Source organism: Diabrotica virgifera, chromosome 5 (assembly GCF_917563875.1).
Source record: "Diabrotica virgifera virgifera chromosome 5, PGI_DIABVI_V3a".
NCBI lineage: Eukaryota > Metazoa > Arthropoda > Insecta > Coleoptera > Chrysomelidae > Diabrotica > Diabrotica virgifera.
The window spans coordinates 93,015,774-93,087,862 of NC_065447.1; the positions used below are offsets into that span (position 1 = coordinate 93,015,774).

General features: G+C 34.3%; 1 protein-coding gene across 1 annotated transcript; it reads left to right on the forward strand.

The window, feature by feature from the left end:
• Positions 1–9,876: 9,876 nt before the first annotated feature.
• On the forward strand, positions 9,877–44,107 carry LOC126885403 (uncharacterized). The gene is made up of 2 exons (XM_050651969.1): positions 9,877–10,515; positions 44,099–44,107. Exons 1-2 carry the CDS (start codon positions 9,877–9,879, stop codon positions 44,105–44,107), a joined length of 648 nt encoding a protein of 215 aa, XP_050507926.1.
• Positions 44,108–72,089: the final 27,982 nt, after the last annotated feature.

The following is a 72,089-nucleotide window of genomic DNA, read 5'->3' on the forward strand; positions in this document are numbered from 1 at the left end:
TAAGGCATTGCTTTGTCAGTTTTCTGAAAGATCACTTACATATTATTTTTATTTGTTTATTTTAATCGATTTGTATACACATTTTTTATACTACTAATGTTTGGTGAATTTAATTATTGTTTGTCATTGTTGAAATGTATTTCATGTCTAGTCTTTTGAGTGTATCTAATTTCTTGTATTTTAATTCAGTATTTTTTTTTGTTTTTTATTTTCTCGTTTTCTGGTTTACAATGCTTTACCTAGAATAACAGACAGTTCTAAATCTGAAAATTGTCGGTACGTGATTTAATAGTATCTATCGAAATAAAACATTTATAGGGATTACGGTCTGGGGTTTTGAGGGCCTAAGGGTTATTTCCATAGGCGCCGAAATGGTATGAATAAGTCCGACAAGGAAAACACAAGCCGGTTGATTTTTAATGTTTGTAACTTATTTACACAAATAATACTTTATTCAGGACGAATTTGAAAAACGAACTTTATTATACATTAACTTACAAAAGTTTGAACATTAAAATAAGTAGCTTCTCAATATAGGCCTGCTTAATAAATAATATATTTTTGTTTATTTACATTTAAGGCGCATCATCCTATGTGGTTATTTAGGGGAGTCAAGATAGAAGGAAAACATGCATTTTTTCGGAATAATTCAAATAAGCTTATATTTTTCTAAAACTGTTTTTGTTAGTTTTTATATAATATGTACATGTTAAAGTAAAAAGTTATACTCACAGATTTTGCCGCTAATTGTTAATTAATTGTTTAAACAATCACAATTGTTTTGTATAAATAATTTTTAAAATATCGTTGAATTCATCCTTTTACTTTTACCAAATATGTTTCTATTTTGTTTTTGACTATGCTGAATCCGAATATGGCATTACAATTTCAAAATTCTTATACAGAAGCTCTATACAATATGTCTGCGTAGCTAGGAACCATATTATGGAAAACTTTTCTATTATCAGTTTTACGAAAAAAAGAAGCTATTCTCCATATAATGCTCTGAATCGTCTAAAATCTAAAACTCAACCATCAGATATCAAATTTTATCAATTTTATGTATCGACATGCTTGGTAGAATCGATAACCCTTAACTGGTCCGGCGTCGTCTGACAGACGATTCAATAATTTTGATTATTTTTTATTGAAAATTGACACCGCCCACAGACAAGTCGTTCTATCTAATCCTTAAACTATTGGAGCTTGACAAGTGGGTGTATTTGAGACAAGTTTCTCTCAGTTCCTAAAAAGTTATCGCAACAGTTAGGTTGAGAGTAGTTTCTCAGACGACGCCGGACCGTTGGTGTCACTTTTTTGTGTTCATACTTGGAGTTCAAGAAGAACAAGAGGATGTTCTTATTTTAGAAAAACGCAAGATTTGCAGTTTATGTACTTGTAGAAAGCGCAGGATGACAAAACACCTGTGCTTGCGTTGCAAAAAGCCTGTTTGTTTGGGATGTACAAAACCACTACCTATGTAAAAATTGCATATAAAATAGGTAAAGTTTGACTGATGCTGGAAACAAACATTTTTGATCGATTTTTATTTTACCTAGTTTTTTGTTTAGTGTGCAGTTTGAACATCTATCCCAGCAATACATTTTGTTTTTCATGTTGTTTTTTATATATTTTTTATTTACTTTACAAAACTATGTACTTTTTCATAAATATTTGTGCGGATTTCAGTTTTATTTTAATATTTCTTTCTTAACCCAAATAACGCCCAAATCTAATACGTTCACTTTTATATAAACATATCAAGGTATGTTTGTAACATTTATTTATATAAAAAAATTATTTTTGAGTGTTGTTTGGCTTTCTTAAAAACAGTAGTTTCGCAGACGACGCCGGACCAGTTACGCTACTGCTACAGTACCGGACCAGTTAAGGGATAAAGTTGTCTTTGTAGGTCATCCTAATCCTCATAATATCCTCTTCCGCATAATACCGTGACATCTAAATGCTCGTACAATTCAAGATACCGTATTTTTTATTATATATTTTAATAACCGTAAAGTACCTTTATATTCCAGAATTAAAAAATTGTTATTATAAAAAGTTATTTGGAATTTTTATTATGAAAACTATGTTTTAATATACAATTACATCCTTATAATTGAAAGAAAAATTCAATATTTTCTCAAATTTTCTCAAATTAGGCGATATCCATCATAATTTTTTATTACAATTATGATAACTATTTTATTATCAATTCTACGAAAAAAAAGTTATTCTTCATAAAATGCTCTACCTCGTCCAAAATCTAGGATACAACCATCAGATATTAAACTTTTTCAATTTTATACGAAGTATGTAAAAACATATAAATTTCGCTTAACAGTTAAGTGCCCTTATAGTGCACACTAGTTCAATTAGCAGGATATAATTGAACATTGAAACTTAGTTTTTCATTCCAAATAACTTTTCTTAATATCAACTTTTGATATTGTAAAATTTAATGGTACTTTACTCTTAAGTGAAATTCATATTTTTCACATACCTCGTATAAAATTAATAAAATTAATAAGAACCACTTTTTTCGTAAAGCTGATAATAAAAAAGTTATTAATAGGTTCCAATTTACACCGACATACTGGATAAGAGCACAAAACAATTTTGTTGTTGACCTTGTTGAGTATTGTTGAAGCTTATTATTAAATGTATTTTTGGTAAGTTTTACAGAAAAAAGTTCTGGTCATTTTGTATAAAAATTTTTTCCGCAGGTAATTTTCGGTTTTTGTATTAAATTGGGGAGCGGTAAAGAGGTTGGTTTGGTATAACGTAGGGAAGACAATATTATTACTGGTCATGAATCTGTTAAGTCTTTCATAGAAAGGAAGTTTAGATCTTTTCTTTTGAAGGTATGTTGTGTGAAAACGAGAAGCAAAGACATTATCTCTGAGGGGATTTTCACTATTTGATGACACATTTGTGGCATATGCTATGCGGCGTATAATGTTCTTACATAAAAATAATAATAATAAAAAGAATACTTCGCTTTGTAAAGGATATGATCGTGAGGGGTCTGAATTACTTGTTTTTAGTTTTCAGTTTCCTACTCTCTTCAACATAACCATATAGTTTGAAGCCAAGATGAAGACTCCATTATGGTCTAAATACACTTTATTCTTGTAGCATGTAGCTAGATGTACTTGATGTAGCCGAAATGGCTAATTTTTTATATTGGTAAGGTCATTCGACCTACTCCAGTAGCTAGTTTCAACTACTTTGGATCTGGAGCTTTAATCTGATGATGGACTGATTAGTCCGAAAACGTTTTTATTGTACTAGTGATGTACCCACTTCAAATCCAACTTAGATCTATTTTAGAAAATTTTAAATAAATTATATACCATCTACAAGGGAAGATTTTAATTTTTAGTAATTTCTATTATGGTTTACAGCCCAGCCAATTAGAGGGATTCATTCCTTTTTATATTATGTTTTTCTTTCACTTTTATAGCTTTTTACGCTTTCCACTTCCAAATTGCCATTCTGGACTGTCATATTACTCTTTGAACGCCTCCTATCCATTTCTGTTTTGGTTGTCTCCCATTTTCCTTTTCGTTCTTTGCACTAGTAGACATTTTATTATTTGCTTTGTAACTCGTTTATTAGCCTTATCGTTCATTATTTAGACATGCCTATACAAAATAAGCTGTCTGCATTCTGCATTGATTTTTTTTTAATAATAGTTCTTAAACCTCCCATATTTTGCCGAATTTCTTCGTTGGTTATTGTTTTCAGTCTTGAATTTCTTGCAGATATTTGTCAGAAATATATTTCTAAGGACAATAAATAGTCACATAGAAGTGACGTTATATGGATTTTTTTAGCTACCTTCGCATTTATAAAGTACCATACTTTTAAAAAATGAGTAAAAGTTTAGGTTTTTTTTCTCAAGATATATTTTTGGACCCCAGTATGGAATTTAGACATACGACAACTATTTTTCCTTTTACAGTCCTAAAATCTGTAGTTAAGCTCTGAGGAGGTTGCCTTCCTCCTCCTAAGTGCCTTCTCCATTGAGGTTGGTGAACAATATGACAAATTTCTCTCTATTTTGGGCTTGATGAATTAAGTCGTGCCTTGTTGTCTTGTTCCAATCTCTGATGTTTCAGAGCCAGGATTTTTTCTTTTTTCCTGCACCATGTTTGCCTTCGATTTTGCCTTCTAATGTTACCTGGGAGAAGATATTTATTACCGGTACGGCGAAGAGGGCGGAGCTGGCAACCCTTGATTTTAGGGATAGTATAGGATCACAAATTGTAGCGTCTGATCCAGAGTGGGCGGCTACGAACAGCGTCTGATCCAGAATGGACGGCTGATTAAACACTCACCAACACGTCTGGCCAGCGCGGTGTTTTAAGGCTAATAACCTCCCCAAAACTATGGCGAATTCTAAAACGATAGGAGTAGGTCCCCAGGTGGGTAAGTCATACAGTGTTGGCAAGTCCCACTCCTTTATAAAAAAGGACAGCTTTACAGAATCTGGGGGAAGCAAGAAATCGCTCAACAAATTTGAATATAGCAACACTCAACGTAAGGTCATTAAACAAAGATGAGAAAATCTATGAGCTAGAAGAAGAAATAAAGGACCTGAACTGGGACATAATTGGTCTCGCAGAGGTAAAAAGGAAAGGCGAATAGCGCATAACATTGCAATCAGGTAACATCTTGTATTACAAAGGGCACGATGAGCAAAGTCTAAACGGCGTAGGATTTCTGGTTTCTAAGAAATATGCTAGTAGAATAGAACAATATGTGGGAATCTCGGAAAGAATTGCAATGATTATGATGAATATACACGAGAAAATCACCCTAAAAATTATTCAAGTGTACGCCCTAACTTCAACACATGCCGATGAAGAGATAGATGAGTTCTACGAGAAAATAATAGAAACCAACACGTGCTATCACAGCACCTATACACTAACAATAGGAGATTTCAACGCTAAGAACGGACAACGGCTAGAAGAAACTGAAAGCTATATTGGTGAATTCGGCTATGGTGTTAGAAATGATAGAGGAGAAACCCTTGTGAACTTACCTAGAAACCTACGTAGCAACAAATATTTTGAAATGAACACATTTTATAAGAAAAAACCGCAAAGGAAATGGACGTGGTTATCACCAAACGGAAAAACACGGAACGAAATTGATTACATCATGTGTAACAAGAAAGATATCGTAGAAGATGTAACAGTAATAAATTCGGTCTCTCTGGGAAGCGATCATAGAATGGTTAGAGCTAAACTAAGAATTGGGTATAGCAAATGTAGAACTAACTTTAAGAACACGATACAAATAGATACAAAAAAGCTAAAAGCCGATAAAGCAAAAAATTTGCTAGTAAATTAAAAACCGCCCAAGCACTGAATCTAGAACAACTCAGCATAAATAAAATTAATTCAGTTATAACAAAAGAACTATTGAATACCAGCTCTGAAATAGCGACCCGTCATAAAAATAAAAAATCCAGAATAAGTGCAGAATCGCAGAATATGCTGAAACAACGAAGAGAGTTCTTGTCACGAAACAAAAGAAATACCACAGAATACAAGGAACTTAACCGAGCCATACGAAAACAGATAAAAGACGATATTAGAAAACAGCAAGAAGACCATATAGAAGAAGTGATAGAAAAAAATCGAAGTCTGAAATATACCAAACCGAAATTAGGCAAGAAAAATATTATAGCTATAAAAAATCAACAAGGCCAACTAGAAAAAGCAAAGCTCAGATATCGAAGATAATTGAAAACGTCTATACTGAATTATATCATTCAAAAAACGATCCCCCCGACTGTTCAAAGCAAAATCTGAAAAGACAAATAACAAACGTAAACTCTGAATTAATGCCCGAAATAAGCGAAGCAGAAATAGAAAATGCACTTAAAGAAATGAAAAGAAATAAAGCACCGGGTAACGATGAAATTCTGGCAGAAATGCTGAAAGACGGCGGGAAAGAAGTTATCAGATACCTAAAAATACTTTTTAATAAATGCCTATTTGAAGGAAACATACCAAAGGAATGGAATACTGCTAACACAATCTTAATACACAAAAAAGGTGACAATACAGATCTGAAAAATTATCGTCCAATATCACTACTATCACAACTTTATAAAACATTCACAAAAATAATTACAAATAGATTGACAACAAATTTCGATGTATATCAACCAGCAGAACAAGCCGGTTTTAGAAAAGGCTTCAGTACATGCGACCATCTTCATACACTAAAGATCCTAATAGAAAAATTAACGATTTACCTGTATTAACCCTGTATGATTTATAAATTTTGAAAATCTCAGGAGGTGTAACCAAAGAAAGTATTCCACCTGTTGTCAATCTGGTGGTACGGAGGCGATATTTATTGTCGTTTTCTGCGCTACTTCGATTGATAACTTAGTTTGTTTTTCGGTAGATGGCCCTAGTTCATCCGTGACATTTCTTTCTTTGCAATTCGGGAAGGCCCAAGCTATGGTAAATGGTTAAAGCGGAGAGAAGAGGATATGGGTTTACTGATGAAGGGAAAAAGATCTCCGAAACCGGTATAGACTCTTCCTGCACTCTCGGCTTTGACCAGAGTATTATGCAGCTGCTGCATTTTCGTTTTGCAAAGAAATTGAGAATGTTTATACATTTTTAATTCATTTACTCTTTTGTTTGAGTATTAAGGAATCTTTCTTGCTGGAGCTTTACCACGCTGAGTAGATGAGTTGTGAATTATTTAAAATTCTCTCATCTTAATTTCCTCGGCACCCTGTATGATTTATAAATTTTGAAAATCTCAGGAGGTGTAACCAAAGAAAGTATTCCACCTGTTGTCAATCTGGTGGTACGCAGGCGATATTTATTGTCGTTTTCTGCGCTACTTCGATTGATAACTTAGTTTGTTTTAGTTTGTTAACGATTACAATTTACCAATCTGCTTAGCATTTATAGATTACGAAAAAGCTTTTGACAGCATAGAATTATGGGCTATTGAGGAAGCACTGGTCAATAGCAGAATCGATTCTAGATATAGGATATTAATACATAATATATACAAACATGCTGAAATGGTAGTCACGATGGATAACGAGATGAAAACTAGGCCAATCAAAATCAACCGAGGAGTAAGACAGGGAGACACCATATCTCCAAAACTATTTACTGCCGCACTTAAAGACATCTTTAAATCATTAAATTGGGAAACAAAGGGACTCTCGATAAATGGAAAGTATTTAAACCACCTAAGAGATGCAGATGACGTGGTACTAATAGCCGACAGCTGGAAAGAACTGAAGGTGATGATCGATGAGCTTCATAGAGAATCCTTAAAAAAAGGTCTAAAAATGAACTTGATTGAGCAAAACTAAGCTAATGTCGAACAAAGATGATCAACCAACGATAACCATCCAAGGAACAAAAGTGGAACATGTAAAAGAATATATATATCTAGGTCAGAATATCAAGGTAAACAAAGAAAACCAAACTACCGAAATAAGCAGACGAGTAAGAATGGGATGGGCTGCATTCGGAAAACTCTCACATATACTAAAAGACAAAAAGATACCACAATACCTTCGAACCAAAGTGTTCGATTCTTGTATCCTTCCCGTTCTCACTTACGGAGCTCAAACCTGGACATTCACAAAAATGAACATGGACAAGATTAAAAAAACTCAAAGAGCCAAGGAACGACAGATGCTTGGTATCTCACTCATAGATCGGCAAACAAACGAAGCAACCCGAAACAAAACAAAAGTAAGGGATGCCGTGGAACAAGCGGCTAAATTAAAATGGAAATGGGCTGGACACAACGAACGTCTCGAAAATGGTAGATGGAGCAAAGAAGTTGGAAACTGGCGACCGTACGAAGCAAAGAGACCAAGAGGAAGACCTCAAATGCGCTGGAGCGATGACATCAGAAGAGTCGCAGGACCAATGTGGAAACGCCTCACACACAACAGAGATGAATGGCGAGAAATGGGACAGGCCTTTATTCGACATTTCGAATAGAAAAAAGACTATAAAAAAAATACCTGGGACTGCTTAAATTCCCTTTGGCCCATTATGTGTCCTAGATAATGACGTCTTTCTAAGTTTGATTGTATTGTCCAGATGACGATGTGGAGTACTTCTTCCAGTACTTCTTCATTCGTAGTTCTGCTGGTCCACCTTATCATTAGCATTCGGGAGGTACATCCACATTTCGAATGAATTGAGTTTGTTGACGTCATACTGTTTTAATGTCCAGGTCTCACAGCCATATAGTAATAGAGACCACGTATAACATTGTAGTGTAGAAGAGGTTGCAATGGTAGAAAATTTAATTTTCATGCGTGGTAATGCAACTAAACATACCAGTTGAGTGACTAAAGATGTTCGAGCCATTTTAAATATCATATTAAGTGTTGCTTGTTTTGTGTAAACCCTGTATACAAAACCGTTAGTTATTGAGAATTGTTAAAAGCGCTGGGTAGTGAATATTTTTGTAATATGGACACATCAACATTCTTCCACTTATTATCGGTTTGTTTTGATAATAATTTCGTCAGATACGTATCATATTGTTTTGTTGAATCAGCAGAATCGCTTATATGATGGGAAGAATTTACCCTTGAAATGTGTAACGAGAATTTCGAAAAGATAGTGTCGTATAAGTATGTGAACAGACAAGAAAATATACCGAACGAAGAGTATCGGAAATATTGCCGTGTCGGCGGTAAAATATAAGTAAGTTGCGAAGATACTGTAATGCACGTCGAAATTTCGGATTACGATACAAACACTGTAATTATACGCGGTGTGTTATAATTATCCATTTTAGAGATACACTGTTTATTTTTCGCTTTAATATTTTGCAAGCTGTTAACTCTTTTGACTTAAAGCTAATTATAGAAGGTAGAAGTACAAAGGCTTTTATTTAATTTCGAATCTCGGGGGTTTGTCTTAAGATCGGGTAGATTTTTAGAGGCCCCCACAACAGACTTTCTTCAAGCAGAAGATATCACTGTTTTGGAGTGTCTTGCTTACTTACCCCACCTAACCCAGGTATACAGCCATCTACAAAACACCGCACTGCTAGTACAAGCTACTCTTGAAGAATGCAGCAACCTACTACAACAAAATATTGACTAGGAGCGTGTCCAAATTGAAGCTGGCATAAGGGCTAGAAGTGGTAACATTGACTACCAAAAAACATAAATAACTAAATAAGAAAAATTTATACATTAGTCGTTTTATAATGAATTTTTTTTGCTATATTGACTTTAAAACAACTAGGTTCATTTTGTTATGTAGGTCTCTCGGTAGCCGCCGAAGAGACAAGACGTGCAGAGTGCGGACGAGCAGCAGTAGCAGCGCAACAAGTCGAGGAGAGGGAAGTGCTTTGGTGTAACGTACTTCTTAGTACGGCTGTGAATGTAAGCACAGCAACACTAGAGCGCTCGCTCCCGCTAGACGCGAAGACGTGGAAGCAGAGGCAAAAGCCAACCTCTTGGATGTGGTGAAACTCAGGAAGTTTGATTTCATTGAATTTTCTGAGACATTGCAAACAAGGGTTGGAAAGCAGAATAAGCAATAGCGGGCTCGACGTGAGCCCGCTACGGGATACTCTCTGTGCCTCCGTTAGGAATGGGTACAGTTTAAAACACTGTGCCTCGACACTGCAAGGTGTAGTTATTTAGAATACATCTTGCAGCCCCGGCCCCTAAGGTCAGAGAGTTGAGAAAATCAAGAGGATCCCGTACCTAGTTCTGTCTAGGTACGAGAACTACCGCGCTGTTGTGCAGGGAGCCAACCCTGAAGTCGATGTGGTGTCGGGCCAATCGGCTGAAAAAAAGGCTTCTTCTAAAAGTTAGGTTACCGCTCCCAACCAAAGATGACACGAGTCAGATCTCGGTCACCCCCCAGATCCAAGGCGCTTTCCCCGCCAAGATATGCAGACTCTAAAGAGTCCCTCCTGTTACAGCACCCTGAAGAGAGCAGCGATGACCACTCGAGCGACCAGGAAGATGGAAAAGACGGTTTTACGATCCAAAATCGTAGAACAAGAAAAAAGAAAAAGAAGTCAAAAGGCAAGGACTCCACGCAGAACGTCGAGACCACCGAGAACGTCACCGAAGCCACCCAGGAAGTCGAGGATTCCCAGAACATCGAGGCCACCCAGGAAGTCGAGGACATGGACGAAGACGTCCCAGGCGCCGAAGGCGGGGGCACTACCAAACGTCAGCGGGTTGAAGAGGATGCCGCCAGCGAAGACGAGCTGACAAGGGCCAACGAAGAAATCAACCGACTCAGAACCCTGATGAAAGAATTTGCAGCAAACGTTGATGCAAACAACAAAAAATATGAAGAGGTGATCGCACAACAGAAGGCAGAGATCAAAGAGCTGAATACGGAGATTCGACGAATGAGCGAAAAGATGGATGCCAGATTCGACGAGTTGATAGCTCTCCAGAAACAACTCGCAAAGAAACCGGAGAAGAAAAACCCCGAAAAGACGGACAAAAAACCACCAGTAGAGCAGCCTGCCACCAAAAAGATGACCACCGAGCAGACTCGACCACCCAGCCAGAAGGCTACCACCTCGACGAAGGAGGCGTCCACCCAACAGAGGAAAAAGAGAAAGGAAGAGTTTCCACCCCTGGTGACACTAACCGACGAGGAAGACGCCACATGGACGTCCAACCAAGAAAAAGCCATGAAACTAGCTCCCCAGGTACAGCTACCCCTCCCCGAAGAACCAGTGCCATCCACGAGCACAGATAGGGACGCGCTTGCCGCTTCCAGTCAAACTGATACAGTGTCAATGGAAACAAACCAAAACGAAGAAGACGCCGAAGAAGCCGTGTTACCTGAAAAACAGGTAACACCATACAGAAAACCGCCTGTAATTAAGTTACAGAGTGTCAGCGAGACAGGGGCTATTCTTACCATAGCCCAGGGCAAAGGCATCATCACCACAAACAAAATCTCCAGAAGTGGCAGAGAGACGCTCATCCAGGCTAAAAGCCCGGATGACTACAGAAAGATGACAAGGATAGTGGAGGAATATGCAGAAGCATACGCCGCCAAAGAGAAAAAGAGGCTACAATGGATAGCCTTTCCACTCGACGAAGACAGGAAACCAAAATTAGTGTTACGAGGATTGCCCACGAATACCACCGAGAAGGCAATCCAAGAAGACATGGCAAACCAATATGGAATAACCTGCCACACAGCACGTAACATGTCTACGAGAGTAGGGAAAAGGAGGCCACTACCCATGTTTGTCATGACACTGGATCAGGAAGACGTGGAAAAAGCAAAGCGGGTAACGAACCTGTGCCACATGAAAGTTGTGGTAGAGGACCTACACAAGGCAGCAGGACCGACGCAGTGCTTCAACTGCCAAGGGTACCATCACGCCCAGAACTCGTGTCACAAGGACCCGAGATGTGTGAAGTGCGGCGAAGAACACCACTCAAAGCAGTGCCAGAGAGCCAGAGAAGTCAAGGCAACGTGTGCCAACTGCAATGGGAGCCACCCAGCCAACTACAGAGGATGTCCTAGGTGCCCAACCTGGGGGAGGCCTCCACCACAGAGGTCACAACAGCGACCACCACCAAACCGAAGACAGCAGGCAACCGGGGTATCCTACGCGCAAGCCACGCAGGGAGACCAACCAGCGCAGAACAACACACCGTCCAACCGACCAACCCTCCCAGACGAAGAGTACCTAGTCAGGATGGTCACAAACATCGTGACTAAGGTAGTCCAAGAGGTGATACTCAGCACCAGGCAGGCACAGAACTAATGGCAGAGAGGGGATACTTGAGGATAGGCTCCTGGAACCCGGGCGGCATAACCACAAATCAGAACATACTAGATGAACTCGCCAACAGATACGAGATGGACATCGTAGCAATTCAGGAAACAAAACTGACCAACAACTTCAACCTAAAGTTTCCTGGATACGACGTATATAGGAACGACCTCACTAGAAGATCAGGAGGAACGGCCATCCTAGTAAAGAAGGGTATTAGACACACCAGTTACACTACTCCACCACTGGTCAACATGGAAGCCACAACAATAGAAGTTAACATGAGGCAAGGCGCAATAAGGATCACATCAGCCTACGTAAGACCACAAGACCCTTTAATGGACGATGACCTAGATGCGTTCCTAAACATCGCCGAACCATCCATCATAATAGGAGACCTGAATGCAAGATCCCCCAACTGGAACGACAGAGCTACGAACAGGAATGGACGACTACTAAACAGATACATAGAAAACAACGAAGACACAATAGCAATGGGCCCAGAAGAACCTACCCACTACCCAGGAAACGCACTTCCGACACACATCGACTTAGTTGTAGCCAAAAACCTAGGACTGCAATCAGAATTAATCACGCTGGACGAAGGATCAACTGACCACCACCCCATCCTATTAGAAATCGGAACATGGGAAGAGACAAACCCGCCAAAAAGAACAAAAAAGAAAATAAAGTGGACTAACTACAAAAGGTTAGTGAGTGAAGGAATAAACATAGTGCCAGTAATAAACAATCCAGAAGAAATAGAAGGAAAAGTCCTAGAGTTCGAAAATATCATCCAAGAGGCAATTAGAAACAGCACAACAGAGGAAGATGTCGAGATATTCATGGGAAGGTTCAAAGACATACCACAAGAAACACAAGAGTTGATAAGGGAAAAAAATAGAGCAAAGAAAACAGCAAAAAGAACAAGAAACAGAGTAGATAAATCCTGGGCAAATATTTTAAATAGGGAGGTCCAAACGGCCCTAAAACTCCACCGTAGCGAAAAATGGGACAACTTTGTACAAGAGATGGAAGAACAAGACTCAAACATGAGAAATGTCTGGAAGCTCCAGAAAATGTTGAGAAGCGACAGGAAACCCATCCCCCCACTACATGGAAGATACGGCATGGTATACACCATAGAAGACAAAGCAGAGGCAATGAGGACTACACTCGAAGATGAATGCAGACTGAACTTCCACCAAGATGAAGACGACGACTTCCTGGAAGAAGTCGAAGAACAAGAAGAAGGACCAGAAGACCCAGAGGACTTCATCCCCCCAACATCACCGGAAGAAATCAATGAACATATCAAAAATAGTTCACCGAGAAAAGCGCCTGGCCTCGACGAAATAACCAACAGAGCCCTAAAATATTTGCCCAGAAAAGCTATAGTGTATTTCACAAATATTATAAACGCAATATTAAGATTCAAGACATTCCCAAACAGATGGAAAGAGGCCCGTGTCATCATGATTCCAAAACCTGGCAAGAATCACACATTCCCACAGAACTACAGGCCAATCAGCTTACTTCCAGCGATCAGCAAGATAGTGGAAAGAGTCATCCTCAGCAGACTGCAAGCGGAAACAACCCGACTAAATATCATCCCAGAGGCTCAATTCGGATTTAGAGCAGAGCACTCCAGCGAACTACAAGTCCTCAGGCTAACCGAGTACATAGCAGCCGGTTTCAATGATAAGCAGTACACTGGAGCAGCGTTCCTGGATGTAAGCAAGGCATTCGACAGAGTCTGGCACAAGGGGCTCCTATTCAAAATGCGGGATTACGGGTACAGCGGAGCGATGACGAGGCTAATCTCGTCGTACTTGGGCGGCCGGAGGTTCAGGATTCGGATAGGACAAGTCCTGTCCGAACTCGGAATCCCGGAGGCTGGAGTACCACAGGGAGCGGTCTTGTCACCCCTGCTGTACACGATATACACCGCAGATGTACCTAGAACACCAGGTACCCTCATGAGCCTCTACGCCGACGATACAGCAATAGCGGCCAAGCATAGAAACGCAGATATAGCAGTGACCAACCTACAAACTGCACTAGAAGAAATTGAAGCATGGTGTATCAAATGGAAGATAGCCATAAATTCAGAGAAAACACAAGCGGTTCTATACAAGAAAGGGAGACAGCAGCCAGAGGAACAATTGAGGGTGCAGAACAGGCCCATCGAGTGGAAAAACGAAGCCAAATACCTAGGAGTCATTATGGATAAAGGATTAACCTTCCAAAAACACGTAGAAGCCACAGTCCAGAAGGCCAACATAGCAAGAGCGAATCTAAGAGGACTCACAGGCAGAAAAAGTAAACTAACACTCAAAACAAGGTTAAGATTGATAAATAGTATAATCCTACCGGTATTAACTTATGCGTCTCTCGCATGGGGACACGTATGTAATACACACAAGAAGAAGATCCAAGCAGTCCATAACAACAGCTTGAGGGAGGCCGTCAGAGTCCCAAGATATGTAGCTGAAAGATTCCTGTTCAGAGAACTCCAACAGGTGAGAGTCACAGAAACCATGACAGACAAGGCAAGGGTCAAATTCGCAGAATTAGAACATCACCCAAATTACATACTGCGAGAGACGCTAAGATACGACGAGTTCCACCGATGGAAGCACAGACGCCCGAAACAACAAATTATAGGATAAACTAAAAGTGATAAGTGATAGTAGTGTGTTCGTAGCTCGAAACAAGTGCCGAAGATAGCGTTACCCACGAAGTCCAAGTACCACGACCACCTCCAAGGTAAGCAAATATTAGAAAATTAGAAGGGCCTTAAGCCCCCAAAAAAATTCATATAAAATAAAAAAATGGCGAAAGCCCCCAAAAAAATTAAAAAAACCAAAAACACAAAAAAATTAGAGCATCGAGTCATCGGGCGGGGCCCAGCAGGGCCCAACAGGGCTCAGTGGGGCTCGGCACGATGACTCGGGGCCCAAGCAAGCAATTTTTAGTACCGCGGATAAGTTATTAAGAAGATAAAGGCATAGAGCGCATCACGCTGGGCCTAGTTTTTTGCATTCGATTAGGATACCACAGTGGAATCTTATTACCCAGGGTTCCATTGTGAAGAGCATTTGGCTACGATAGTTGTGCCTCCATCGCGCATCAGCGTGCTATGGGGGGGAAAGGGATGGCCTGGGGCATTGGAGCGAGGTGGGGTGATCCCTGTATAACTCGGGTCAAAACACCTCGCCCCAATGACTTGTTACACCCGAATGTACTCCTTCGAGAGGGTGAACAAATCCCACAGGTCGGGTTAAATCAAATTGCTTGCTTGCTTGCTTGCTTGTTCATTTTGTTATTTCAAGACTTTATTGTTTTATTTAATTTGTATGTATTGGTGATTCAATTGCTCCAAACTAATTGTTTGACTTCGTATGTTAGTTTTTTTTTTAAATTCGCTAAAAATGATAAAATATATCACAAAATTCCTCATACGTTTGGTTGTGTGTAAATACATATTGCAAGAACAAAATATCCATCAAAAAATTACACAATTGGAAACAGTAATAATCACAATAATTCTAAATTAGTTCAAGAAACTATATAAGCGGAAACATGAACTAGTGCTCATTAAATACATCTATTATTTCCCGACTGATATAATATTTTGTTAAGTTGTACCCTATCCTCCGCCGATGCAATGGGGTTGCAGGGTCCGGGGAGGCAGGTTGAGCAGTCAAACGTAGCGGTAGTTTCTGTTTCGGGAAGATTAGATTTACTGACGCCTACTCTGAAAGGCAAAATGGAGTTGTGATGTACTGACTGGTTTACTCTCGTTTCAATATTGGATCCTTTGCCGGAGCAGCTTATCAGTCACTGGAGAATGTCATGGTGAATGTACATCAACAGTGGCTAAACAACGTAACTACAATAGAGATTGGAAAGTTTACCATAAAAAGTGGAAAGTGGAAGTATTAGTTAACGTAGGTATAGTTCGAGAAATTTATATTGTGAAACAGCTTTAAGGTCGGCAAAATTTGGTATTCTTTGTCAAAGATGTTTTAAGAGGCGGTTCGTTTGATGACATCTGTTTTTCACACCCACATAATCGGTCCCCTCAGACATTTACAAGTTTTACAAAACTTTTAGTTCAGTAGTATGTCTTACTGGAGTATAGGTGTGTGATTTAAAGCTCGATAATGGAGTGTAAAATGTTGTTTAATTTAAGATTAATTAATTAATTAATAATTAATTTTAGCACATACGATATGTCGTGCTTTAACGGTATATCTAAGTAAAAATAAATATTTTTAATTACATATTTAATCACCAGAAAAAACAACCAGCCTCCGAACTATATTAAAGGGGAACTAGCAAGACTTTACAAGTCTGACCCGTTTCACTGTATTGGTTACTTAAACTATAAATCATGCAGTCCATTTGAATTAAAAAATTGTTTTTCCTTATACAGGTATTAAGGTATAGTATTTTTACTACAAAAACGTTATTACGTAGGTCAAAATTTTTGACGTAAGAGAACTGTCAAAACATTAGAATGTGACTTTTCATTATTACTATGTTTATTATAAACACGGCAATAATGAAAAGTCACATTCTAATGTTTTGACAGTTCTCTTACGTCAAAAATTTTGACCTACGTAATAACGTTTTTGTAGTAAAAATACTATATACATTAATATTCTAAAAATATACAAAATGTAGTGGCATTCTTCACCATTTTCTAAAAATACCGTTGTTCATCTACAGATGAAATTAAACTATTTGTTATTATAAAATCTAACTGTTATTTGTCTAACACCGGATTTTTGGGAACATATCTATGTGATCTTTAGGGTATGAAGATCACATCAAAGTATTTCTTTTAGAATTTATACACACATTCAATTTCTTTGCAACACGAAAATGCAGCAGCTACATAATACTCGGGTTAAATCGGAGAGTGCAGGAACAGTCTATACCGGTTTCGGAGGTTTTTTGCTCCTCATCAGTAGTCCCATTTCCTCTTCTCTCCGATTTCCCCAGGCATCACACTTTGGACCTTTCCGAATTGCAAAGAACCAAATGTCACGGATGTACGTTTTATAAGTTTATATATTTTAATTCATTTACTCTTTTGTTGATTACTAAGGAATCTTTGGGACTACTTGGGACACATTACAAGAGGCGAAAGATATGAACTGCTTCGAATAATTATGCAGGGGAAGATAGCAGGAAAAAGATCCATAGGAAGAAGACGAAACTCCTGGCTAAAAAATCTACGGGAATGGTATAGCTGTAGCAACAACGAATTGTTTCGGTCAGCAGTTTCGAAAATACTTATAGCCCTGATGATCGCCAACCTTCGGAACGAAGATGGCACTTGAAGAAGAAGAAGAAGAAGGAATCTTTCTTGTTGGAACTTTAACCACGCTGAGTAGATGGGTTGTGAAATATTTAAAATTCTCTCATCTTAATTTCCTCGGCATTCCGTATGATTTATAATTTTTGAAAATCTCGGGAGTTTGTAACCAAAGAAAGTATTCCACCTGTTGTCAATCTGGTGGTATGAGAGCGATATTTATTGTCGTTTTCTGTACTACTTCGATTGATAACTTACTTTGTTTTTCTAGTAGATGGTTCTAGTACATCCGTGACATTTCGTTCTTTGCAATTTGGTAAGGCCCAAAGTGTGACGCCTGGGGAAATCGGAGAGAAGAAGATAGGGGACTACCGATGAGGAGGAAAAAACCTCCGAAACCGGTATAGACTCTTCCTGCACTCTCCGATTTAACCAGAGTATTATGCAGCTGCTGCATTTTCGTGTTGCAAAGAAATTGAAAATGTTTATACATTTTAATTCATTTACTCTTTTGTTGAGTACTAAGGAATCTATATTGTTGGAACTGTTACCACGTTGAGCAGATGGGTTGTGAATTATTTAAAATTATCTCATCTTAATTTCCTCAGCATCCTCTATGATTTATAATTTTTGAAATTCTCGGGAGGTTGTAACCAAACAAAGTATTCAACCTGTTGTCAATCTGGTGGTATGGGAGCGATATTTATTGTCGTTTTCTGTGCTACTTCGATTGATAACTTACTTTATTTCTTTTAGCTTTCATCTAAGTTGCATTTTTTTCTGGTTTAAATTCTATGCCTTCTTGAATATTTTGTCTGTGTTATGTAACAATAGAACGTTGATTAGACCCTTTGTAACCCATGGCTGTGAAACCGAGGTAATGGCAAAAACAGATGAAGTCTAACTCAGGACATTCGAGAGAAAGATACTGAGAAAAGTATATAGACTGCTGCAAGAGGAAGGCGGCCGCGGCCCATGGAGAATCAGGAGAAACGACAAAGTTAATGAATTGAATTAAGGGTATGACACTATAGGATTTGTGAAAAGTCAAAGACTGTCATGGCTGGAACATGTTCACAGACAGAAAGGTAAAAAAACAAAGAAGATATTACACTTGAAGCCGGTGAGAAGGCGAAAAAAAAAGGGAGCTCCAGAACGGGATGGTTAGATGACGCGGACGCGACCTGAAAACCATGAATATTAGACAGTGGAGGAGAAGGGCACAAAAAAGATCTGAATAAAAAGACATAGCCAGATACACAAATACCCATCCAGGGTTATGATGCCAAAAGAAAAAGATTATGTAATAGTGCTACAGGACTGATATCAAAACAATTAAACTAGGATGAGGAGGTCACATGAAAAAAAATGCACATAAGTAGATCGGTTTTAATGTCTGCTACTGTTGTGAAAAGAACTCGGAAGAGTATTTGCTTGATCGACGGTAATAAAAATAAGATTTAATCAAAATAGAAGTCTAAAGATAACCAACAGTAGCTAACGTTCGATCTATTTAAAAGCAGATAGCTGGAGAGGTATAAGCCCACCATAGGCGCTATCGTACTTATGGTGTAATTGTGGACATTACGTAACTAAAAGTTAAGAGTAAGTAAGTGAGTTAATGCACTGAAAAACTAACTCTTTTACAGAAGTGATACTACATTGAAGAACAGAATGTAACTATTTTTAGAGTGATGAAAAACATTCAACATAAACCAAGCTTCTTGAAAGGGTGTTCAATTCTCTATACAGTAATAAACATTAATATCATTATTTATACAGGATGGCCAAAATATTAATTTTCGAATTAAATTCGCCGTCAGAAAATAAAAAAAAAACATGTTTATTTGGCAAATAAACTTTGATTTTCGCTTAAATTAAAAGTTCAAACTGCCAAGAGGTAGGTGGGAGGCTGTTTGTGATTTAATTTAAGCGAAAAGAAATGTTTATTTGTAAAATAAACATTTTACAAATGAAAATGACAAAAGAAATCAAAATACAAAAGAAATGTTTATTTGTAAAATAAACATTTTTTCTATTTACTGACAGCCGTACAATGTATTTTGAGTTAAATAAATTACATACATTTTTCTTTTTCCGTCAAATAATTTAATTCAAAAATTATTTTTTTGGTCACCCAGTATAAATAATATAATTATCCTTTATATTAATAAATAGAATATTGAACACACTTTCAAATGAGGTGCCACACGTCCCCTATTCCCATTTCAAAAAATCATTGATTACGTCATCACGCTCAGATGGATGACATCACTAGTATGAAATATATGCCAAACAATTGTAATTTAAAAATAAAAATCGACCTGTTTCAGGATTTTTCTCCAAAGTCGTCCGTTTTAGAGAAAATGAATTTATTCCATAATGTAGATCCTCTCTGTAGATATTTGCTACGTTATAAAGCGGCTAATACAAGGTTAATTATACATTGTTACAACTTCTTATTTATTTGATATAGTTGATCTAGCTATGCTTTAACTTCTTTAACCCGTCTGAAAAATACGTTCTACAAATTAAGCTTCCATACTGATGCCCTCCTTATTCAACTTACATTTTTACCCAGCGAGTAATTTTTCAAGTACGCAAACAAAAATAAAATTGGCCCATGGTCAAATCTGAAGAATACTGTCGATAGGGCAGTAGGTACTTCGTAGCCCAATTGTAATTGGAGTAATTTGGCCCTGGCGACGGAGGAGGTGTGAATTGTCAAGGTGAAAGAGCCCTTTTTCTTCGCCAATTTGGTATAGTAGAACCTTGTACACGTTTTGCCCTTCTCTAAGTAGTCGATATAGATCCTACCTTCTGAATCCCAGGAATCGGTGTCCATTACCTTTCCGGCCGATAGAACAGTCTTCGCCTTCTGCGAAGCACGTTTTATGGATGACTATTTCTTGATCTCTGGTGCGTATCAATGGATCCGCTTACTTCGACGGTTATAAAAAGACGTATAAGCTCCGCCGAGTTATGCTTAAACAGTGTTTAATTGCTCTTGTTGTACCTACGAAGTAAGAAAACGAGACAGCCAACACCCTGACAGTTTTCTCATGCAATTGGATATGATCTACACAACCTTTTGGTTCCATATTCCATATATCTCGCGCACCTTCAATGTGCGGTGTGTCAAGACGAAATCGTGGTTTATTGTCACTTTGAATCTATTGTCACGTTGTCACGTCGTTAAACCAATTTTTGACGGTTGCCGTGGAAGGAAAAGGGTCACCGTATACAGCATCCAACAGCTCATTGATTTCGATACGGGATTTTACCTCCAAAAAGAAATGAGTACGATTTGGCTGAAATCTTAACATTTGCAGTCTACAAGGACATATTACACTTAATAATTATTATTCCACTAAATTTCTGGTGGTATGGCAAAACTTGATATTTATGTCCAATGTTTGCCAAAATGAGATTATTTGCTTGATATAGTATTTAGTAACATTTCTTTGGGTTGGTAGAGTTTGGTCTGTTTATGATGAAGGAAAAACCCTTAAAAATGAGAATGACATAATAAAATACAAGATATGTCCACTGTGTTACTTATTAGGTAGGACAGAACTTGATATTTAACTTGATTTGTTATATTGACAGTGATATTACTCTTGGTTTTTGGGTTGGCAAACCATGATATTATGTATCCTGTAATTGTGTGTATTCTGAAAAAAGTCATTAAAAAACGCTAGAAATTATAATAAGTTTATGAAGGTTAGTGATTGGAGATAATTTGATAGATATAGTTAAACGAATGACATGACGCCACTACATCCTTACAAAGGAGAAAAAATAGAGGAGTAGGAGTTAGTCTAGGCGTCAAATAGAGGTCACCGTGTCCTTTTCAATTCTGATGGACAGACTCAACGGTTTCTTATGGATTTTTGGCTGCTGATTACGAATTTCGAGGGTGGATTTCGAACCGAGTTGTTAAAAAATTGTTACAGACAATTTAATTGTTTATAAATTGTTTATAAGGATCTAGGTCATAAACTAAAAGAGATAAAAAAATTTTTTCAAATAAAATGTGTTCCTTAATAAAAAACGAAGAAAAAAAACGTTTACTAAACTTAAATCCAACATTTAGAACTCAAGATATTGTAAAATTAGTGCACAATACAAATTGAAAATTGCAAAATAAGTATTTTTCGAAGCCTTATTGATCGTAACTCGACTTTTACGCATGCAAATGAGCCCTAAAAGGTCTCATCTCATTTTAAAGGTCTATTAATGGGCTTCCAAAAAAAGTTTATTAAATTACTTTATCTTCATTTGTTTTAAAGTAATACCCGTTTGAAATTTGAATCTTCTTAAAAAAATTGTACATTAATTTGTTTATAAGGGTTTCAGGCAAATTTGAGCTATAAACATTGATACTTTAATTAACAATAATAATAGAAGAACTCAAAAGAAACATTTTGAGCTTACGAAAATGTTTGGCCAAGATATCGATACTTAAATAGCGCAAGCTCTGAGGCACAAGATCGACTCACAGCGTAAAGTTGTTCTAAAGCTATGTAGTTGCGGCATTAATTATTCTAAATGAAAAATAAGCCACAATTTAACTAAAAAATTATTTTATTAACGTTTTGACGTCCAAATCGGACGTCGTTGTCAAAATAAAAAATATTAATAAATTAAACAAAAATGTTGATGCTTATTAAAAAATTAATCTGGCCGAATTCAGACATATACATTTTAAAGTAGTTTAAAATGATATTGCCAACATTTATAAGTGGCCTTCCTGGGACAACATTACTGAAAGATAGTTTATTCGATTACATGAAACCAACCCTAACTCAAATTTTTCATTAAAGATGTAATGAAATATCTTTTAGTAAAGTCGTCCCAGGAACGCAACTCATAAATATTGGCAATATTATTTTAAAGTTTTTTGAGTCAGATTAAATTAAGTTATTAGCAATGATTTGCTAATATTAGCAAATAATGTTTTTCTAAGCAACAACATTTTTGTTTAGTTTATTAATATTTTGTATTTTGACAACGACGTCTGATTTGGACGTGGAAACGTTAATTAAATCAATTTTTTAGTTATATTGTTGCTTATTTCCCATTTAGAATAATAATAATAAAATGCCACAAGGAAATAGCTTCAGAACAACTTTACGCTGTGAGCCGATCTTGCGCCTCAGAGCTTGCGCTATTAAAATATCGATATCTTGGCCAAAAATAAAGTGAAGAACATTTTTGTAAGCTCAAAATGTTCCTTTTGATTTCTTCTATGATTATTTTTAATTAAAGTATAAATGTTTATAGCTCAAATTTGCTTGAAAACCTTATAAACAAATTAATGTACAATTTTTTTAAGAAAATCATATTTTCAAACGGGTATAACTTTAAAACAAATGAAGATAAAGTAATTTAGCAAACTTTGTTTAAAAGCCTATTAATTACGCTTTAAAATGAGACCTTCTCAGGCTCATTTTTGTGAGCATAATCCAAGTTACGATTGATAGAGCTTCGAAAAATACTTATTTTGCAATTTTCAATTTGCATTGTGCACTAATTTTACAATATCTTGAGTTATAATTGTTGGACTTAAGATTAATACACGTTTTTTTCTTCGTTTTTTAGTAAGGAACAAATTTTATTTGAAACATTTTTTTTTGTCTCTTTTAGTTTATGAGCCAGAGCCTTATAAACAATTTATAAACAATTAAATTGTTTATAACAATTTTTTGACCACTCGGATCGAAATCCACCCTTGAAATTCGTAATCAGCAGCCAAATATGTATAAGAAACCGTCGAGTTTGTCCATCAGAATTGAAAAGGACACGGTGACCCCTCTGGCGCCTAGACTAAGTGGTTTGGTAATTATATCTGATTCATCCATCAATATTGAACGCCAAATCTGTTCAAACTAAGACAACCCTTTAAAATGTAAGGAACTGTGAATTATACAGGATGTAACAAAAATAAAAGTCAAAAATTAAATCACATGTTCTAAGACCAAAATAGTTCGATTGAATCTAACTAAATTGAAGTACAAATGTGCACATAAAAAAGTTATAGTCCCTTGAAGTTACAGAATAAATATCAATTTTTTCCAATATATTGATATGTATCTATTAGAGATTTTTTATTGAAAATAGACATGTGGCATTCATATAGCAGGAAGATCTTAAAAAAATAAAAGTAAAGTTTTTGCATCCCATAAAAAATGTTATGGTGGTCTTGTTCCCTTAAACCCACCAATTATTTGTGTACGTTCCAATTTATTTATTATTGTGGAGCCATTAATTAAGCAAAATATTTTTAAGACTTTTTTATCTCTTTGTAATTTTTTGATAAGTCAGTTTTTATCGAGATATTTTGAACATTTGTAAAATCCAACACAAATTTTTACATGGTAGGTATGATATAGACCTGGTAATGATATGAAAATTTATTGTGAATTTACATCTTTATGTATATTTTGAAACATATTAATATCTCGATAAAAAATCGTTTATCAAAAAATTCTAAGAGCCAAAAATTTTAAAAACGTTGTGTTTAACTAATGGTACTACAGCAATAATTTAATTGGAACGTACACAAAAGTTTGTGAAGCTTTAAGGGAACAAAATCCCCATAAAATTTTTTGGGGTGTACAAACTTTTTTGTTTTTATTTTTTTGAGATGTTTAGACCATAAGAATACCACATAATCATTTAAGAAAAATTTCTAATAGTTTCTGATATGTTGGAACAAATCAATTTTCATTTTGTAACTCCAAAGGACTTTTTTTATGTGCACCTTTTTACTAAGGTAAGTTAGGTTCAATCGAATTATTTTGGTCCCAGAATATATGATTTTATTTATGACCTGCATTTTTGTTACAGCCTGTATTTTTGAAATGTACGGTTTTGTCACTATAGACTTTATTATTATTTGAATTATTGTTATTATATTATTATATTATTATATTATTGGAATTTTTCCATTGATTTTTTATTATTATTTATTATAATAAATTTGAGAAAATTTTTTCTTACGTGAAATCATTAAAAATATAACGCTACTTTTAAGAAAAAAATTATATGAGAACAGTGAAAATTTAACTATTTGTAATAAGTAATATTTGCTGTTAAATAATCTGCCCCTACTCATCTAACATATAAATCAATAATCTAATTACAATGTGAAAGGCATGTTGTATAAGAATTTAATGGAACATCCAGTACAAAATTCCCTAAATCTCCCCTGCAGACATATCTACCTACAACAATTTAGATCTAAGGCGTATCCTTCTTTCCAACGTTTCTCTTTGAATTTTCCCAAGAAATACCATGAAAATGTATTCTGGGATAATTGTCTGTATATCTGGAATTTGAGAGTTTAAGTCTGTAGATTAGGTTATGCATTTAAATTTGAAATATCTATCTCGCAATCGAGATATTAATATTTTATCGTTTGAGATGGAACTTTAAGTAAGAGCTTAATATTCGATGAGATTCAGAAACTTATACTTTTATTTACAGGAGAGTAAAAATATAATGAAATATGTCGTGTAATTTAAAAGAGCAAATACAAATGATAAAAATTTCTTTACAGTAAAGAGATCCGTCATATTTTGTAAAAAACCGTATTTTATGGTATTGAATTTTTGAACAATATACTACGGTATGCGGCAAAATAAACAGTACTGAAATTCGTATGCCTCAAATTTCAAATTTCTATGACTGTGTCAGGTGCCAAAGGCCAGCGTCCACAGAGTCCACAGACCCGCATCGGACGCATCGTACCCATATAAAGAAGATAAATTATATTTTGAAAAGAGTAACCTGACGAGACGAACACCGAATAAAAGCAACGACACAAATGAAGAGATGATAAAAATGATGCGGGAAGTTATGTGGAAAAATGATGAAATTATGGCAGAAATAAGAACCATACGGAAAGACCAAAAAGAAACGATGGAATATATTAAGGAGGTGAAAGAAAAAAACGAAAAATTGGAAGAAGGTTTAAAAATGGCAAACAATAAAATAGAACAATTGGAAGAAGATAGACGGAGAAATAATATAGTAATAAAAGGCCTAACACTAGATGCTACCGACGGAAAGCCTGTAAAGGAGTCAGTAGAACACTTCATAGGAAGAAATCTGAAATTAGAGGTCAAACTGAGAGGAGCGGTGAAGATCGGCGACCAAATCTTTGTAGCAGAAATGAAAAACCTAACGGATAAGCTGAGTGTACTAAAAAACAAAGGAAAACTGAAAAATCTACCGGGACAAAAGGTGTATATAGAATCAGATTTAACAAGAAAGGAAAGGGAAATACAAGCAAAAATTAGGAAAATGGCAAAAGAAGAAAAATACAAAGGTAATACTACGAAGATAGGATATATGAAACTGGAGATTAATGGAAAGGAGTGGAAATGGGACCATAATAAAGAGAAACTTATACAAACTCACAGAAATATCGGTGAAGGGACTCCAAAAAACTAAAAGAAAATAATGAGACCGGACCCACAACAACGACGACCAAGGCAATGAATGGGAAAAGCGATAGGGGAAAAGATGATGCAAAGGTAAACAAGGATGAAAATAGGAAAAAGGGGAAAGCTAGATTGCAGAAAACAGGAGAGATAAAAATGGGAACATGGAATGTAAAAAGCATCAATGGAAAAGAGGAAGAACTGGTAGAAGATATGATAAGACAAAAAATAGAAATACTAGGAATAGCAGAAACGAAGATGAAAGGAAAAGGTCTTAAGAAAATACACAAAGGATATTGGTTACTTTGGGTAGGAGCGGATATAAAAGAGAGAGGAAAAGAAGGAGTCGGGATAATAATTGCACCGAATAGACTACAACGCGTTATAGAAGAAACATATGTTAACCAGAGAATATTATCGGTGAAAATGAAACTGATGGACGAAGAAATATGGACAATAATAACAGCCTACGGAGTAAATGAAGATGCAAGAAAGGAAGAGAAAGATAAATTTTTCGAGGAGCTCCAAACGCAAATTGATAATGGGCAAGAAAACATAATTGTAATGGGAGATCTAAACGGTAGAGTCGGAAACAACAACAGCGGAATAGAGGAGTGCATTGGAAAAGAAGGAGAAGAAATGCTAAACAGAAATGGTGAAAGAATAATAGAAATATGTATGGAGAACAAACTAGTTATAACAAATACAAAATTTAAACATAAACAAGTACACAAATACACGAGAGTACAAGACAGCAGAAACGAAAAATCAATCATAGATTACTTTTTGGTAAGCAGCAACAAATGGAAAAGAGTACATGATACGAAAGTGAAAAGAGGCTCGGAGATTGGCAGTGACCACCATCTAGTAATAATGAGAATGAGAACAACAGAGGAAAAAGAAGAAAAGAGAAGAAAGGTAGTAAATGAAAAAATAAAATATTACAAATTAAAAGAGGAAATATATAAGAAGAAATTCCAAGAAAAATTAGATAATACTTTGAAAGGTAGGGCAGAAAATACAAATATAGAAAAAAAATGGGAATATCTAAAAACCAGCATAATCAAAGCAGCTAAGGAAACTTGCGGGAAAGCAAAAATTGCAAATACTAACATGAGGAGAACAGAACGGTGGACGGAAGAAATACGAGAGGAAATAAAGAACAAAAAAGACAAGTGGAAGAGATACCTAAGCACAAAACACCCGGAAGATTACGAAGCATATAAAGAAAAAAGGAAAGAGGTTAAAATAGCGGTGAAAGCAGGAAAGGATAGGTCATGGGAGAGATTTGGACAAAAAATGACAAAAAATTATAGGGAAAACCAAAAACTTCTCTACGGTGCATTAAAACGACTCAGACAAAAGAAAGAGCACATTATGCCGAATATAAAAGACAAGAATGGAAACGTACTAACAGAAGAAAAACAAATAATGGAAAGATGAAGAGAACATTTCAAAGAGCTAACTCATGTAGACAAGGACAACATAGAGGAGATACAAGAAAGGAATGAAGAACAACAAGTGGAATCCTTAACAAGAGAGGAATTAGAGAAAGGAATAGAAAGAGTAAAACTGGGCAAAGCACCAGGCAAGGATCATATCACCCCGGAGGGAATGGATAGCATGAAAGAACTAATGAATGATATCATAAATAGAGCAGAATTACCAAAGGACTGGAAGAAAGACATTATATTTACCAACACAGAAAAAGGGAGACAAGAGAAACTGTAATAATTACCGAGGTATCACCATATCAAGTATCCCTGGGAAGGTATTAGCAAGAATAATAGAGACAAGAATAAAAACCCAAATAGAAACAACTATGGAAGACACATAGTGTCTTCCATAGTAAGACAATTCACATTAAGACAAGTAAGTGAGAAGGTAATCAAGAATAATAGAGAGATACATATGTGCTTCATTGACCTGGGAAAGGCGTTTGACAGAATCCGAAGAAAGGACGTTTGGAAGACACTAACAGAAAGGGGAGTCGACAGACACATAATAGAAGTAATAAAGGATATGTACAAAAATAATACAAATACAGTAAGAACCAATAACGAGGAATCCAGGGAATTTTCTACAAGTCAAGGCGTCAAACAGGGATGCGTGCTGAGTCCACTGCTATTCTCAGTGGTACTGGATGAACCGTTATAGAAGAATGTCAAGAGAAAATGAGAAAACTAACATTAGGATACTGGCAAATGAAACAGACTCAACTATTGGAGCTACTATTTGCAGACGACATGGTATTGATAGCAGAAAACAGAGAAGACTTACAGAACAATCTTGAAATCCTAGAAGAAGAACTATCAAACATAAATATGAAAATTAATACAGAGAAAAAAAAATGATAATTTCAAATATGTACGAGGAAGACACACGCAATAGAATTAGACGGGAAACAACTAGAGCAAGTGGAATATTTTAAATACCTAGGAGTAATAATCGAATCAAATGGTAAACAAGACATGGAAATAAACGAGAGAATCGGACGAACAGGAAGCTTATTTAACACTATGAAAACAACATTTTTTGGGAAAAAAAAAATACCGGAAAAAGTAAAAACGGCAGTCGTTAAATCAGTAGTTAGACCAAAAATCATGTATAGCAGCGAGACATGGACATTGACGGGGAGACAAAAATCCAGAGTCAATGCTATGGAAATGAGGTTCCTGAGAAAAATAGCAAACAGAAAGAGGACAGACAAAATACGAAACGAAACAATTAGACAAAACCTAAAACTAGAACCAATCAATGAAAAAATAGTAGAAGGACAAATTAGATGGTTCGGGCACGTGTGTAGAATGTCGAACGGGAGGCTAACAAAACGTGTGTTCGAAACGAGAGGGCAGGGGAAAAACAAAAGAGGGAGACCAAGAGTTATGTGGGAAGATGAAATCAGGAAAGAAGTCGAGAAGAAGGGATTGATATTGGAAAGTGCAAGAATCCTAACGCAATATCGGAAAGCATGGAGAGTACAATGCCAAACTCAACTCCACCAACCTTACACCTAAAGGTAGAAAGGCTTAGGACTAAGTAAGTAAGTAATGCTATTTTGGGTCGGCACCCCATCTAGCTTTACATATGCAACGAAGCATGTTGAAACCTTTTTCGCATTTGTTGATAATGTAATTCACATGGAGTGTTCAGGTTAGTTTTTTGTCCAAAACTACGCCCAGATATTTATGGTGAGAGGATACAATAATATCAACATTACTTAAATTTATACTGGTAGGGGAACTTAACCTATGTCTAGTGAAAAAGGAGATGCTAGATTTCTCAGGGGATAAGGTGAAATTAAAAGCCATAGACCATCTTTTTACACATTGCATTATCAGTTCCAAATCGCATAAACACTCATCATATGATTTACGGCTGCTATATATACAGAAATCGTCTGCATATTGAATGATTTTAATTGTATTATTTGTTTCATTTTATATGTTATTCAATTCTGCAGTATAGATATTAAAACGTACTGGACTTAGGACTGAACCTTGCGGAATTCCGACTGATAGTAATCGAGGGCCGTAAATGTGATTTTCTGAATCTCGAATAAAAACTTCTCTGTCCCTATACAAATCTGTGATTCTTTGTGCAAATTTATAATTTAAACCGTATTTTATGAGCTGTACAGTTAGAATATCAATATCCAGAGTATCATAAGCCCCTTTAATATCTAAAAACAAGCATGCCGTTATAAGATTAATGGAAAGTGCATTCTGAATGTCGGAAACTAATTGAGCTAATGCTTCAGAGGTACCTTTGCCTCTGCGATATCCGAACAGATTAATAGGTAATAAACAATTACTTTCAAAATGTAATTCCATTCTTAATTTGATAATTCTCTCAAATGTTTTTGTAATACATGATATTAATGAAATGGGTCTGTAAGAGTTAGGTAGACTTAAATTTTTGTTGGGTTTTGCAAGAAAGCAAATTACAGTTTTTTTTAAACTTTTGTCATATAAACCTTGCAACCACCAACTATTAAAAATATTTAAAAGAACTACTTTAGCAATTACAGGCAAGTATTCAATCATTTTATATGTAATGCTATCAAAACCCGGTGCTGTACTTTTAAATTGTTTAATTGCTAAACGTAATTCCTCCAAACTGATAGGCATATAAAATGATTCATTGCGTGTTAAATTACTATTGAATTTACCGAAGTCAATTTTATTTCATGCAAATTTGGGAATAAAAAACTCTTGACTAGCTACATTTTGGTACTGACAATAGTTTGTATAGTTTGAGACACGTTTATACTGGTTCAGGGCTTCTTTTCTGCGACGAAACATATCATAGCATTCGGTATCCCACCATATTGGACGTTGAGTTACTTGTTGTCTAGCTTTTTTTAGGGGAATAGTTGCGGATGCTGCATCTGAGACCTTTTCCATGAAAATAGAGAAGCTTAGTAGATTGGAGTTTAGATTTTGGTTTGTACTAGTTAACGAATTTTCCAGTATAGTGGAGTATGCTAATTTAAGCTAATCAGCTATTTTATCATTCCATTTAGATGCTGGATTTTTATTTATTATAACTCTATCCCTAATAATTTCAAATTTGATTAAACAATGATCTGAACCTAATGCATCTGGTACGATATCCCATACACAACAATCATTAGCCAAACTGGCAGAGCAAAATGTAATGTCTACCGCCGAAGGTAGCTCTTCTGGACGAGAAATTCTAGTTGGATTGCCATTATTGAGAACAACATAGTTATTATCATCTAAGGCTTCTACCAATTGATTACCACAAGCTTTATTAATATGAGACCCCCAAAATGTATGATGGCTGTTAAAATTACATATATGTATATAGAAAATGACAATATTGTCTATAATATAAATTTTTATAGGCATACTATGTTCAAAAATATTCAAAGCATATTATGTTCAAGCATATTATGTTCAAGCAAAGACAAAAATACAAAAACCCATTTTGTTATAGATTAATTCAATTAAAACAAAATTACACCTTTTATCCTTGTCCGTATACTGCAGTTTTCTCCAATAAATATTCCCTCTTCATTAAACGGCTTTGCTGCATCGAGTCAACTAAATTTAGATCAAGCTGCGGAAGTTGATTTGGTATATATTGCTGGAGCGTAGAAAAGATTCTCCTACAATACCTACACAATCGAAAGAAACCAATAACCCTCGATCCAGGTGGTGATAAATAATCCCATTGTACGTGCCTGATCCTGGACAATATCCTTACCTAGGAGCAGTGGCGCGGGAAAAATAAGAGATTTATAGATGTGAATACAAAGTTGGAGTGTGAAAATGTCGGAATATTTTTACACTGATCTTACGTATACTTTAGACTTTTCCTTTATGTTGAAATGTAGAATTTACTCACTTTGTCAAGAAAATTTATAGTTTGTTGCTTCGGTTTTACAGGGAAATAGGGAAAATAATTATCAATAAAAGTATAAATCAATTCAATAAAAAAAACGAAAGATCTAGATATTTTTATATGGGATTAATTGTACTAAGAACTATATGTTATATTTACTTTAAATTTTCGATTTCCATTGAGGAAATAGTTATCAAAAAATTATGGCCTTCCCCTTCTACTTTTTTTTTTGACGCATACTAAATGCATATTATGACAGCATATTTAATAACATTAAAGGGAATAACCACTGGAGCAGTGAAGTCAAGCTCGTGTTGAAACAGGTCTAACTTAGTAGGACAAATATACTAGGGAAATAAGCTAGAAGTTCGGGACACTCAAAGATCCAGGCAGCTGAATACTTTTTGAGTTATTGTATACCTCTAGGATGAAAACCTACCTGTTTTCTGCCTAGAGTTCGCGTCCGTTTTTTAATTATTAATAAATTAGTGCAAAAATCGCGATTTTTTCGATTTTTTGCACCTCTTTCAAAAGTTATATAGTTGACATAAAATTACACAATTGAATTTTTTTGAACATTAAAAAACCTTCAAAATCCCGTTTTGAAAGTTAAATAGTTAATTTGTTGCTACGCAAACTGAAAAATAAGTGAAAATTTATATTTGTTAATAACTTTTACTAAAACTACCTTAGAACTTTAGTGTTTCACCCAAAGTTGGGTATTGGTGTACTTAACAAGCCCTCAAAATTTGAGACCGATCCATTAATTAGTTTAAGAGCTATTCTAATCGTTTATTCCAGAGACCTTTATTTTGCAATAACATAAGACAAAAAATAATAAAGATAGGGCAATTCCAAGTATGCCAAATGAAAGTAGAAAACTGATACTATCAAATTGTACTAAAAAACGATAAAAAGATTATTTAATATAGTCAAAAATCCAAATGCCAAATTTGTGAAATTTTTGTAGTTTAAAAACATTTAGAATAACATGAAAAATATTGTCTGTTGAAAAAAAAAATAATTTTACATATTACAAAAGCTGGTATTTTATACGAATTTTTAAAAATGTAGTTTAACTGCTGACTAGTCGTGGTAAGTGAAGGGGGAGCTGGGAGCCGACAAATGCACGAGTTCAAAAACTAAAAAAAGCAACTTAAAACTATCATTTTCTATATCTCGGGATCTTGAATATATTTTGATCGTTCTTTTTTTAATGTGTATGTATTTTTTCTGTACATTACAGATATGTAATTTGTCTAGACATTTATTAAATAATTAACAGTCTAATTTGTTTAAACCATTTTTGAAAAAATAAATTTTTCCGAAAAATCCATGATTTTAATCATATACTATCCCTATTAATCATAGAAAAAGTTAAGGTATAGTTTAACAAATAAATTATTTTCAATAAATAATTATCTAATAAAATCATTTATTTATTAAAGTGTACTTTAACTTTTTCTGTGATCATTAATGATACTACACTGGCGGTCAAAAAATTTAGGTCACTAGATGAATTATACACGTTTGATGCCTCGAATTTCCTAAACCTGTTGTCCGATTTGAGTGATTTTTCTTGGATGTTATAGCTTTAATATTTATGAATCTCACTGTGTTAATATTGTTGTTAGACAGGTAAATGTCATGTTATACCAGGTGTAACAATAATATTGTGTTTTTTCCCTAAAGTTCGGAACACTCTGTTAAATATTATAGCATATATAAAATATTGAAATTAAAACTCAATTGTAGCCTAAGCCTTTCTTAAAATTTCTTTTTTGATTCATTTGCTTACGGTAGATAATAAAAAAGTTAGGTACTTTAACAACTAGCCACGTTCTTCATCCATACAGGGTGTTTCTAAATACGTGCGACAAACTTTAAGCAATGATTCTGCATGAAAAAATAATGACCATTTGCTTTATAAACATATGTCCACAAATACTTCATTTCCGAGATAAGAGATGTTGAATTTTTTCTTACAAACTGACAGTTTATTTGTTGCTCTAAAACCGGTTGAGATATGCAACTGAAATTTGGTAGGTTTTAAGAGGTAGTTATTGAGCATTTTTTGACATACAACTAAAAATTATATATGCACCATTGGCGTGCATACGGGATGTATCTAAAATATTTATACTCGTATGCACGCCAATGGTAAATATAAAATTCTTATTTGTATGTAAAAAAATGTGCAATAACTACCTCTTAAAACCTACCAAATTTCATTTGCATATCTCAACCGAATTTAGAGCAACAAATAAACTGTCAGTTTGTAAGAAAAAATTAAACATCCCGTATCTCGGAAACGAAGCATTTGTGGACATATCTTTATAAAGCAAACAGTCATTATTTTTTCATGCAGAATTACCCCATAAAATTTGTCGCACTTATTTAGAAACACCCTGTATTGATGAAGAACATGGCTAGTTGTTAAAATACCTAACTTTTTTATTATCCAACATATGCAAATAAATCAAAAATGTAAATGTTAAGAAAGTCTAAGGCTACAATTGAGTTTCAATTTCACTATTTTATTTATGCTATAATATTCCACAGTGTGTCCGAACTTTAAGGAAAAAACACAGTATGATTGTTACACCCGGTATAAAATGACAATTACTTGTCTAGCAACAATATTAATAGATTGCGTTTCTTAAATAATAAAGCTATAAGATACTAAAAAAATCACTCAAATCGGACAACAGATTTAGGAAATTGGAGGTATCAAACGTGTATAATTCATCTAGTGACCTAAATTTTTTGCCCGCCAGTGTATAACTAACAAAATAGATTTTTGTAAACAAATATTTTTTCAAGAATTGTGTAAACAAATTAAACTGTTTATTAATTAATAAATTTATAAACAAATTGCATATTTGTAATGTACGTAAAAATTACATACCAATTAAAAGAGAAAAGATCAAAATCCATTGAGTTGATCCGGAGATACAGCAAATTATATTCGTTTGAAATTGCTTTTTCGGTATTTTAACTCACTGGATTTGTAGGTTCCCCCTAGTATTCATTTGCACTACATTTTTGAAAAATCGTAGAGGGTGCTGTGAAGGCATAATGTTTGTGCAAATTTTTTAAGAAAAATATAAATCCCCTTTCTAAATGCTAAAAATGGCATTAATGAGATTCCTTAATTATTATAAACAAATTAACTGTGAATTTAAAAAAAACATATGTCTAACTTTGTCCCAAAGAAGCCCAGGCTAAATTTTTTTATTTGAAAATTCGTGTTAAAATACTATTTTTTCGAATATATAAAGAGATTGTTTCTACGGACAACATTTTTAAAGTTATTCTAAAAGTTTATAAACTATAAAATTTTAAAAATTTGGCATTAGGATTTTTGACTATTTTAATAATTTTTTTATCTTTTTTTAATATATATTGATACTATCACTCTTTTACTTTCATTTGGCATACTCAGAATTGATCTACCTTCATTATTTTCTGTCTTATCTTATTGCAAAATAAAGGTCTCTAAGATAAACAAATATAACAACTCTTAAACTAATTAATGGATCACTCTCAAATTTCGAAGTTTTGTTAAGTACTCCAACATCCAACTTTGGGTGAAACACTAAAGTTCTAAGGTAGTTTTAGTAAAAGTTATTAACAAATAACGATTTTCATTTATTTTGTAGTTTGCGTAGCAACAAATTAACTTTTTAAATTTCAAAAACCGGCATTTTGAAGGTTGTTCAATGTTCTAAAAAACTGAATTTTGTAATTTTATATCGACTATTTAGTTTTTGAATAGAGTGCAAAAAATCGAAAAAATCGCGATTTTTGCACTAAATTGTTAATAATTAAAAAACGGACGCGAACTCTAGGCAGGAAACAGGTAGGTTTTTTTCCTATAGGTCTACAATAACTAAAAAAGTAGTCAGCTACCTGGATCTTTGAGTGTCCTGAGAAAATCCTTATTACCATGGACTAAAAAGCAAAGTATTTGGAATGTGCAATTTGGGATAAATTTACTACAAATAAAAAAAATGATTATTTTAGATGGTAAAACAATATTTGTAGAAATACTAGTTTTAAGTATCTATTAGGCTCGGTATTCTACGGCAAAGAAAAAATATATTATTATAAAGACAAATTCTCACCTGTGTTGATCTCATGTGTTTGATGAAATGGGAAGAAATGAATGGTGTGTTGTGGTGTTATGGTGGCACAGTGGGTAGAACTTAACTGAGTGGTCATTCTGCCTTATGAGCTGATGCGGAGATTCAAAATACACATGATAATCTGTTGTTACATATATTTATTGGTGACACACTATTTACAAGTTACAATTATGATTGTATTAGTACTTAATTGAAGATGTTCCGCGATTTACTTGGCACCGCATGGGAATACCGTGTACTATGTTTAAGTAATTGCATTTTTGTTATGTTAAATAAAGTAAAGGGTTGTTTGGGGTGAAGGGAATGAGGACAAAAATCGATACTATATAACTTTGAAAGCTCATAAGTAGCTCGTAATTCTGCCGCAAAGATGGATTGAATATCCCTATTTTTAACACGTGGATGAATAGTGAGTCAAATGTATAAGCAAGTGTTGCGACACTATTTTGCAACGTAAAATAGGGAAATTGTTGAATTTCTTTTAACGCTTATAGTTTATGAAAACAACGAGTTTTTTAACATTTTTTGTGAACATGGTCTTTTTACCATATATTTATATGGTCTACACCTATATGGACTATAACATCTACAGACAGACGTCTGTAGACGTTCTGTCCATTAACGTGGTAAGTAAAGATGGGGGGGACTCAGCCTCCCCCCCCTAATTCCCGACCATTGTAACGAGCCTAAAATTTTTAATTTGCGGTATATGAAAGCTCATAAATAGCTTGTAAATCAGTGCTATTTGTTTTTTAATTTCTGCCGAAAAGCTAACACATAACGTCTACCGATGTTTTATATTATGTCTACAGACGTTTATGATAGTTTTCGCAGTTTTTTTTTGTCTCAGAAAATCTACAGAGATTAGGCATTACTAATTAGAGGATGACTGTGTGATACTGAAAAATTTTAAAAATTAGTATATAGTCATTTTCAAAGGTTGTATGTATAATAAGGTAACAAAATAGGAAATGATATGAACATACTACTTTTAACAGCATTTCTGTAATTGCATAAAATTATTTTGTTATTATTTAATTGATAAACAAAGAAACATAAGCTTCTTACTTTGTATTTTACCTATCTGATGAATTCTAATATGATTAATTCAAGTTATTACTTAACTGTAACTTCTGGTGCATGTGTAATACACGAACCGATACGTTTATCTGTAAGTCTCTCTTACTCCTTTATCAATTATAAACCAGTAATTACTTTACTCCTAATATAATTTCTCTGTACGTCTATGTCCGTGAACATTCAAGCGCTATGCAGCAAACGTCTTAACTCGTGACAACTATTAGATCCGAGGTTGATTGAGTAAGGCCGTACAAAGTCGGTTTTGGAAGATGGCTTAAATAATGAGTCGGTGGGAAAAGCGGCCGCCGTTGACCAAAGACTGGTAGATCCCGAACGGCTTAAGGAATCAACAAGAAAAACGAACGACGCACACAATTCCGACACGTATCCTACGTTAATGTTCGAATACGACTAAGCCCGCCAACATTAGAACAGTGGAAAAGTAGGTTTAGTATTATTTTCTCCTCGGAACGTATAGATACTTATGAGAAGTCTATAGCGAGAGGATTTGCGGAAATAACGGAAAACCAGATTATGGTCCATTTTCATTTTCTTTTATTTCTAATGAAAGCATATCAAAAATTTATTTTAAGAATGATAAACGAGAATTTATTACTTTCTTTTATTATCTCCTAGGAAGGTCTGCAATCGGTCTAGTAGGCTGTAAGCGTTATTTCTGACAATTAAATTGATGACATGTAAAGTATCATTCCGATTAATAATAACTTTTAAAGTTACCCAAACCTAAGTAAAACATTGTTTGGATGGATTTAAAAATATTTGCCTTAAATCTACGCTAAAGTCTGTGTGATGTAGATCGGTCAGACGGAGTTAGACGTTTTAGTAAACGTACTTTATTGGCTTCGTCTGGGTCTGGGTGAGAATGAAAGAAGAGCTTTCTATGACCAATTAGGAGACGTCCTGAGTGATATTCTGTCAGAGGAGAAAGTTATATCAGGAGGTGATTTCAATGCACATGTGGGCCAAGCCAAGGCAGGATACGAAGCAATACATGGGGGATTAGGCTTTAGAACTACAAATGAAGCTAGTGATGATATGCTTGAATTAGCAACAGCACTAGATATGGCGATTTTTAACACATTCTTTAAAAAGAGAGAAACTCTTCTAATTACGTACAAAAGTGGACAACATCAATCCCAAATAGACTATTTCATGATGAGGAAAGAAGACATACGTGAATGCAAGGACTGCAAGGTAATAGTTAGTGAGACAGTAAGCCAACAATATAATAAGCTGCTTGTTCTGGACATTGAACTAAAAAAGGAAGCTAAACCAAAACATCGGAAAGGACCACAAAAAATCACGTGGTGGATGCTAAAAGATAAAAAAGGAAGGCTTATTCAGGGAATGAATAGTAGACAAAATATGTTGGAACATGAAAGGAAGCCCTAATACAATTTGGAGAAAAATGGCAGTAGTATTAGAAAGACTTCTATAAAAATACTTGGGAAAACGTCAGGAAAAAGTTTGAGGATAAAGAGACTTGGTGGTGGTCAAACGAAGTACAAGGAAAAATAAAAGAGAAGGAAAAATTATACAAACAGCGGCAAGAAACCAGATCCGACACTTCAAAACTATATGGTGGCGAAAAAGGAAGCGAAAGTAGCAGTAGCAAAAGCCAAAGCAGAAGCGTATTTAAACCTATACGATCAACTTGATACCAGAGAAGGCGAAAAGAAGATATATAAAATAGCCAAACAGATAGCAAAGAAAGCAAAAGATTTTAATCAGATTAGATGCATTTGAGATGAAAATAATAAAATACTAGTTCACGAAAAGGATGTCAAAAAGAGATGGAGAAAGTATTCTGACAGCTTATCAAATGAAGGATTTGACAGGCAGCCTGTAAAGTTAACGGAGACAGTAGCAGCAATGGTCACCAAAATAACAAACGAGGAAGTGGCTCAAGCTCTTCAAAAAATAAAGAAAGGAAAAGCGGTAGGACCTGATGATATTCCTGGGGAAGTATGGAGAGCATTGGGAGAGACAGGAACACAGTGGCTAGCAGGTTTATTTAATAGAATTATGGAAGTTAGACAAATGCCAGATGAATGGAGAAGCAGTATACTAGTACCTGTCTACAAAAACAAGGGAGATATACAATAATGTACAAACTACAGGGCTATAAAACTGCTTAGCCACACCATGAAAATATGGGAAAAATTGATAGACGGATACGTGAAAAGACCGAAATATCCGAGAATCATTTTGGCTTTATGCAGGGCAGATCAACAACAGATGCAATTTTCATTATAAGGCAATTGATAGAAAAATACAGGAGTAAAGAGACAAACGCTCATAGGGTATTCATTGATCTTGAGAAAGCATATGATAGAGTTCCTCGAGAGATTCTGCGGTGGGTACTCAATAAGAAAGAAGTCCCTGGTGAATATGTAAAGATTGTGAGGGATATGTATGAGGGAGTAACGACTAGTTTTAGGGCAGGTGTGGGAGAGACTGATAAATTTTATGTGAAAGTAGGATTGCACCAAGGCTCGGTGCGTAGTCCGTATTTATTCTCGTTAGTTTTGGACCAGATAACAGCGAAACTATAGGGTAACATTCCATGGTGCTTAATGTATGCTGATGATGTCGTGTTAGTAGGAAATAATGAAAGAGACTTAGAACAAAAACTGGAACAAAGGAGGCAAGCGTTGGAGCAAAAAGTTTAAAAACTTAGTAGGACAAAGACAGAGTATTTGCAATGTTCATTTAAAGATGGCGTTACTACAAATAAAATGGTATTTTTGAATGGTGAACTTATTGTAAAAAGCAATAGTTTTAAGTACCTGGGATCGGTATTACAGAGTAATGGAGAAATAGATGGAGATGCATGCAGTAGAATTATGTAGTAAAAAACTCTATAAAATAGCCATAAGGCCGGCTATGATGTACGGAACTGAATGTTGGGCAGTTAAAAAGAAAGAGGAACAACGAATGCATGTGGCGGAAATGAGAATGCTTAGATGGATTAGTGGAGTGACAAAAAAGAATAAAATTAAAAATGAGTATATTAGGGGATGTCTAGGTGTGGCACCAATTGATGCCAAAATGAGAGAGCATAGGTTGAAATTGTTTGGTCATGTTCAACGTCGAGACGCTAATCACCCCATACGAAGAATTGCTTAAGTGCAGATTCCTGGAAGAAGTAGAAGAAAAATACCAAAGATGACTTGGGGAGAGAAGATTAGGCAAGACATGTTGGTAAAGGGGATTAATATTGATATGACCCAAGATAGAATTGTATGAAGAAATGCAATTAGGGAAGCCGACCCCGTATAGGGATAAGGCAAAGAGAATGATGTCTTTATTGGCTTCGTCCACGTTTAGTTGGGCGGCTAACCGATGTGATAGCACTGACACTCTTTTATTATAAAGCGAGGCCACGCGAGGTCCCATTAATGCGCTGCGCTGCGTTGCGTGGCGACGTAGCAACCGAACAACGCATCCGGACGAGGCCCCATCAATGCGTTGCGCTGTGTCGCGTCGATCAGTTGCGATGTTTCAACGGATTGACGGACAAGCGTGTTCTTCGATGTAAGTGTCATCGCAAGGCAGGTGTGGCATGCAATTTGTTGTTCCGTTACGACGTCGCAACGCAACGCAGCTCAACCCACTAATGTGGCCTCGCCCCTGCGTTGTTCCGCTGAGACATTGAAACACAGCGCAATGCACTAATGTGGCCTCGTTCATAGTTGACACAAAAATGATGTGTGGCTTCTTTGATCGATTATAAAAGGGATCTCATCCTGAATAGTTTCGATACTCAAGTAGTAGGGAGCATAAACAATAGCTCACACTACTTTATTTTGGTACTTCCGCAAGATGAACATGTTAGGTTTACTAGCAGATCCCAACAGCTGAATGTTTTGATCTGCCACCGTTGAGCCAATATATGTTTCTTAGTTTAAGTCTAAATTGCTTGTGCTTAGTGAATATGTATTTTTTCCAAGTCAGTCGTCAATTCAGGTAAATATTCAGGTATTTGGCGCTATCAGATTGTGGAATTTGACAATTAATAAACTAAACAAGAGAGCACGTTTCTCTGTTGAGTGTAAACGTCACGTGTGTTGACTTAAATCTATTTGCTTGGATACGCTATCTTTCCAGATAGTTTTGGACTTTGTTCAAACTAGTTTACAGGTTCCTGGAGACTGATATTAGATCTGTGTGGGACGCCGAAATGTCAGTACCATCAGTAAAATTTTCAAAAGAGTAATTTGTGTTAATGGCTCCTTTGCAGTATACAAGGGGTACAGAATCGATCCAAATATGCTACCTTGTGAAACTCATATACTTAGCTCTGGCTCTGGATATTTACTTTAGTGTTTTATTTGGAGGTGCCTGGGGTGTCACGGGTCTTTTTTGATTTGATTTACCATTCTAAGGGTGGCAAATGGCTTAAAATTTTGAAAGATGGCTCAAATAATGAGTCGGTGGGAAAAGCGGCCGCCGTTGACCAAAGACTGGTAGATCCCGAACGGCTTGAGAAATCATCAAGAAAAACGAACGACGCACAAAAGTCCGACACATATCTTACGTTCAATCAATCAATATTCTTTATTTCATCTGACTTTTACAAGTATTGAAATGCGTCAAATACAATCTATGGTCACTAGAAACTATAAGTACATAAAAACAGTTAACATAGAAACATATAAAATATACACAAAAGCATACAAGTTGTTAAAAAGATGCCTGCAAGTATTCCTCTAACGAATAGAAACTGTTTACCAGAAGTAAGTCCTTAACTGTTCTTTTAATAACATAAATATTTGACTCTTTAACATAATTAGGTAATTTATTATACAAACGAACACATGTTGGGTAAGGACCCTTGCCCACAACGGTCAAGTGGGGAGCAGGGGTCACCAAATCATTTCCGTAACGAAAATTGTAGCCACTCATTAAGGAAACATCATTTCTGCAAATAAATTTGCATCTATGTGACTTTACATAATCAACACAACTGAAAATATACAGCGAAATTACAGTTAAAATGTTTTTTCCCAATAAACCTAAATACTTTAATATTTACAAATGATATGGAAATTCTTCATCTCATTTATAAACATGTTAAATTATGTAAATACAAGTTGTAAACGTAATATGTAATAAATAGGCATAATTTTTTAATGTGGTTTGAAAAAATTAAAAAAAAAATAATATTAAAAAAACACAAAATAAAATAATAACAAAAAAAAATAGTAAACAAAAAAAAAAAGAAAAAAAGGAACAAAAATAAAAAGAATAGAAAAAAAAGAAGTAAAAAAAAGCGTTTCGCACAAATTAAAATATATATTAAAAAAAACACAGTAAAATAATAAAAAAAAACAAAATAAAAAAAGCTACACAATGTGCCAATGTATCTATAAAAATAAAATTGTAGAATGTACTTATGTTATAGGAAATTTATGACTATGAATCTGCAATCAATCAGAAACAATTCTGGCTAAATGGCTCTGACAAAGCCATTTTTCAAAAAAAAAATACAGTTAAAATATTTAATTGTTTAAAAACTGGTCTACAGGAATCCAAGCGCCTTCTAAACGTCATGGTACAAATATTTTTTTTTTTTTTTTTTGAAGAACAAGCACCTCATTAAATCGCGAGCAATTCGAACGTTAATGTTCGAATACGACTAAGCCTGCCAACATTAGAACAGTGGAAAAGTAGGTTTAGTATTATTTTCTACTAGGAACGTATAGAAACTTATGACAAGTCTATAGCGGGAGGATTTGCGGAAATAACGGGAAACCAGATTAAGGTCCATTTTCATTTTCTTTTATTTCTAATGAAAACGAAACCTCAAAAATTTATTTGAAGAATGATATACGGCAATATAAAATTAAGGGCGTATGCGTAAAATTTCAGGCCAAAGTGTTTAAAATGCATTAATTTTTTTCGAATCCTGAGAAAACTAATAAGTATTTTTGATAAAAATAAAAGCAGAATGAAAGACCACTTTATTACAGAGGGCCGAAAGTCCTTAAATTAACCAAAATGTTATGGTTATCAAAATATTATAGAAGTTTTCAGGGACTTTCGGCCCTCGGTAATAATGTAATCTTTCATTCTGCGTTAACATTTCTCAAAAATACTTACCAAAACATTATATAGAAATTTTCAGGGACTTTCGCCCCTCGGTAATAATGCAATCTTTCATTCTGCATTTTCATTTTTCAAAAATACTTCTTATTAGTTTTCTCATGATTCGGAATAAAATGAATGCATTTAAAACACATTGGCGTGAAATTTTGCGCCTAGGCCCTTAAGGAGGGAATAATTTTTCTATATACAGTTGATTCGCATAAGCTATGCACTAGATGTAAACATCAGCTGGCAGCGATGTCGTCATCGGTAAAGAAAAAGATGGCTATTTGGTTCAGTTTTTTTGAATATTTTTGGACAATAGCTGCTTGTACGATCGCGTAAGTTATTCATCAATTTAATTAATATTATTATTTTTTACTAACTATACAGGGTGAGCCACGCTCAACGAGACAGAGCCAACCGGGGAAACGGCTAAAGATATTAAAAATTCCTTCCGTAGGAATATGTAGGTTAGTACCGGCTACAAATTAAAATTTGTGAAATATATACAGGGTGTCCCAATTTGGCGTAATGATATAAAGTTATGTATTATTAAATAGAACAACCTATATTTCACTTTAATTTTGAATTCTACTGAACAAAATAATGTTACTTTATTCAACATTCCCTATACCTATTTTTGACAGGTTTCGATTTATTTGGGTTTTTCTGAAAATGTACTATTTGCGAAATTAATTAATTACACATTATCATATATTACATATATTACATATATTAATTAATTAATTACACAGTTCCATACAAATGCTGATGCATTTGAATATCCATTACATATATTAATTAATTAATTACACAGTTCCATACAAATGCTGATGCATTTGAATATGGTATGGGTGATATTTATATTTTTTAAGAATTCTGCGTATACTAGTTTGGCTTACTTCAATCTCCCTGGCCATCGTTCTTCTACTTGTATTTGGATTTTCAATAACTGATTGAATAACTTCTAATTCGGTATTTTCATCTTCAGTTATGGGATTTATCAATTTTCGTTTAGTATAAACAACAATAGGCCCGGCTCTGGCTTTGACCTAAACCTAAGATTAAGATTCACAAAATGCTATATATGGTCGGTGCTCCTATATGGCATGGAAGGATGGACTTTAAAAATAAACACAATGAATAAGCTAGAGGCATTTGAGATGTGGATGTATCGACGAATCCTTAAAGTTCCCTGGACCGCAAGAATAACAAATGAAGAAATCCTGAGGAGAATTGGTACAGAACTACAACTGATGTGCACAATTAAACAGAGAAAAACGGCATACCTGGGACACATAATTAGAAATGAAAGATATCAGTTTCTGCAAACCTTAATTGAAGGAAAGATCGAAGGAAGAAGGGGAGTGGGCAGGAAGAAAATGTCATGGCTCCGTAATGTCAAACAATGGACAGGACTAAAAAACATAGGAGACCTAATACATACTGCAAGGGATAGAGAAAAATGGTCAAACGTGATCGCGAACATCCATTAGTGGATTGCATAAGAAGAAGAAGATAAACAACATTGCCAGTTTCACGAAACCTTGTTAAGACTCTTTCAAATACTTCTTTACGAGGATGACGTTTTAAGGGAAATCTCTCAGCATAGACTCTTGATCACATTCACCCAGTATTAATCATATTTACTCGGTCCTCAATTGAATAATCTGCCATTTCTATTAACTGAAAGCAATACAGTTAACAGTTTGACTATAAGTTTGACGGCTAGGTACTTTTTGCTTTTTATGGCATTCTTTATAATGTATAATGAGCTATGTAATTAACGAAATTTAATGTTCCAGGTAACATAATGCAAATAGATCTGAAGATACTAGATATTACTATAAAATTTTATAATAGTTTGATTATAGTAATTGTTACAGCATTCAAATACAGGGTATTTTGTTTAAGTTAGAGTAGAACTTTATGTAATCAAGTGTAAAATAAAGTGTAATTAATTAATTTCAAGAATAGTGCATTTAAAAAAAAAAACGCAAATAAATCGAAAATTATCAAAGATAGGTATGGGGATTGTTTAATAAAATAATATTTTTTTTATTAGAATTTAAAACTAAAGTAAAATACAGGGTGTCCCATTTAAGTTAAGAAAGTAATTATACAAAATATTGTACAGCACCGACACTTCAGATTGCGAACACTCTGTAGATTAGTTTCAAATGGTAATTATTCTGATGTAAAGCATGGACAGTTGAAAACTAACTGACAAAAAGACGTTAATTAAAATTCATGCGATAATGTGTAATTAATTAATTTCGCGAATAGTACATTTTCAGAAAAACCCAAATAAATCGAAACCTATCAAAAATAGGTATAGGGAATGTTGAATAAAATAACATTATTTTGTTCAGTAGAATTTAAAATTAAAGTGAAATATAGGTTGTTCCATTTAAAAATATATAACTTTATATCATTACGCCAAATTGGGACACCCTATATATATTTCACAAATTTTAATTTGTAGCCGGTACTGACTTACGTGTTCCTACGGAAGGAATTTTTAATATCTTTAGCCGTTTCCCCGGTAGGCTCCGTCCCGTTGAGCGTGGCTCACCCTGTACATTACAATAAAAAATAAATAATTGAAAAACGAGAAAAATGATAAAGTAATGTTAATAAAGTTATGTTATTTTTATTTTAGTATTGTTACTATGGAACGAGTTGATACATTTTGAACACCTTTTACAAATACAGCGAACTCTCCCTTAAACGGACAGCAGTCGTGCCGCATAAAATGTCCATATAAAGGAGGTGACCGTTGAAGATAAAAAAAATATGTTAACTTAAAATTTTTAATAAAAAGTACATGAATGTGTGTGTACGATTATATAAATATAAATAGAAATATTAGTTTAACATTACACAACACAAATTGTGGATGAGGCACAGCATTGTCTAGGAACAAAAAAACTTTTCGATTTGCGCTCTGAATTATTTTATCAAATTTATTTAGCCAGTCTGTCATCATTTTCCTTGTCATTTGTTATCCACGACTTCCTATTGCTGTACCATTCGATAGGTAATTATTCTGCATGTAAACCCTTGAACCAACAAGGAATTTTACTTTTCCCGGCTACCAGTGGCCTTTCTGTCTTCCCTATTACATTGGTGCAAAATAGAATTGAGATCCTATCTTTAGAAGCCTTACCCCCAGTGCACCCTGTTCCTTTCAGGGTATAAGTTTTCTTGGGTAATGCTCTAACTCTAAAAAAAACCCGTCTGATCTGCGTTAAAAATGTCTTGCGGAGAGTATACTTTCATTAAAGTAATCAGTTTTTCCTTTCATTTAGAAACGACTAATAAATCTACAGCAACTGCTTCGCCACATACAAATTTGAAGAAACTATTGTGTTTCTTACAAAAATTTTTATTTTTCTCAAATTTGCAATCCACTAGGAGCTTTGATACCAACGCTTACTTCCTTTACAACTACTAATGAATTTTCTTGAATAATTTGAATAATTTTACCAGAAACAGGATTACTTTTAGACCGCACTTTACAAAATCAATTGAAAATAATTATTTCTAGCTCTAATACAGCACCCTAATCGACTTTTTTTCAAACTTAAAAATTCGTTTTGGCGGCCCCATATATTCCAGTTAAAATTCTCAAATCCTTGTTCCAGTCAAAACAATAATTTAGCAAGTTCCTGGTGTCGCATTTCTTTCATCGACGGACACACACAATAAATTTTTATTACTTTGTGTTGAAAACGTGAACGTTACAACTCTGCGTCTACTGGGTCTAGAGACCTCATGTGTACACCATTTTTTTTCACTTCTTTATAATAGGCTGTGTTCTTTTAAGGAATGTTTTTTCGATAAAATACTTACCTTTTGAGTTAGTTGAGAAATATCGTCTAAAAACGTGGATTTTTTGTTGAAAAATAGAACATAATATGATTCACTCGCAAATATAGAAAACTATTGACTTAGTGAAAAAACGCTATTGAACAAATGTTGCTTAGAAATTAATCAGTTGGTCCACTTCTGGATTTATTTTCAACGTGTATATTTTTCTCCTTCGAGAAGGGGTGAAACTCACCCCTAGGTCGAAAGCACACATCGGCACAATATCACTTTTTGCTTTGCCATGTTAGCTATGTGTGTGCTAAATTTAATGTTAATACAAGCGGTTCTTTAAAATTTTGAGACAAAAACCGTTAGTAAATGGACTATAAAAATGTTTTATTTTATTAAGATTCCGCACCCGTACTATTTCTTCCCCAAAATTCTACAGCATAACCCTAGGATTTATTCCCGCCGTTTTAAGAGAAATAAAGGTATATTTTCATTTCCAGGATGTATAAATTATGTTAAGGCACTAAAAGGTACTTGATTTCGTAATTAACAAGACATCACGAACACGTTTTACTGCTGCCTACAATTTTAACAAGAATTATTCACTTAATAAAGGTTTTAAGATAATATAAGCAGAAATTTGGCCGCGCACTCCAGTTTAATTAAAGCGAGGAAACTAAGAAGGTACATTTTTGACTAATCTAGTGACTCATAAAAAGACAAGCATCTGACATAACGTTCCAAAGGTGACATTTTTATGAGACAGTGAAGAAAGTTTATTGGAATAATAAAAATATAAGTTCGTAAAAGTCATTAAGATCTTAGTTAATCCTAAAGTTAAATAAATGACTGTTTAAAGCATACCAACACTTTTAATGCGGATGAGTGAATTTATTTCATATTAATTATTATTAAAGATCTCTACCAACTAATTGAACTCAATTTAAACATTTAGTATAATTTAAAAATAGTATAGGGCAGTCAATGAAGGTATTTGGCTCTGAATTCCATCCTACTACATCGATTTACTTGATATTTTTACAGTAAGTAGGGAATATCTCAAGAAACAAAGTCTACCTATGCCGATGTGCGCTTTTATCTTGGGGGTCGTTCCCACCCCTTCTCGGGGGTGAAAAATATTTTGGTTAAAATAGCCACGGAAAAGGCTGGAAAACCTAATTTTAAGCAAAAACTGTTCTATGATTATTTTTTGTAAACTCAATATTTTTTGAGATATTCGTGGTTGAAAATTGGCGATTTTCATTGAAAAATAGCCAATGGCCGGATTTTTGCGAATACGTTAAAAACCATGCATCTAACAAAAAACTATTATAAAATATTTTTGTAAGCAATCCCGGATTGCAACGAACGAAATGGCATAGATGCCCTAGCGGCAACTGCTAGCAAAAAGACTAAGTTTTCACTCTAATGGCATATAAAACAACATAATGCTATTCTACACCCCAACAGAATGAAAACAATGGGAACCTTCTCTGGTTACACCTCCGAGGCTTCTACAATATGCAAGCCATACGGATGCTGAGACTAAGGAAGATGAGGGAATTCTACAATTTACAATTAACGTCAATTTATGTTGTTTTATATGCCATTAGAGTGAAAACTTAGTCTTGTTGTAGCAGTTGCCGCTAGGGCATCTATGCCATTTCGTTCGTTGCAATCCGGGATTGCACGCTGGGGTTTTGTTTTGGTTGGATCAGGGAGGGCAGCATATGTGCCTCCTGATGAGAGACTAATAAGTTTCGAAACCGGTAGAGGTGCTTGATGCACTCTCTGATTGTGCTAGAATATGGTTCGGCTGTATTTTCGTTTTGCAACGAAATTGAAAATGGTTATTCATTTTTGATTTACATTTACTCTGATTGGAGTACGAAGGGAACCATTCTCGTTGGAACTTTACCGTGCTGATCAGATGGGACGTGAATTGTAAATTGTAGAATTCCCTCATCTTCCTTAGTCTCAGCATCCGTATGGCTTGCATATTGTAGAAGCCTCGGAGGTGTAACCAGAGAAGGTTCCCATTGTTTTCATTCTGGTGGGGTGTAGAATAGCATTATGTTGTTTTATATGCCATTAGAGTGAAAACTTAGTCTTGTTATTTTTATGTTCAAAAAGTTGGGCTGTATTAAAATGAATGGTTTTTGAAAAAAGAAATAAGATCGAATTATAGAGCGCATTTTTAAATTTTCTTAAAAATCTTCTTTTTCGTCCATGTAACTGGAAAAAAATAAGATACGAAAAAAAAGATAGCACACAAAAATGTATGGCTTTTTCAGATAAAAATTTCCTTTTTATTTTTCATTACTGTATCATTTTCAAGTTACATGGAGAAAAAGAGCCTATAGAATATTTACTTAAAGATGGAATTACTACTACTAGACCAGTGAGGATCTGTTTTTAGGTGGATGTGAGAGGTGGCATTCAGGTTTTTGCGAATAAAGTTAGGTGATAACTTCGTTAATAATAATTTATTTATGCTCCTTCTCAAATATGCCCGGAACATTAATAAAAAAAAATATTTAAAAATTTCAAAAAATTTCGTCTTTTTTTAATTTTTTTGCTTATAACTTAAAAACTGTTCATTTTAGAACAAAGTTCTGTAGGAATAAAACAAAAGATAATTAAATTTTCTATCAGATGCAATTAGTTAAAAATGTCTTAATTTATCACCCTTGCTTCAAAATAGCAATAAATATAAAATAAGGGGGCAAAACAAGCCTGTCCTTATTCAATGATTTTCCATGACGTAGGTTACACTTGGAACCTTCCTAATTCGCTTAGAAAATTTTTGTAATGTGCTAAACCGTACACCAAATTTCATTAAAATTGACTTACTAGACTTTGCATAATAATTTTGCAATCTAAACTTTTTTTTAAAAATTAAAATTTTTTAAAATAATGCACAAAAAAATCTAGAACATACAAAGATTTGTAAATTTTTTTACATATAAAGAAGTACTCCACCTATCTAACGCACTTTACAGAATTAAAATCGGATTATTTAAGCAGCCCCAGTAATGTTTTAAAGTTATCAACAATTTTTTGGCTTATAAACAGATTAGTGCTGTGGCCAGGAGGGGGTGCTACGGGCTCCTCTATTTAGATAGACTTACCCAAGTTTTTTTATGTATTTTGACCCGTAGAACACGAATTTTTTGGGAAGCAGTTCATAAAATCGATTTTTTGCAAAATAAAACATTTTTTGTATTTCTTGGGTAATTCTAAGCAAAAAATGTTCCTACAAGTTTTTCCGTAGGATACATAGTTTTTGAGATAAACGCGGTGGAACTTTCAAAAAATCAAGAAATTGCAATTTTTGAACGCGAATAAAGTTTGATTAAAAAATAAAATAGCAATTCTGCTGACAGCATTTGAAAGTTTAAGTCAAATTATACCGGTTTTAATTACTTGCATTGCTAAAAATTAATTTTTTTATTATTAAACAAAGCTATGTGTTTATAAGCCAAAAAATTGTTTATAAATTTAAAACATTGCTGGTGCTCCTTAAATAATCCGATTTTAATTCTGTAAAGTGTATTAGATAGGTAGAGCACCTCTTTATATGCAAAATAATTAGCCAACTTCTAAATGGTCTACTTTTTGTTCAGAAAGATTTTAAAAAATTTGAACTTTTTTAAAAACATTTAGATTGCAAATTTGTTATGCAAAATTCATTAGGTCGATTTTAATCAAATTTAATACACGATTTAAGTATGTTACAAATAATTTCCTAAGCGAGTTACTAAGGTTGTAGGTGCCACCAAAGTGGTTAAAAAATATTGAATAACAACATACTTATTTTGCCCCCTTATTTTGTATTTATTGCTATATTGCAGAAGACATTTTTACCAGTCGTATATCATACAAAATTCAATTATCTTTATTTTATTTCTCTACGACTTTGTTCCAAAACGAATAGTTTTAAAGTTATAAGCAAAAAAAGCAGAAAAAAATCGATATTTTTCGAAATTTTTAAATATTTTAATTTTTTTGTTAATGTTCCGGGCATATTTGAGAAGGAGCATAAGTCAATTATTATTACTGAAGGTATCACCTAACTTTATCTGCAAAAATCCGAATGCCACCTCTCACATCCAAAAATAGACGTTTTTTCGCAAATCCTTACTGGTCTATACAAATAAGATAACTTTTGATGGTGAGATAATTTGATAAATTAATTGAATAAGTATCTAAAATCCGTATTACATAATAACGGGGAAATAGTTGCCAATGTCTGCAGTAGATTTTTCACCAGTTATGATATTCGGAACTGTTCTTCTTCTGCTTTCTCGTATGTAGGCTTTAAAGCCTGTTTCTTCTTCAATATGAGCCTCCTAAATTGATTTAATTATCGACCATCTTTTTCTTGGTCTGCCAATACTTCTCCGTCCATTTGGAGATTTATCTCGTGCTATTCGTACTATCCTACCTTCTGCCATTCTACAAATGTGTTCGTTCCACTCTTACTTCCGTTTTGTCACCCTTCCATTAATGTCTTCTACATTGCATGATCTTCTTATGTTTTCGCTTTTCCCCCTATAAGTTTTAAAGTTTTTAAAGAGATCTGTTTACTCATGTTAATTTAAACCTACTTCTTTCGTACTTGCATTATAATATAATATATGTATACTAATTGTTTGTATTAACTTTTTCTATTTATATTAAATGTAATAATTATTGTAAACCGTGTCCATGTCAAAGACCTCTGTAGCCAAGACACGTTAATAGCAAATAAAAAAATAATATCTGCAGAACATTTTACGAACTGACGGCTTTACGGGGGGGACGGCTTTTATCGTATCATTTTGAGAAATAAAAATGTCGTTATTGGTGTCGAGGGTCGAACTCATTCACTGTGGCGTAGAATGTTAGTATCTTAGCTGCCCAGTAAATCCTTATATTAGGGTAATGACAGCTACAATTAAATTTAAAATAAAAATTATTATACAGGGTATTACATTTAAAAAACACAATTAGTGCATTTGGGATCAATTGGATATGGTGTATATTTGAATATACTTTTAAAACATAAAGCTACTCTGTAGTCTAAGCGCCAAATAGAGGTCACCGTGCTCTTTTCAATTCTGATGGACAAACTCAACGGTTTCTATGGATTTTCGACTGCTGATTACGAATTTCGAGGGTGGATTTCGATCCAAGTGTTTAAAAAAATTGTTATAAACAATTTAATTGGCTGGCTCATAACTGGCTCATAAACTATAAGAGATCAAAAAATATTTTAAATAAAATTTGTTCCTTAATAAAAAACGAGAAAAAAACGTTTACTAAACTTAAATTCAATAATGAGAGCTCAACATATTGTCAAATTAGTGCACAATACAAATTGCAAAATTAGTATTTTTCGAAGCTTTGTCGACCGTAACTCGGCTTCTAAGAATGCAAATGAGCCTTAGAAGATGTCATTTTAAGGCTTAATTAATAGGTTTCCAAACAAAGTTTGTTATATTACTTTATCTTTATTTGTTTTAAAGTTATACCCGTTTGAAATTATAATTTTCTTTAAAAAAATATACATTAATTTGTTTATAAGGGTTTTAAGCAAATTTGAGCAATAAACATTTTTACTTTATCTAACAATAAAACACTGAAAACGTTTGTTTTCTATACTTCCACAAAATTTATTATAACTAAGTGACTACAGCTGTTTCGGCGTTTCGGAGTTTACAATAGAAACAGAACAGAATAACTCCATAAACTTTCTAGATGTAACGATTTCCAGACTACACAACAAACATGAGTTCTCCGTATATCATAAACCGACCCATACTGACACAACTATACACAATTCATCATCCCATCCTACACAACACAAATTAGCAGCCTACCATAGCATGATACATAGACTGACAGAAATTCCCATGACAAAAAATAACTTCGAGATAGAACTAAACATCATTAAACAAATAGCAGCAAACAACGGCTATAACGAACAAACAGTTAACAAAATTTTAAACCAAAAACTCCATAAGAAAGCCCTGAAATTAGTGTATCCACCACCACAGAAAGAACCCAGTACCTTCTGCTCTCTCACATATACTGGCAAGATAACAACAAAGATAGCCAGATATATAAAAAAGAAAGGAATAACACCAGCTTTCAGAACTAACAACAACTTAAGCAAATATATTAAGAACAATAAAAGCCGAAAGAGAAAGCAACTACAGAGTGGTGTGTACAAACTAACTTGTGGTGACTGTCCGAAAACGTACATCGGTCAAACTGGCAGAACTTTTGACAAACGGATAGCAGAACACAAAAGGGCATTCAACAATAGAAAAACAGACACTTCTACATACGCACTTCACCTTCTAGATCATAATCATTCTTTCAATGAAGAGTTTCAAATTCTACATATTCAAAATAAAGGCCTTAAGCTATCTTTTTTAGAATCTATGGAAATTAATAAACTGAAAAATACAGATATAATTCTGAATGACCAACTCGAGACAAACAGCTCCCCACTCCTCAACCTCTTCAGTTGAAGACTTAAAAAGGCAAACACATTGTAAACTGTATCACTTGAGAAAGGCACTCCGCCGAAACAGCTGTAGTCACTTAGTTATAATAAATTTTGTGGAAGTATAGAAAACAAACGTTTTCAGTGTTTTATTGTTAGATAAAATGAACTTCCATCAAGTAACGGTCGAATCCATCAATTTTTACTTTAATTAACAATAATGAAAGAAGAACTCAAAAGGAACAATTTGAGCTTACGAAAATATTGGTAGCTTTATTTTTGGCCAAGATATCGATACTTTGGCTACGAATTTCATCACTTACTTGACTGTGAGCCGATATCTTGGCCAAAAATACACTTACGAACATTTTCATAAGCTCAAATTGTTCCTCTCGAGTTCTTCTATCATTATTGTTAATTAAAGTATAATTCTTTATAGCTCAAATTTGCTTGAGACCCTTATAAACAAATTAATGTTTATTTTTTTTAAGAAAATTATAACTTCAAACGGGTATAACTTTAAAACAAATAAAGATAAAGTAATTTAACAAACTTTGTTTGGAAGCCTATCAAATAAGCCTGAAAAGGAAGTCTTCTAAGGCTCATTTAAATTCATAGAAGCCGAGTTACGATCGATAAAACTTCCAAAAATACTTATATTGCAATTTGCAATTTGTATTGTGCCCTAGTTTTGCAATATCTTGAGTTCTAATTATTGGATTTAAGTTTAGTAAACGTTTTTGTTTTTTATTAGGGAACAAATTTTATTTGAAATATTATTTTCTCGTTTCTCAAACGACTTATGTGAGAGGCAACTATCCCAGTCTTCTGCTATGTATATACAATTTATCTTTTGATTTTTGGCAGTGTAATTTTTAGTTAGCTTTATTGGTTGTGTAGTTTATTTTGATAGAGCGCGTCAGTCATAGATTTTTCTTAACAAGTATATTTATATCCAATACAATAATAATAAAGACTCGTTACAAGTACATAAAAGTAGCAGTTAACCATCATCTCTATACATTAATTTAAAACGTGGGAGGGCATGGAAACTTAGCACATCCCCAATAAAATCTAATTTTCTGGACAGTTAAACACAATTTCTTACCTCCAGCTACCCTCCACCATTTTGTCGCTTCACCCTACTACCAGCTACGACGAAGAACATTTTCCGTATGAATAAAATATTGATTTAAAGCCCGGACTAAGTGCTTATAGCTTTTCGAATCTACAAGTAGGCTATTTACTATGCACCCTTTTAATGCATTAACATTATCCAACATGTGTTGGAGTGCACTTTCTGTGAGATATTAGGGTGAAGTTTTATTTTCCGACATGACCTTGATTACAAAGGTATTACACTTGAGTGGTGACTGCAAATCGATTTTCTCCATATAATACGAACAGCGGACCGTACCGTCTGACCCGTGATCGTAAATTGTTGTAATCGCAGCGATAAATCAAACCGTGTTGGGAAAAAATCTCTTAGAGTAGGTAGGTATTTAAATTTATTATTTTCCAATCCTGCTAAAATGTTAAAGTAAACAACAATTAAATCCAAAATACAAACGGTACTCACTTCTTGTCAAGTGATTTTTGACTTGATTTTTTTAAACGTACTTTATTGAGTTTATAATGCTTAAATATTAGAAAACAAATGCTGTTCCACTATCAAATATGTTAGTCTAGGTCTAGAGTTTGATCATATAATTCTCTAAATAGTAGGTTCTTTAACGGCAAAATATTGCAAATCCTCTAAATTTTAAAGAACTGATTGAGTTGACATGAAATTTGGCATACACATAGCTAATAAGTCAAAGAAAAAAAGTGATATTGTGCCGATGTGTGCTATGGCCCTGGGGGTGAGTTTCACCCCTTCTCGGGGGTGAAAAAATATATGTCCAAAATAAGTTCGGTATTCGATAAACTGACTAATTCTAAGCGAATTTTGTCCTATAGAGTTTCTTCACCTAATTTTTCGAGTAATTTTCTAGTGAATATGTTAATTTTTCAAGAAAATAACCACGTTTTAGACGGTTTTTCGCAAATAACTCAAAAAGCAAGTATTTTGTCGAAAAAAATATTATTAATAAAAATATAACTTATAAAAAAGTGAAAAATATGGTGTACATATGAAGTCTGTAGACAGAGTAAAAGCAAAGTTGTAGCTAATGATAAACTAGTTCTTATTCGTCAAATTCTAAATCGAATATTTCATCGAGAAATAACCAAAGAACGGAACACTTTTCGGGGAACACTCTATACAACATTTTTAAACTGTTTAAAGGAAGGTTTAATTTTGTTTTTTAAAAAAACTTTAAAAATAACATTAAAAGTAAGTGAGTTGCGATCAAAATATTGTTGGTCCCTTTTATTTTTTGGTAAAAAGAATCGCGAAAAGCACCCCCTAATTTGCATCCCAAATAAAACTAATCGTTACCGCTTCACAAGTTACTTTGTTTATTTATTATTTATACGATCTGTAAGTCTTATGGATTCAACGTGCTTATTTTTGAAAAGGCTGTAGTTAAAATGGCTTGAAAGAGTCACTATTCCCAAGTGTATGCAAACTTTGAACAGCCATAACATAACCAATTTTTTTCTAACAGGAAAACAATAAATCCAAAATATCAAGAAACGCATTTTTTTAAATTTTAAAATTTTAAATTTTAAAAAGCATTTTTAAAAATGTTATTTTCAAACCAATTTTTTTCAAGAATGAGCACGTTGAATCGATGAAACTTACAGATAATATAAAACAACATAAATAAAGCAAATTGCGAAGCGGTAACGATTAATTTTATTTAAGTTGTTAATTAGTGGATTATTTTCCCGATTTTTTTTGCCAAATCAAAAGGAACCAACTGTATTTTGAGCGTAACTTGCTTACATTTGATACTAGAATCTTTTTTTATAAAAATAGAAATAACACTTTTTAAACTCTTTAAAAAATTGTAATGAGTTTTACTCACAATCGGTAAGTAATTTATAGATTTCTAACCTTTGAAATAATCAGGAAGCGACTTATTACTTACTTTACTTTCCCAGCTAGCCGGAAAATTACTTTCCCGGCTAGCATCTATCACTTTTAATTTTTAATTTTAATTTAGCCACGCACCATTTACTGTATAGTTCATAGGTGTTTTCATACCTCTTCCTGCTTTTTTCAGGAATTATTCCTTAAGCAGCTCTCTCTGCAGCTACCCGCAGTTCTGGTGGCGTACATTCAAATTCACTATCAGACATTTTTGTAAAATAAACACAATTTGATTTTATGTACAATTAATGGCGTCGTGTATCGCCTAAATGTCAGATTCAACAAACTTGTTTTGTTACCTAGCAACGATCTCACAGGTTACTTAAAATAATTCGTCTTATCACATAATGAAAATCGATACAGATATTTGAAACGAAATTATTACTGGGAGATTGTGAGTATTAGAAATCCATAAACTACTAACCGATTGTAGTAAAATAGTATACAAACCTCGCGGGAACTCATTCTAGCCTCGCGTCTGTAGTTTACCTCGGTGCTTCGCACCTCTATAAACTACCTTGCCGCTCGGCTGAAATAGAGTACTTTCCCGCTAGGTATGTAATATACTATTTCCCAAAAAGTGCTTCGTTTTTTTGCTTATTTCATGTTATTTCATGTGTACACCATTTTTGTCACTTTTTCACAGAATATATTTTTGCTAAGAATAGTTTTTGCGATAAAACACTTACTTTTTGAATTATTTGCGAAAAATTGTATAAAAACGTGTTTGTTTTGTTGAAAAATGAACATAATTCACTCGCAAATAACTCGAAAAGTATTGGCTCAGTGAAAAAGGTGTATAGAATAAAATTTGCTTAGAATTAGTCAGTTTATATAATTCCGGACTTATTTTGAACGTATGTTTTTCACCCCCGAGAAGGGGCGAAACTCATCCCTAGGACTCACACAATATCACTTTTTTTCTTTGACATGTTTGCTATGTTTGCTATGCGTATGCCAAATGTCATGTCAATCCAAACGGTTCTTTAAAATTTACAGCAAAAACCGTCAAATAATGTACTAAAAAGCGAATTAACATTCCGACAGTTATTACAAAAGTGCATTTATATTAATTTGTCTTCATAAGTTATGAATCGGTCGTATTGCAGGCGATTGGATTTTTGTACATCTTTCAATCCTATATGAATAATATTCCAGAACTCTGAAAGCTTGTATTATCTTATAGAGGTCTATTGGATCCCTGTATTATCGTATACAGATGTATTAGATGAATACTATCTATATTTGGAGTCACGGCGTTGTCTCCAAAAAGAGTTTACCGCCTGAGATCTAATGCGTGGCTGTCAAGCAATGTATGGTTGACTGTTTCAGGTCCGCTGCTACAGAGTCTGCACCTCAAGTCTTCAAGTCCCATTCAATGCAGATGCTCATTATCTGGTGCACGCCCAGTAAAGAATTACTTTATGACTCTGAGCTTATTCATTATTTATTTCAGCAGCATTTTAGCCCTATTAGAACATGTTCTACCAACATACAACTTGCAATATGTTCGGCCGGGTATATTTTCCCAGTGTGACTTGTGCTGGCTTCGGATCCAGGCTAGTTTTCAATCCTGGACGATGCTTTTTGGTACTCCCACTGCTGCTCTTCTTCTTCAGGTGCCATCTCCGCTACGGAGGTTGGCAATCATCATAGCTATTTTAATTTTTGAGGCAGTAGCTCTAAATAGTTGTTTCGAGCTGCATCCAAACCACTCTCTCAGGTTCTTCAACCATGAAATTCGTCTTCTTCCGATGCTTCTTCTGCCATCTATCTTTCCCTGCATTATGAGTCGTAGGATACCATACTTCTCGCCCCGCATCACATGTCCGAGATACTGTAGCTTCTTTTCTTTAATTGTAAGTTCAACTTCCTTTTCTTTACCTATTCTTCTCAGTACTTCATTGTTTGTAACTCTATCTACCCAGGAAACCCTCATAATTTTTCTATAGGTCCACATTTCAAAGGCGTTAAGTCGTCTCATTGTCTCTACATTTAACGTCCATGATTCCACTCCATAGTATAGAACACTGTAGACGTAACATTTTGTTAGGCGTACTTTAAGAGCTAATGTTAAATCTTTGCTACATAGGACCTTTTTCATTTTTATAAAATTAGAACGTGCTTTTTCGATTCTGACTTTTATTTCTGCAGTGTAGTCATTATTTTCTGTTATAAGTGTTCCTAAGTAAGTGTACTTTTTTACTCTTTCGATCTGCTGGCCCTCTACTATCAAGATTTCGTTAGTATTATGGTTGTTTTTACTAATTTTCATAAACTTGGTCTTTTTGATATTGAGAGAGAGTCCGTACTCCCTACTACACCTTACTATTTTACTCATGAGTCTTTGCAGGTCTTGTAAACTATCGGCTATTATTACTGTATCATCTGCATATCTGATGTTGTTAACTAAGACTCCATTTACTCTTATGCCGACTGTTTCATCTTCCAGAGTTTCTCGCATTACCTCTTCAGAATAAGCGTTAAATAATAGAGGTGATAGTATGCAGCCTTGCCTGACTCCTCTCTTTATTTCCATTTCTTCAGATGTTTCTGTTTCAATTCTTACTATTGCTCGCTGATTGTAATAGAGGTGTGTTATTAGTCTTAAATCTCTTTCATCTAGGTTTTTATTTTTTAGGATTTCCATGAGTCGATCATGTTTTACTTTATCAAACGCCTTATTGTAGTCTATAAAACAGACGTAAAGAGGATGGTTAACATCCAAACATCTCTGTGTCAGCACGTTGAAGGAGAATAATGCCTCTCTGGTACCCATACCATTGCGGAACCCATATTGAGTGTCACTAATATCCAGCTCCAGTTTAGAGTGTATTCTGGCGTGGATAATTTTCAATAGAATTTTCAAGGTATGTGACATTAAGCTTATGGTTCGGTAGTCACTGCATTTTTTTGCATTCACCTTCTTTGGCAAACACACAAAGGCTGATGTCAACATTTCTCTAGGGATGATTCCAGTAGTATAGATAGCGTTGAACAGTTCTACTATTATGTCCAGGTTTTTCTCGTTGACCAACTTTATCAGCTCGCTAGGCAATTCATCTGGACCAGCAGATTTATTGGTTTTCATAGAGTTTATTGCCTGACTAACCTCTGATTTGGTTATCTCTGGGCCTACATCTCCCGTTTGGCTATCTACGGATGTACTAGCTTCTCTCTGGTCATGAAATAGTTCCTCGATATACTCTTTCCATCGTCGTAGTTTTCGTTTTGTCTCCATTATAATATTTCCATTTTTGTCGAGCAATATATTTGAGGTTCTTCTATTTCCTATTCCGGCTAGTTCTTTGACTTTTTTTATGTAGGTTGAAGTTGTCATATGTGTTTTGCAGTTCTTCTATTTCTTTACATTTTTCAGAGAAGTAGGTTTCTTTAGCCTCCCTAATTTTTCTTCTTATTTGGTTTTGAAGCTGTTTATAGCGGGTCTTATTAATGGTTTTGTTTTTTCTTCTTTCATTCATCAAGTCTAGAATTTCCTCCGTCATCCATTCTTCTTTCTTACATTTGGTTGTAGTAATTACTTTCTTACTTGGTTCTAATATAGAGGTTTTGAAGAATTGCCACTGCTGTTCTACGTTGCAATTATTTCCTGGGTTTCTGTCTAGATTTGTGTTGATTTCGTGTTTCAGATTTTCTTTTGTTTCTTCTGACTTTAGTTTCTGTATGTTAAGTTTATTGTTGTTGCGGCTTTTTGCGTCTTTTTTAGTTGAAGTTGAAACCTAGCAATAAGAAGACTGTGATCAGAGGATACGTCTGCTCCTGGATATGCCTTTACTGCCTGAATTGAGTTTCGATATCTGTGCTTTATTAGGATGTAGTCAATTTGATTTCTGACAATTTTGTGCTCTTTGTCAGCTGGTGATTTCCATGTATACAGGCGTCGCTTAGGTAATTTAAAGAATGTATTTGCGGCTATAACATTATGCTCCTGGCAAAATTCTATTAAGCGATCTCCTCTGTCGTTTCGTTCGCCAAGCCCATAAGGACCTACATTAGGGTAGCATTTTCCTTCGCCAATTTTTGCGTTGAAATCACCCATGATCACTGTTATGTCTCTAGACTGCTGCTCTAGACAGAATTATTTTGTTGCTGATACTCTCTTGGCAAATGCATTAGCCCATTTGTTGCCGTATATACCCCAAAACCTGCAACCCATACCAGCGTGTCACACCGTAATATTCCGCCACTCTGTCGAGTTCATGTTGACATTCCCACACTTGCATAGAGTTTACCTTAGGACTTATGAGAGCCCAACGGCTGCATGGGTACCTGTACATAAGTTGATACCCTGGCAAAAAAAACCCTGGCAAATAAAAAAATATATTCCCTTAGTGAAACAGAAATGTGAAATTTTCTACCACATATTCCTGCGCCTGTGTATTGTGAAGTTTACCAGGTATAACACTGCAGTCTTAGTCGATAGTTTCCCCTGTACCATCCGTCTCATAGGCAAATATCAACTTGGAAAGGTACTTTAGGCCTAAAAAGTTATCATCCATTCGACATCCCTAGTTTCATTTATTATGTTACTGTGTCCTGATTTAACGGGTATGCTGCTCAGGTTTTTTCACAGTCGATAATATCCCGTTTTCTCCTCCCGTCTCATAGTTATAGTAAAGGTGGAAGATCCAATAGATCTTCATTATTGCCCTTGCAGCAATGAAGTGTCCTTCAAAGCCCTCAACGTATTAGCATTAACCAACATGTGTTGGAGTGCACTTTCTGTGAGATATTAGGGTGAAATTTTATTTTCCGACATGACCTTGATTACAAAGGTATTACACTTGAGTGGTGACTGCAAATCGGTTTTCTCCATATAATACGAACATCGGACCGTACCGTCTGACCCGTGATCGTAAATTGTTGTAATCGCAGCTATAAATCAAACCGTGTTGGGAAAAAATCTGTTAGAGTAGGTAGGTATTTAAATGTATTATTTTCCAATCCTGGTAAAATGTTAAAGTAAACAACAGTCAAATCTAAAATACCAACTATACTCACTTCTTGTCAAGTGATTTTTGACTTGTTTTTTCAATGATACTTTATTGAATGAATTATAAGACAGACGTACTCTCAATCATCTATTGTAACTTCCGACGACCGGTTTTGCTCTCTAAATTGTGCATAGAATCTTCAGGTCAACGGTTACAAGTCACTAAATAATTCGGTTACAAGGAGCTACTACCTCAGTATTCATTAACATGATATTTCTGCTTAAGTTATGCTAACGGGATATGGTAGAATAGACGCAGAATGTTGCAAAGGTAAACAAGTTTATGGAGTTTAAGAATTCTTGAGCGTGAAGAGATAGTTGGTGAAAGACAACCATTAAATCTGTGCCTGTTATTTTTGTTTGTGAAGTAGACTAAAGTGAATGTCATATATACAATTTTTTAAAATGTGATGGTTTTAAAGATTTTTATTTCTATTTATTAAAAGATTTTTATTTTTATTTATATTTATTAAAAGACTTCTATTTATTAGTGTATGTGTTACTGTAAGACTGACAACGTTTGAATCAAAACGGGTCGATAACGTATGGTCCTAAAGTTTTGGGAAAAATTTCAAAAGCATATAACTCTGACCACAATAATCTTATATTTTTATTAAATTATTCAACAATTTAACTTAACTATCCTTATTATAAATCAAAATTCAAATGACAACAAAGGGTATTTTCGATTTGCCTAATAATTCCCCTGACACGTTGCATCATCCTTTGGACGGCCTCGGCGTCAATTTCTCTAATTTTTGTATATATGCGGCGTCTTAACTGTTCCTGATTTTGTGCTTCCCATCCGTTATTATAGACTTTTCGACTTAATATTGCCCAGAACTCTTCAATTGGACGAGCCTGAGGTAGGTTGGGGGGATTGTCTGCTTTCGGTACAATGGTAATGTTGTTAGTTTCGTACCAGTCCCTTGTGATCCTCGCGTAATGACATGAAGCAAGATCTGGCCAAAAGACATTTGATCATTTGCATGATGTGTGTTCACAAACTGAAGCAATTTAGAGAGACATCTTTGAATATAAATATTTACGTTTAAGGCTTCGCCTCGAACAACACCCATGTAGGGCTGTGAGATAAAGCCAGCCTCAGAAATTGCACACCATACCAAAATTTTGTCCTCAAATTTTTTCTAACTTTTGAATTTTATTTCATCAGGTACATTTTCGTAATCGTTAGTGTAAAACCCATCGTTACCCTTCATCTCAGAGTTGGACAAAATAAAATATTTTTCATCGTCCATCACGATCAATTTGTTGACGAAATGCACTCGCCTTAACGCGCGGCAACATCTCGGAATTCTCTCTAATTGATCCTGTGTGCATTTTGGAGCTTTCCTTCTTTTCCGGTAGATAATATTGTTACTCGATAGGGTCCTGTATACTGTAGTCTTTCCAACATGAAATCTTCTGGCCAGTTTTCGCTGTGAGACCACAATTTTGTCCTTAGCTGCTTCAATCAGTCTTGCCTCTCTTATATGGTTCAAAATCCGCGGTCGGCCACTTTTACGCAAGTTAACACATGGTATCCCTTCTTCACATTCTCTGATTGTGCGATAAATTGTCGATTTACTTGTTTTGATCTCGATAAATATTAACAATATCTCGTTTCGACATTCGCCCAACCATATTATAAACACCTCGACGAATATCAATTTTATAAGACATTTTTCAGAGCACAAACCAAAATATTCTGCTTTGTTTATTAAATGTCAATAACTGATGACATTTCAATTCCATGGCCTTCTTTGTTAAGTGCATTTTGCTTCTCAATCAGACCAGGTGAAATTTTTCCCAAAACTTTAGGACCATACGTTATGTAATATGTATGCTAGATGTGGACGTGCAGCTGTAACCTATGTTGTTAAGGTCAATACTTCATAATGTTCCAAAGAGAGGAGTAGTGGTCGTATAAGGAACGAAAAGTCGGAAATCTTGCTTAAAAAATGGTATATAAAAGATCATAATTAGTAGTCATATAATAAAACAGTAATAAATGTGAATTGATAGACAACAATATAGGTACATGAAACTGAGATATAAATTAAAGGGTGAGGAATTGGAGTAGAAAAGAAAAGAAAGGAATTAAAATTCAGTTGAAAGTAATCGATTGTAAATTGAGACTGTTTTAATGATATAAGCAGTGAAGAAATTTTAATAAACTATTGAATCAGATAAAAGAAAGGAATAGTAATAAAATATATTTTGGGGGTATACCTACATTGTGTTTTAAATTCGTCAATAAATGATTAAATTCACATCAAAATTAAAATAAAACACACAGGGGACACACGACGATAAAAAAATGGGAAATAAGAAATGTCAGAACTAGTTCTGACACTTCTTAGTTCCCACAAAATTTTACAAAAAACAAAGTGGAAAAAATTGATAATTTGAACTAAAAAACCAATATAGTTTCAACAAGTGTAGTTCTCCTGACCAATTTTAACTTCACACATTATCTGTTTTATCGTCTTGTGTCCCTTGTGTGTTTTATTTTAATTTTGATCTGAATTTACTCATTTATTGACGAATTTAAAATACAATGTAGGCATACCCCCAAAATATATTTTATTACTATTCCTTTCTTTTATCTGATTCAATAGTTAATTAAAATTTTTTCACTGCTTATATCCAGGGCCGCCGAGAGGGCGGTACAGCCGGTACATTTTACCGGGGCCCGGCAATGTAAGGGTCCCGGCGTCGACCAGACCAAAGACGTAATTTTTCTCGTTTTTTTTTGCTCTTCACTTTATGTCCATAATGCGTTTAATTAATACTCTGCTATATTTAATATTATGACCTTTAATCGAATTTGTTTAAAATTTTCACAGCAATAAATCACAGGAGTCAAATACTAAAGTGTAGTCAGATAAAACTCTGGTATGGATATGGAGATTAAAAATATATCAGGGCTTCTAGAAGATTTACAAAAAATCAGAAGGATCTATGTTGAAGAATCTAAATTAGTTACCAGCAATTATGAAATAAATCCAGAATTTACATGACTCTGACTCTATGTTAGGCTTTGTACAAAAAATTGTATAATTTGCAGTGACAATGAAGCATATTTCTATTCTATTCTACATCAAATAAAGAAAAACGGCTCAAAAAGCTTGAGAGATTTTTTGATTATTTGTCTGGGTCTAGTAGTGATGCGACTGATAATTTTGAGCCCGGTACAATATTTCGCTGGGAAATATTTAATATTGTCATAATATAATAAGCAATTTAAACAGAAGCCAGAAGATTTAATGCGGAAAATAAAATTCATTCGCTGTTGAAAATTTTATGGATATTCCGAGATGAAGAAGACGACAATATTAAGAAAAAAATTGATATAGGCGCAAGTTTTATAAAGAAGACATCAGTGAAGAATTCTGTACCATCTGTGAATAAGTCGATAACTAAAAATGCAATTTTTCGGTATGGCCATTTTAAACATTTTATTAGTTTTGAAGAATAAAAATTTAAGATTTGACTTATCCACTTATTCACGGTCTGTACCATCTGTGAATAAGTCGATAACTCAAAAATGCAAACTTTTCGGTATGGCCATTTTAAACATTTTATTAGTTTTGAAGAATAAAAAATTTAAGATTTGACTTATCCACTTATTCACGGATGGTACAGAATTGATAGAAGAAATTTTTAATTTGAGAGCGATATACAAGAATATGTAATATTTAAATAGAAAAAGACTGTTTGACTTGTACACACTTCTATATAAATCTAAACGGGAACTGGTGTATGTTTTCAAAAGACTGATAGTGTGTAAATAAATTTATTAAATCAGCTAAGTACTTTCAGCATATTATGCCATCATCAGAGCTATCCTATAAAAAGACTAAGTTGAAAAATCTTATTCATAAAAAATTATAAAGTGAAACTTACGTCTTATAGGTGTAAAAACCTCAAAAGAAGAGAAAACTTCGAACAAACACATTCTTTAGTTTAAAATAAACCCAGGGATATAACCACTGGTTAGGGTAAAAACCCTTAAATGTTTAAAAATTACATTTAATGTGTTTTTTATAAAATGGCTACCATTCTTACAAACAGCTGTTACTGACAATATTCAAAAACGACAGGCTGCTGACGGAAACAATAGTTCCTAGCGACATCTGTGTTTTTAAAATTATTTAAAATTTTTTGAAAATGACTAAGTTGTCATATGTAGGTTACTAATTAATGAAATTAATATGAAAACTGAAGTTAAATTTAAATGACAATTGTTAAGTTTAAAGTAAAGTTAAATGTGAAAATAATCAAATTATCAAAGTATTATTAATTATTAAAAAACCAAACAACCAGTCAGTTCTGACCAAATATAGAAGTGAGATAGATGAAAACCAAGGAGAAGCACCGTTGGACAAGCTCAGAGTTCCAAAACTGTTTGAAAACAATTGTTTTCAGGAGCATATTTCAGAGCGGATAATAAATCTGGCATAATTTGTAATTCCTCGGAAAATGTCCCATTCAAAACTTTAGCAACATTAGGTAAAAAGGAAAAACCTTCATTCTTGTTGAAAACATATTTCATTTTTTTTTAAATTAATTGACCGTTACTTTCATGTGCCGATATAATTTGCGTCTTTAAATTATCTATTAATTTTACTGACTCACATAAATTTATCTCTTGCTTTTCTAATAAGGTAATTGTGGTAACTATTAATTTATAATTGTCATTGATATAAGCGAGTTCCTGTTTCAATTTGGGATTTTTTAATATTTTTTTGCTTCTCAAATGGCTTCGGAAATATCATCATCAAATTCTGACATAACTAATTCTATTTCATTGCAGTGTTCAAAGTAAAAAAAACTGCTTCGAGCCAGGTTCCCCACCTTGTAATTACTGGTTTATGAGGCAAAGGGACACCGGGAAGTCTTTCTTTATATATTTTTACCCTCAACGGAGCCTTTTTTTTCATAAAATTTATAAAATTATTTACCAACGGAAACAGATTTCTTATTTCATCAGCAATTATATTTACCCCGTGGGCTACACAAGTGCAATGAATTAAATTAAGATAAAAAATCTTTAAATTAACAGCAGCTTTTAACATATATGCCGCAGCATCTGAAAGCATTAAAACTATTTTATTCACTGGTATAGGGTTGGGTAAAAAGAGGTTTGTTAAACTATCTTGTATAAATCGACTTATTGTTAAATTGTTTGTTTTTTCCAATTCTTTAACGGCAACTAAATAAGGTTTTCTCGCAAAGTTTTCGTTCAAAATTCCAATCATTAAATTAGCTATATACCTGCCGCATACATCTGTCGTTTCATCCACGATAATATACAAAAAATTGCCCTGTAACTCCCGCTTAATTTTTGAAATACATTCCACATAACATTTTTCCACAGTATGTTTTCTCAATGTACTCTCGTCCGGTAAGGATTTATTAAGATATTTTTCGAAAAAGCATTTAAAACTAGGGTTATTAACTCTATATAGAGGAATGTTGGATGCAATCATCATCTGGCATAAATCAAATTAGATGCGTCTTTCTCCTTTTTTTTGAACTGCTTAAACTATCCCGCAGAGATATTTGGGATAACTTAGAGGAATTTAATTTTTCTAAATTACGTTTATGAAGTGGGGTTCCACAATGCTGGTCAATAAAGTACTTTTTTCTACTTGAAATCTGAGAATTAAAAAAAATAATTAGAATTCTAAAACCGCTTTAGAATTTAGTTATGTTTTGGGACGAGAAAAAAGGAGAAAAAATAAAACTTACCGATTTGCCGCATGGTTTACAAAATGCTCCATCTCCTTCTAGAGAAAGTTCCGAATAAGGTGCGATCCATAGCCTTAATTTAGATGTCATATTTTCACACAAATATCTAAAACGTTTTAACACGTGTTCTTTGCTTTTCGGTATACGCAACAAAACTAAACTAGGATATAGCATTTTGTGACTAAACTCTGATACAGTAACCGACTGTACAACTGATAATAAACTAATAAAGCTTAGGAATTTCCAAATAGTTAACCCTCAAGTCTCGATCAGGTACATTTTCCTAGAAATCTGTTATATAAACAAACCATTGATATTTTATTATTGACCCAAAATTTTATTATAGAATGGTTTAGTAATAGAATAATATCATGGGTAGTACCATGAAATTTTAAAAAAGGCACAAATAGGCGGAATTTACGAAAAAAGGCAAAAAGTGCAAAAAACAATTATAATAGGCAAAATAGGCAAAAAAGTCATTTTGCCTATAATCCAAGCTTTAGTTATTAATGTTATCCACCTTGCATCTCTGTCGCATATATGTATTTCTAGCTCTATCCCATAGAGTCTTACCATCGACTTTTCGAAGGTTTTTCATCTCTGCTGTTTCGAGCAATCTTTTTCTCCTCTCTATGTCGGGTCTTGTTTCTGCCGCGTATGTGATTATTGGTCTGATGACTGTTTTGTAAATTCTGCTTTTCATTTCTTTTCCGATATTTTTATTTCTCCATATTGTGTCATTCAGACAACCTGCGGCTCTGTTTGCTCCATTCACTTGATCTTACACTTCTGTTTCGAACCTTCCGTAGCTAGATAGTGTGATGCCTAGGTATTTAAACTCCATCACTTGTTCTACTATCTGACCTTCCAGCTTCAATTTACATCTGAATGGGTCCGCTGTTATAGCTATGCATTTGGTCTTTTTTGAGGAAATTATCATGCTTAATTTTCTGGCAGTTATGTTAAATTGGTGCAGCATACGTTGTAAATCATCTTCACATTGAGAGATTAGTATTGAATTGTTTACATAGCAGATTAATTTAAGTTGCTTTTCTCCCATTTGGTATCCTTTTTTAGTTCTTATTTTTTATTAGTTCGTCCATGATCAGGTTGAACAATAAAGGTCTCAAGGAATCTCCCTGTCTTATACCATGGTCGGCTTCAATTGGATCAGTTAGTTCATCTTCCACTTTTACTTTTATTGTGTTGTTCTGGTAGATGTTTTCGATCATTTTAAGTATTAATATAGGTACCTCTCTCTAGTATAACAAATGGATAACGTCCTTTAATGTGACCCTGTTAAATGCTTTCTTAAGGTCCACGAAACATAGATATGCCGGTTTGTTGTATTCCAACGATTTCTCTTGAACTTGCCTCATTAAAAATATATCAGTGCATGACCTTCCCGACCTTAAACCTTCTTGTTATTTTGCTAATGGTATAATTTTATTCAATTTGTTTGTTATCCAGGTCCAATTTGTCTCTTTTTTTTTTAAGAGAGGTATTAGGATGCTTGATCTCCATTCTTGTGGTATTCTCTTTTGTTCTATTAATCTTGTCCTCTGTACTTTAGAAGTTCGTTCGATATTCTGTTCTCTCCTAGAGATTTTCTATTTTTTAATTTTCTAAATGCTTCATTTACATCGTTACATACATATTAAAATTATTTAAAAAAATATATAAAACGGGATCAGAAGTTGATCAAAAGCGGAAGTGTTAAAAACTTAGTAAGGCTAATGAAGCCGAAATAGTAATTTTAACTCATATAAATTTAGAACCTGGATACAGCCGACAAGAAATTTAAGATCAATAATTGACTACGCAATACTAAAACAACAAATCTTATTGTTGAAGATATACGAGTATGCAGAGGAATATGTAACATATCAGATCATCATTTCCTAAGAGCTAAAATATTCTTCCCGATAAGACACACAATAACGAAGACGAAAACAATCCCGGATGCAGACAAAAATACTTCAAATATAACAGACGAGAAATATAACTTAGAGAGCCTATTACATGAAAGTGTTAAATATCTCTATCAAACGAGACTCGACAATTACATACTAAGCCCGAATAATCTAACAACAGAAAAGGTTTATAATAATATAGTATACAGCATAAAAGCAGCTGCAAAGGAAGCCCTTGGTATCAGAGAAATTAGAAAAAGTAACAAATACTGGTGGAATTCAGAGACAGAGGGACTAGTCAAGGAAAAAAAGATACTATACCAAAAATGGCTTAACACAAAAAATGAAGAAGACTAACTACAATAGATATAGAGAAAGGAAAAGAGAATCAAGACATAAAATCAATCAAAATAAGAGAGAGACCTGGGATCGAAAGTGCCAAGAAATCGAAGCACACATAGGAGGACGAAAATGCAGTGAATCATGGAAATTTCTGAACAAGATCAAGAATAACGAAACACGCAACGACAAACTACAATTAATACCAACAGATAAATGGGTTCAGCATTATAAGGACTTATTAACTGAACAAAGGCCCGAATACTCACAACCAACAGAGACGGAAATACAAATTGTAGGGGAAGAAATAAACATAAACACTGTAGCAGTTAAAAATGAAATTAAACAACAAAAAAATGGAAGATCTCCTGGTCCAGGTGGAATCAATCCCGAACTACTGAAAAATGGAACTAAAAAACTTTTCGAACCTCTGGCATATGTATTTACAAAGTACATCAATGGCGAAAATGTACCCAGTGATTGGAAAATAGCTTATATATCATCGATTCATAAAAAGGGCAATAAACTAAAATGTAGCAATTATCGCGGAATATCAGTAACAAATAAAATAAGCAGAGTATATACAAAAATTTTAAGAGAACTGATTGAACAAGAATACTCAGAATACGAAGAAGAAGAACAATGCGGGTTTAGAGCTGGAAGGTCCTGTACGGATAATGTATTTTCGTTAAAGCAAATCATCGAAAAAAAAATTAGAACGGAATAGGCCAATACACCTAGTTTTTATAGATTTACAAAAAGCGTATGACAATATACCGATACCGAAACTATGGGAAGTACTGCAAAACTCCAACATTAACTTTACTCTCATAAAAGCTGTCCAAAATTTATACAGTGACATGAAATCTGCAGTAAAATTAGGAAACAAAATAACAGATTTGTTTACAGTCAACAAAGGTCTACGACAAGGACGTTGCATATCACCGAGTCTGTTTAAGATTTATATCGCCAAAGCCCTTGCAATATGGAAAAGAAAATGCAGTGGAATGGGCATCCAAATCGACGACAACACCTGCCTGTACACCCTTCAGTTTGCAGACGATCAGATAATATGTGCAAACGATAAAGAAGATTTGGAATATATGACTCGCAAATTGAAGGAAGAATACGAAAAATGGGGATTGCAGATGAATGTAGAAAAAACACAATATTTATGCCTAGGTGAGGATTCAACTGATATGATATTGGACAATAATCAGAAAATAACTAGCTGTGATGAATATTAGTATTTGGGCATTAATTTCAACAAGGAAGGTACTGACGATGCAGAAATTAAGAGCAGAATAAATAAAGCAAGAACGATAATTAAATCATTGAACGGAGTTTTATGGAGTACCGAGATAGGGAAACAAAGAAAAATGCGAATATACAACACCATGATTAAGAGCACATTGGTATACGGATCCGAAACATGGAGAATAAAGGAACACCTAAAACGAAAATTAGAAGCTACTGAGATGGACGCCCTAAGGAGAGCAAGTAGAACATCGAGATTGGACCGGGTTAGAAATGAGGAAGTAAAGCGAAGAATGAATTTACAAGAAACGGTTGTAGAATGCATTGAGAAGAAACAATTAACGTGGTACGGACATGTTCAGAGAATGGGGGAGGAAAGACTGCCAAAGAAAATTATGAAATGGATACCCACAGAAAACAGAAAAAGAGGAAGGCCAAGAACGACATGGATACAAGGAGTAAGACGATCAATGAGTGTACGAGGATTAGAAGATGAAAACTGCAATGATAGAAGATATTGGCAACAAGGCATCGGACAACGTCGGAGGACGTTTTGAACCCGAATTTTTATATATAAATTTAGAACCTACCTCAACTAATACAAAGATAGCTTAAAAATCTGGTATTTTACACACAAATGTCCGCGTAATACACGTGAGAATCCTTAAATGGAGAACAAGGAAGAAGACAAGAAGCATGGGAAGACCCCAAAAGAGATGTAGATGACGTAATAGCAGTGCCAGGCAAACTGTTGATTAGATTACCGCAAGGTAAAGAAAGGTGGAAGAAATTGGGAGAGACCTACATTCAGGTGAAAATGAAAAATGGTTGACGACGTAGAAGAAGTTAGCGTCGTACTGTACAGGAATACAAAATAAACTTGGTAGAGGAAATAGTTAATAGAGAAAAGTTAATAATTTAAGTAATTTAATTAACATATGAAGCTACTTCCTCAAAAATTAAAATAGCTTTGATGATTGCCAACCTCCGAAGCAGTGATGCCACCTGAAGAAGAAGAGGAAATAAATGAAAGAAAAAAAAATATGCATCTTTAATATATTTATGACATTTTATGTTTCTGTTAGTAAATATCATACTTATATCTCCTTCTTCTTCTTATTGCGGCGTCTCCTTTCGAAAGTTGGCGATCCAAAGGGTAACTGTAGCTTTGGAAAAATTTCGTGTGCTGCACGGAAACTTTTTGCGAATGAGCGGTCAAACCATCTTCTCAGGTCCTTCAGCCACGAGTTCTGTCGGCTTCCTACTGATCATTTACCCTGTACTTTACCTTTTAATACAGTCGAACCCATTTAGTGGAATAGCCTTCGTGTCGATCAAAAATAGTTTTATAACCGGGATATTCTAATAACCGAGCATTGGTGGCTAGCCGAAATAAGTGTACCGAATATGTATATGTATTTGGTTTAAGTTCTTTTTATGTCAACAATACAGTGGTGTGACTATTACTTATTTATTAAAAAACACAAATTACATTTAGACAAGGCGAAAACGGCGGGTTCGAAGGGAAAAATATTCCCATGAGATTTTTTTGCATAATCACATTCGTGAGACATCCCAGAATAAGGTTCAAGGAGTCGCCCACGTGAAAAGTGGGCCAATTTTTTTTAACAATTTTTTTAATCAAATTGCAAGAATCAATATTTTTGGCCCGAACAATTTTTGTTTTAATTATCTGGATCATTCTGGACAAAAAAGGTCTCTTCTAATTGTTCTCTAAAATTGATCGTTTTAGACTTATAAGCAATTTAAAATTGAAAAACACGGAAATTGGCGATTTTCAAGGCTTAATAACTCGGTTAAAAGTTATTATTATGAAAGTCAATATATGACTAAATCAAAGTATAAAGCTCTCCCTACAAGATCCTGAAGAAATTTTTGTCATTATTTTATTACTAAGCTGTTATTTTTAAGTAATAATAATAAGCGCCATGCACGTGTGCGGGGCTGTAAATGCTGAGTGCGAGAGAGAAGCCATTCCAGTAGTCCAATTGCGCATCTTTCTCGCACTCACATTTACAGCAGCGTCAATACGATCTAACCACTCATTGTTATTAATTAAAAATAACAGCTTAGTAGTAAATTAATGACACAGATTTCTTCAGGATCATGTAACGGCGACTTTAAACTTCGATTTAGTCAC

Coding starts and splice junctions, on each gene's coding strand:
- LOC126885403 (XM_050651969.1), top strand. CDS start 9,877: ATGACACGAGTCAGATCTCGGTCACCCCCCAGATCCAAGGCGCTTTCC.